This window comes from Dendrobium catenatum, unplaced genomic scaffold (genome assembly GCF_001605985.2).
Source record: "Dendrobium catenatum unplaced genomic scaffold, ASM160598v2 fragScaff_scaffold_721, whole genome shotgun sequence".
Taxonomy (NCBI): Eukaryota; Viridiplantae; Streptophyta; class Magnoliopsida; order Asparagales; family Orchidaceae; genus Dendrobium; species Dendrobium catenatum.
In genome coordinates, this window is record NW_021319183.1 from 124,652 (window position 1) to 196,740 (window position 72,089).

Here is a 72,089-nt window from a genome sequence, read left to right on the forward strand (position 1 = left end):
AATTTTAATATTTTTTATTACCTTTGATTTTTTTCTGTATTTTTATTTTATTTCATTTAAATTTTGTGGATAAAATATTATTTGTGGTAATCATTTTTATAAATAACTATAAATTTTAGGATTAGTGATTTAACTTTCAAAAAGGATCTAAAAAAAGGTTTTTAAATATCCAATTCACTCCCTCTTGGTTAGCCATGTGATAGTTTTAAAAGGTCTAACAACCTACACTAACTTTTAAGTGGTATCAGAGATAATTTTAAAAATTAAGGTTTAGACTACTTTTTTAAAAATGTTCATGGCTAATTTTAGAAACTGGAATGCTGTTTAAGGTTATTCAATCACTAGACCATCTTTATTTGATAACATTCCTTTTGATTTTTGGAAACTCACATTTCTATTTTTTACAATCACTTGAATATTGCATGTGGATATTAGTACAAGTGGTTACACCAAACCTACTAGACTTGTTGATGGCATTAGAAATAGAATTCTATTTATTGATTGGACATTGGAAGAAAAAGAATTAATATAGTTAAATGCCAGATGTTTAAACAGTTTTTTCTATGAATTGAAATTTAAGGATTATATACATGTTTTTACTTACAAAATTGGAAAAGAAATCTGAGATAGACTTTACAAAACTTATGAAGGAATAAACGAGGTAAAGTAATTTAGGTTAAAAATTTTATTACATGACTATGAAATATTTTACATGAAACTAAATGAGTCAATTTTTTATATGTATACAAGGATTACTCAGATTATTACCTCATTGCATTCTTTAGGTAGAGAACTTATAAATTCAGAAAAATTTCATAAAATCTTATGCTATTTACCTACTATTTATGATGCAAAGATAACTATCATAACTGAGTCTAAAGATCTAAATGTATATTTTATCGATAATCTGCTTGAATCCCTAATTACTTATAAGCAAGGAGTAAATCAAAGACAGATTGATGCAGGTGACAAGAAGAAATAGAAGAATATAACTTTGAAAGTTGAAGATTCAGAGAGTGATTAATCAATGCTTAAGGATGAAGAAGATTTTACACTTATGACTAAGCAATTCAAAAGTTTTCTTAAGAGAAAGCAATGAATACATTATCATTTGAACACATGTAAGTTCAATAAGTATGCAAAAGTTTCTAATGAAGTCATTTGTTATGAATGCATGAAGCCTGGACATATAAAGACTGAATGCCCAAATGTCAAATCTAATCCTAACAAGGATAAAGTTGAGAAAAAAATGAACATTAGGAAGGGCAATAAAAGAATCCCAAGATCTTTCTTAAATGACTCAACTTTACTTTCTTTAGAAATATAAGCAAAAAAGGGGGTTAAAAATTTATGCTTAATGGCTGATAAACTTGATCATTAAGATCAAGAGGAGGTATGTGACCTATCTTATGATGAATTATTTGAAATTTCTGAGAAAATTCGTAATGCATATAGTAAACTAAAAAAATTGCATGCTAACCTTAATATCGAGTATTTGAATCTATAAAAAGAAAATAAAAATATGAGAAATGATCATATAAACATCGATAACAATCACATAGCTTTTCTAGATGAATTTAATATTTTGAATAAGAAGCATGATTTATTGAAAACATCTTATAATGAACTTGAAAATGATTTTAAGGTATTTATAGCTAAATCAGATCAAAGGGAACATAATTTAAAAATTAACAATTCAATTTTGGAAAGTGCAAGCTCATATCTTCAAATAAAATTGAAAGCTTTTAAAGAAGATAAGACACCTCCTACACCTAAATAATTTTATAATCCTGGCCAAAAGCATACAATTTCAAAATCTAAGAAAATATATTATAACTCACGTAAATTTTTAAATCATTTTTCTGGTGTTAAATGGTTTTCATGTAGAATGTTGGGGCATATTTCTCTCACTTGCATTATTCATAATAGAACACATTTAGTGTGGAGACCTAAGGTGCATCAATTACAACATATTAAACATGCAGTTGGATTATCATTTTTAAGAGGTGAACCCAAATTTATTTGGGTTCCCAAGTCTAATGTTTGATAATTTTGTAGAAAAACTCTCGTGCAAGCCCACATGAGAGCCTTTGGTACCTAGACAACGAATATTCACTTTCTAACTATTTTTTGTTTGAAATAGTTAATATAGCTTATTATGTTCTGAATAGGATGAACATTAAATCTAAGTTGAATAAGACACTCTATGATCTTCGTAAGGGTAAGACTCCTAACCTCTTACATCTATATGTCTTTGGATGTAAAGTATTCATTCATAATAAAGGATAAACTCTTTTAGGAAAATTTGATCCTAAATCTGATGAGAGAATTTTGCTAGGAAATTCAAGTGTTGGAAAATCCTATAGGGTTTTTAACAAAAGGTCATTGGTAGTAGATCGAGGAGACCACACATGTAGTCTTTGATGAATCTAATATTTTTGGTGAGTCTTGGTTGGAAGAAGAACATGTTGAAGAGATTTTTCAAAGAATTAAAAATGCAAATCATGAAGAAAAGGTTGGAAAAAAAATACATTGCCTAAATAATGAAAATATTCTTAAATTTATCCTAAAGAACTAATTTTAGGAGATCCAAGTGAAGGGGTTAAAACTAGGCATGAACTTAACAAAGAGGTGAATGACTCAGCATTTTTTTCAATGATTGAACCCAATAATTTAAATCAAGTACTTTTTGATAAATTTTAGATTCTATCCTTGTAGAAAGAGTTGAATTAATTTGTTACAAATTATGTTTAGGAGTTGGTAGAAAGACTAAAAAATCAAAGTATTATTAGAACTAAGTGGGTTTTCAAAAATAAGATGAATGATTCAGGTGTAGTGGTTAGAAATAAGGCAAGATTAGTGGCTAAGGGGTATAATCAAATAAAAGGAACTAATTTTTAGGAGAATTTTGACCCTATAGCTAGACTTGAAGCAATAAGGATACTTATAGCATTTGCCTTTTTTAAATGATTTAAACTTTTTCAAGTGGATTAAGAGTAAATTTCTTAATGGGGCGATCAAAGAAGATGTTTATGTTGAGCAACCTCTAGGTTTTAAAAATTCATAGTTTTTTAATCATGTGTTTAAATTAAAGAAGGTTTTGCATGGATTAAAATAAGTACCTAGGACATGGTATGAAAGGCTAAGCTTTTTCTTACTAGAAAGATATTTTGTTAAAGGGAGTGTTAACGCCACTCTCTTTATAAAAAGAGTAGGAGATGACATTCTGATTGTTCAAATTTATATCGATGATATCTAATTTGGATCCACTAATAAAAAATTTTGTGATAACTTTTCAAATACAATGAGTAAGGAATTTGAAATGAGTTTGATGACAATCTTAAGTTGCTTTCTTAGTTTTAGCATAAAGAAGAATGTGAAAGTCACCTTTCTTAACCAATCCAAATATATGAAGGACATCCTTAAGATGTATAAAATGGATAAAGCTAGACGAATAAGTAGTCCCATGAGTTTTTCAGATCAGTTAAATAAGGACTCTAAAGGAAGATATATTGATCAAAAGAAATTTAGAGGGATGATTTGATCATTACTTTATTTAACTACTAGTAGACCTAAATATCATATTTAGTATTTATCTTTGTGTTAGATTTCAAGTTGATCCAAAAGAATTCCATCTGAATGTTGTTTAAAGAATTTTTTATGTATCTTTTAAGAACTCAAAACTTAGGGATTTGGTATCCTAGGAATATCACTTCTTTAGAAATTAGTGGATATTATGATTTAGATTTTATAGGATATAGGGTTGATCAAAAAGGTACTTGTAGAACTTATTAATTTATTGAAAACTCTTTAATTTTTTGGTCTAGTAGAAAACAAAATTCAATAGCCCTTTCTACTATTGAAGCATAATATATAGCCTTAGAAAGTTGTGTGGCACATGTTCTATGGTTAAATAATAACTTATGGATTTTGGCTTTTCAATTAGAACTATTCCAATTTTCTATGATAATACATGTGCTATTTATATTTCAGAGAATTCAATTCAACACTCTAGGACTAAGCATATAGACTTTTCACTTCATTAGAGACCATGTAACTAAAGAAGAAATTGAACTATATATCATATAGTAAATGAAAATTAACTTACAAGTATTTTCACAAAACCACTATTTTTTGAAACTTTCAGCACCTTAAAAAATAGACTGGGTGTTATTGATATTCATGCTTGATAATTATAATTTAGCAAATTACATTTGTGGTGTATTTCTTTTGTGATTATAATTGTGTTTATGATTGTGTTTTTATTTTTGTTTTTTATTTGTGATTTATTTTATTTGACTTTTCTCTATTTTGTGGTTGATTTATTATTTTATTATTATTTTTGGATCTTATTTGAATTGTTTTCAAAAAGTATCTTGATCATCATGTGAAAATCTAAAATTTCTTTTTCCATTCGTATTGTACGAACTACTTTCATACTGTACAAATACTTTAGATTTTACTTGTTTTCTCTTATTAGTTGGATAGATAAAAATTTGTTTTCTTTTTGGTGATCATATAGTACAAACACATCATCGTATGTACTAACCATCAATTATTCATATGTACGAATATGGCAGTCATTTCGAGGATTGTTATTTTTTGAACATCGTTTGTATAAACACTTGTTTGTATGTATGATATAGTTGTTGATCTATATGAGAACAAATTCAACTGTTAGGTATGATCATTATTAACTTATCATATTGGATAAACACATGTCAGTCTGTACGATTAGGGTGGTCAAAGGTCATACAAAACGACTCTTTGAAAAGGCAACTTTACAAAAAATTGTTTCACTATAATAACTGTTCTTAACAATTTGTGTTCGAGGCCTTTTAGAGCGTTGTCTTTAAGGCAAAGTAAAACTCAAATTTGTACAAAGCCCGAGTGGTTCAAGCTCATAATAAGATAGTGTGACTTACAACCTTCCAAGTAGGAGAATTGGTCCAAGTTCTTTGGATGCCTATGTTAGCCTACCAAGAGATAGGTGGGAGAGTTTAAACTAATATAAGATTGTCCTCTTGTTGTAGAGATGATCTTTGAGGGAATTTCAAATATTAACTGATCAACCCTGAAGTATGCCACCAATATTTTCAAATGTCGGGACGGCTCTTCAGGAAGTACCATACCAGATGAGTGTCAAATTCAACATTAATAAAAACTCTACAAATTCTTGGATTTAAGAACTTTCAAAAATTCAAATTTCAAAATTTTAAATCAAACCAAATGCCAAATTCAAAACCCTTTAAATTCACAACCAAACTTGAAAATCAAATTCAAAATTTTTCAAACTCATCAAACCAAATTAAATTTAAAAATTCTCCAAACTCATATTCAAAACCCTTTAAATCAAATCAAGCTTCAAATCCAAACATTTTCAAATTCAAAACTAAATCAATTCAAATTCAAAAAATAATTCAAATCTCAAATTCAAAATTCAAACCCAATCCTCTGTGTGGAGTAAGTTTCCTCCACAAATGATCATCTAAACTCGATCCTCTGTGTAGAGCAAGTTTCCTCTACATATGATCATTCTAGATATATTCCTCTCTATGGAGTAATTTTCCTCCACACACGATCATTTAGGCTCAATCCTCAATGTGGAGTAAATTTCCTCTACATACGATTATTCCAGGCTTGATCCTCTATGTAAAGCAAGTATCATCTACACATGATCATTGTAGATTAGATCCTCTGTGTTGATCAAGTTTTCTCCACACATGATCATCCAAACTCAATCCTCTGTGTGGAGCAAGTTTCCTCCACATACAATCATTCCAGACTTGATCCTCTATGTGGAGCTAGTTTCCTCCACATACGATCAATTCATAATCAATCCTCTGTATAGAGCAAGTTTCCTTCATATACGATCATTCTAGATCTGATCCTTTGTGTAGAGCAAGTTTCCTCCCCTCATGATCATCCAGACCCAATCTTTTGTGTAGAGTAAGTTTCCTCTCCACAAGATCATCCACTAGTGATGGATAACACCTGTTGTGGCACCATCCTAGTTTCAAATTTGATCCTCTGTGGTTAGGTGTGAGTTCCATTGCTTCATTCCCACATAATCATCCAATCTTCTTTTCCTTAAGGTCGGGTGTGAGTCTTAGAGCTTCATTTCCTTAGGATTAGAATCACTAGTGATGGAGCACGCCCATTATGGCATCATCCTGGTTTCAATTTTAAATTTGATCCTCTATGATTAGGTGTGAGTCCCAGTGCTTCCTTTCTACATGATCATCCAATATTTCTTTCCTTAAGGTTTGGTGAGAGTCCCATTGCTCCTTTCCTTAGGATTAGATCCACTAGTGATGGAGCACGCCCTTTGTGGCTCCATCCTAGTTTTAAATTCTAGATTTGATTTTTTGTGTAGAGTAAGCTTCCTCTCCATAAGATCACCCTCAAGTGATAGAGCACACCATCTGTGGCATTATCCTAGTTTAAAAATCTAGATCTGATCTCCTATGGTAAGCAATGCTTCCTTATCATAGGGTCCTCTAGTCCTTTTCCTTAAGGACAGATGTGAGTTATTGTACTTTCTTTCCTTAGGACTAGATCTGCTAGTGATGGAGCATACCCTCCAAAGCACTATCCTAGATTTAAAATCCAGACTTAATCCTCTATGGGAAGCAATGCTTCCTTCCCACACGATCATCTAGTTCTCATTTCCTTAAGGTCACATGTGAGTCATCGTGTTTTCTCTCCTTAGGATTAGATCCACTAGTGATAGAGCATGCCCTCTATGGCACTAGTGATAGAGCATGCCCTCTATGGCACTATCCTAGTTTTAAAATCTAGATCTGATTTTTTGTGGGAAGCAATGCTTCCTTCCCATAGTGTCCTCCAGCTTTTTTTTTCTTAAGGACAAATGTGAGTCATTATGTATTCTTTCCTTAGGATTAGATCCACTAGTGATGGAGCATGCCCTCCGTGGCACAATCCTAGATTTAAACTCCAGATCTGATCCTCCATGGGAAGTAATACTTCCTTCCCACACGATTATCCAGCTTTCTCTTCCTTAAGGAAAGATGTGAGTCGTTGTGCTTTCTCTCCTTAGGATTAGATCTTCTAGTGGTGGATAACACCATCTGCGGCACCATCCCAGCTTTAAATTTAAAATTCTAGGCCTGATCTCCTATATGAAGCAATGCTTCCTTCCCATGAGTTCATCAAGTTTTCTTCTCCTTAGGGTTAAGTGGTTTCTTTCCCTTAGGATTAGACTATGCCCCCAGTGGCACCATCATAGTTTCAATTTCTCGAATTCACTCTTCTTTTCCTTAAGGTTAGGTTCAGTCTTTCCCTTAGAATTAGATCTACTAGTGGTAGAGTATGCCCCTCATGGCATTACCCTAGTATCAAATTTACAATTTATACTTCTGTAGTTAAGAATTCTTCCTTTCTATATGATTATTCTAGCCATCTTCTCCTTAAGGTTAGGTTCTTTCCTTCCTTATGATTAGCTCTACTAGTGCTAGAGTATGCCCCTCGTGGCTATACTAGTGATAATTCTAAGAACTTTAATTGAATGAAATAAGAACTTGACTTGTTTTCCTAATTTACACGTATCACACAGGTGATCCTTAATGAAGTTTAATTTGGGTATGCCTCTAACCAATTCCTTTTGGGAAATTTTTCTTAGATTTTTTATGCTTGTATGATAAAGTCTTCTATGTCATAACTAAAATTATTCAGTAATAGTTTTTAGGCAAAAAATGTTAGAAGATTTAACAGAAGTTCAATCTAACAAGTCAACATTATTTACCATATCTCCATGCAACACATCAACTCCATTTTGGCTTATAATGTAGCTTGTAGGCAAAAATTTTATATTAAAACCTTATCATAAAGCTGACTAATACTTAACAAGTTATATTTTAAGCCTTCTATCAATAAAGAAATTTTCCTCTTGATCTGAATGATCACCTCTTGATCTGAATGATCAAGTTTATCTGTCATTAAGCATAAATTTGTAACCTCCTCTTCTACTTTTGTTTCTGAAGAGTCTGAAGCTGAGTCAGCCTAGAAAGCTCTTTAGATTCTTTTCTTGCCCTTCTTAGCATTAGTTTTCTTCTCAACTTTTTTCTTGTTAGAATTAGCTATGAGATTTGAGCATTCACTCTTTATATGTCATGGCTTTTTGCAATTATAATAAAATACTTCATTAAAAACTTTTAGATTCTTATTGAACTTACTTTTGTTCCAATGTTGACATTGTCGTTGCCTTCTCTTAAGAAAATTTTTGAATTGCTTAGTCATAAGTGCAATATCTTTTTTATCATTTGCATTAATTAATCACTCTCTAGATCATTAACTTTCAAAGTTATATTTCTATCTTTCCTTTTATCACCTGCATCGATCTGTCTTTGATTCACTCCTTACTTGTAAGTAATAAGTGATTCAAGCATATTTTTAATAGAATATACATTCATATCTTTAGCCTTAACTATGATAATTATCTTTGCATCATAAGCAGTAGGTAAGCAACATAAAATTTTATTAACTTTTTTTGAATTTGTAAATTATCTACCTAAAATTTGCAATAAGGTAACAATCTGAGTAAACCTTGTATACATCTCAAAAATTGACTAATTTGGTTTCAAGCAAAATAGTTCATAGTCATGTAATAAAATATTCAACCTAGATTATTTTACCTCGTTTGTTTCTTCATAAGTTATGCAAAGTCTATCCCAGGATTCTTTTCCACTTTTGTAAGTAGAAAAATACGTATAATCTTCAGATTTTAAAGCATAAGAAAAACTATTTAAATATTTTGTATTTAAATATACTAATTCTCTTTCTTCTAATGTCCATTCAATAAATGGTATTTTAATTCTAATGCCATTAATAATTCTAATATGATTAGTATAACCTTCATGTAACAATATCAATAAGCAAAAGTCAACTGATAGCAGAAAAATAGACATGCGAGTTTTTCAAAAATCAAAAGAAATATTATCAAATAAAATTGATCAAGTAATCGAAGATCCTTCAGCATTATTTCAGTTTCTAAGATTAACTATGATCATTTTTTAAAAAGTAATATAAACCTTAATTTTTGAAATTGGCTCTAATACCACTTGATAGCTCGTGTGGGTTATTAGACCTTATAGAACTATCCCAAGGCTAACCAAGAGGGGTGGGGGGAGGGTGAATTAATTTTTTTAAAAAATAGATTTTTTAAAGCCTTTTTATGTCTTTTTAAAAAGTTAAACCACTAATCCTAAAACAAGTAGTTTTTTATAGAAATGTTATCATAGAGGATTTTTTAACCATAAAATTTTAAATGCCAAAAAATAAAAATGTTGTAAAAATTAAAGACAACAGAAGAACACCATATTTTATAGTAGTTCGATTCAACTTGGCGTACATTCACTCCCTGGAGACTCCTCCAAATATTGCACTAAACAATAGTGACTCTCCTTTTATTCACACACAAAGGCGGAGAAGTCCTTACAAACTCTCTTCCACTAACCCAGTACGATAGAGAAACGTTGCTTTTTACACTCACAAAGTGATGACAGTGTACCATCTTATCCTTTTCACTCTCCTGGTGAAGATCTTGAAAACCTTCTCTCAAGAGCGTTGAAAGAAGTCGGGTAGAAACTTGAAGAATACAAGGAGATCCTCACTTTGGGTCTCTCATAACTCCCCTTCATTATATCTCTCACTCTTCACTCATAAAATTTCTCACAAACACACTTTAAATGTTCCCTCTCAAGAGAAATCCAAAGTACAAGTAAGTTGAGATAGTTTTTAGGACCCTTTATATAGAAACCACATAAAAAACCCATCCAAAAACTAAAATATTTAAGAGAACCGTCCTACATTCATACTATACAATCAGGGATCATATGGTACAAACTGTTACGGATCTGTTTTCATGGTTTATGATTTTGATGATAGCTAACACTCTTATTTCTCTACGACTGCCTTATCTACTAATATTTTAGGTCCACACGATCAAACTGCAATTTGGAACCAGCTCAAGATTGGGTAGACTAGGTCTGAGTCAGTTTGTACCCTTTTTCCTTTCTTGAGTCTATTGTATTTGGTGTGGCTACTGATGCTATTTAACTTGGAAGATTTCTGACTGTTCCCTAGAGTTTACTATTTTTGGTAACATCGTCCGGGAGGATTTTATATCGTCCTGGACGATCAGTTCAAAAGAAGAAACCCTAATTAGGGCATCCTCATTAAAGTAATCTTCATTATGCAAAAAATATTATCCTGGACGATTTTGTATCGGCTAGGACGCTCGAAATAGAAAGAATCTGCCGCCAGATCTATTTAGGAATTACTTATTTCTAGATATCGTCCAGGACTATTAAATATCATCCAGGACGATCCAGGACAATTTTTCTAAAATTTCTCTGGAATTTAAGGAAATCAATTATGACTTGATTGCATGATCAAATCATCCTGGATGATCGCAAAATCGTCCAAGCCGATACGCTGGACGATTGGACATCAGACAGCTATTTTTCAGGGCGATGTTCAGGACAATATTCCATGATTTATTCTGATCGTCCAGGAAGATATGAACAAATTTCTTCTGATCGTCTCAAATCGTCCCAGCTGATTGGGCTTAAATTGTACTGATCGTACATGACGATATACCTATCATCTTGGATAATAATGTCGGCAACTTGCATTAATGAGCTTGTTTTGAGATCTTCTATTTAAGCTTTGATATGACACTTGGTAAGTGTCTTTGGTAGCCATTGTAGCTTCGTTCTTTTGGGGGAAACTTGAAGAGATAGCTTGAAAGTGAGTGAGGAAAGGGTGGAGTTTGAGTGAGGGAGAAGATCCTGTGAGGGGGGGGGACTCAAGGGAGTGTGGAGGGGGTTCCACGCGGTTGCTCCGGCAAGCTCCCACCTGAATACCATCGGATTCAAGGCTTGTCTCGAGGGAAGTTCACCAAAGAAGAAGATCTCTTTGGTATCAAAGGACCCGGCGACTCCGCCGCACCGTGGAAGGTGGAAGTAATTTTGTAAGGGCTTTTCCGCCTAGCTGTGGGGCTAAAGGAGAAACACTTAGTTTAGTGTAATACTTGGAGGGTGCCTCCTAGGAGTGGATGTAGGTCAAGATTTGACCGAACCACTATAAATCCGATGTATTCTTTCTTTATTACTTCCGCATTTAATTTTCGCACTTTGGTTTTTATTGTGGTGATATTGGTTTTGATTTATGTTTTGATTGAAATATATTTTTTACCAATTCACCTCTCTTTTTTAATTAGCCTTTGGGACCGATTCATAGAGCCTAACATCCCTATCAAACTATCAAGTGGTATCAGAGCGGGATTCATAAAATAAGTTTTTGAAAGCTTTTGAATTTTTTATCCATGGCTAATTTTTATAATCATACTATTGCGGAAGGTTATTCAATCATCAGACCATCTTTATTTAAAAATATTACATTTAATTTTTAGAAAACTCGCATATCTACTTTCTTGCTATCGATTGATTTTCGTATGTGGCATTTGATTTTAACTGGTTATTCTTTACCGTCACAAGTTTTAGATGGAATTAAAACTAATATTCCTTTTAATCAATGGAGTAGAGAAGAACAAATCAATGCTCAATTGAATGCAAAATCTTTAAATTACTTTTTCTGTGCTTTAAATTCTAATGATTTTATGTTAGTATCCACGTATACTACTAGTAAAAAAATTTGGGATAAACTACACACCATATACAAAGGCACTAGTGAAATCAAGCAATCCAAGTTGAATATGTTAATGCATGATTATGAACTGTTTTCCATGAAATCTTATGAGATGATCTTAGACATGTATACTAGTTTTATTCAAATTATGACATCATTGCATGCTTTAGGAAAAGAATTTTCAAATTTTAAAAAAAGTTAACAAAATTCTTCGTTGTCTACTGGATAAGTTTGATGCTAAAGTAGTTGCTATTTGTGAATCAAAAGATTTGAATAAATATTCTATTAATAATTTAATTAGCTCACTCATTGCCTAAGAGCAAAGTTTGGGTCAAAAACTTGTGGATGTAGGTGAAACGATTGTTCTAAAAGCTGAAGATACTGAAAAAGATAACTTAGTTGGTGACGAATGCAATGACTTGTCAAGCAAATAAAAAAGCCCACCAAAGCATAAACATCAACAAAAAAGGAATAAATGTAAAATTGGTAAGGATGTTAATATTTCTTGTGACGTTATTTGCTTTTATTGTAGGAAGCCTAGTCATATAAAAAATCAGTGCCCTAATTTAAGAATTCTTCCAGCAAAAGAAAAGAGTAAAGTGAAGCAAATTTTAAACTAGGGAGATAATGAAAAGCAAAAAATCTCCTAGGCAGACCTGGTTTCTGAAGCATCAGACCAGGAGAAAGATAATGGTTAAAAGCCTTGTTTGTGTGTTTGTGTTGTGTTTTGTTTTTAGTTATTTTCTTTTTTTTGTTTCGATTTTTTTTTTATTTATTCTTTGAATTTTTTTGTTTTGTGAAATTTTTTCTCTCATCAACACACACATTCACTTTTCTAAAAATGAAAAATTTTCTTTCTATTTTTTCTTAAAATCTTTGATAAGTTTTGATTGACTTCTCTAAAACAGTCAGAGGAAGGGAACTCGTGATTTTGTTTCTCTTTCTCTTTTCTTAAAGAGGTTATTTTACTTTTGATTCAAAATCTTCATCATATTTTAAATTGGATTTTAAAACTGTTTTTCTTTATCTCCCTATATTTTTTCTATCACATAAGAATCTTTTGTAAGATTGTTGAATCCACCTTAAAATTTTCTTAATCAAGTTATTCGTGTTGTCAATAATTTGAGTTTACTTTAGTTTTGAAAATATAAGAAAGAAAGCATATTTTTTGAAAATAATAAAAAAAAGTGGCCAATGATGCCAAATCAAAAGATGCGCAATGACGCCAAATTAAAAAATAATAATAATAATACACAAAGTGTATTAAAAATAAAAAAATTCTCAAAGAGCCATTCAAGTGATAAAGGGCATAAAATGAGCCCACAAAAAATATGCTTATTTTTTCTTATACTACTAAAAGCCTAAGAAAATCATTGATATGTTCGAAACTTGTGCTCTAAAATCTTGGTTCCTGATTCAGCAATTCATGCATTAATCTTCTATTAGATATGTTTTAGGAAAGAAGTTTTGAAAAATTAATGTTTCATTTTTTCCGTTTATTCTTTGATTTGGATATTGGAATAAAATGTTTTTGAGCCTTTAAAAGAACTTGAGTTGGGATTATCAAACTCTGAATTTCTAGCCTTTTCTGGGCTATGCATTGTCAATACAATTCTACTAAGTTTTTGGTTAAAACCAAGAGGTAACTTTCTCATTTTAAGAATATTTATTTTGTTCACTAGATCAGAGATTATTTCTATCTTTTAATCGTTTCATTTTTATGCCCCTTCTCTTTTTGATAATGTCAAAGGGGGAGAACATATTATTGTTGAATTTTTATACTGTTGTCAAATTTATATCTTTTTTTCTTTCAAAAAAAAAATAAAACAACAAAAATATTTTTATCTCCCCTATTTTTAAAGTGTTATTCTAGTGAGCGAGAGATTAGGAGAAAATGTTCCTTTTTGAAAATTTAAATTATAGTGTTTGCCATCATCAAAAAGGGGGAGATTGTTACGGATCTATTTTCATGGTTTATGATTTGATGATAGCAAACACTCTTATTTCTCTACGACTGCCTCATCTACTGACATTTCAAGTCCACACGATCAGACTATAATTTGGAACCAACTCAAGATTGGGTAGATTAGGTCTGAGTCAGTTTGTACTATTTTTCCTTTCTTGAGTCTATTGTATTTGGTGTGGCTCCTGATGCTTTATAACTTGGAAGATTTCTGACTGTTCTCTAGAGTTTACTGTTTTTTGTAACATCGTCCGGGACGATTTTATATCATCCTTGACGATCAGTTTAAAAGAAGAAATTCTAATTAGGGCATCCTCATTAAAGCAGCCGTCATTATACAAAAAATATCGTCTTGGACGATTTTGTATCGGCCAGGACGATAGGCTCAAAACAGAAAGAATCTGCCGCCTGATCTATTTATGAATTACTTATTTTTGGACATCGTCCAGAGGATCGTCCAGGACTATTAAATATAGTCCAGGACGATCCAGGATAATTTTCCCAAAATTTCTCTGGAATTTAAGGAAAGCAATTATGACTTGATTACATGATCAAATCGTCCAGGCCGATACACTAGACAATTGGACATCAGACATCTATATTTCAGGGCGATGTTCAGGATGATATTCCACAATTTGTTCTAATCGTCCAGGACGATATGAACAAATTTCTTCTGATCGTCTCAAATCCCCGGCTGATTGGGCTTAAATTGTACTTATCGTATAGGACGATATACCTATCATCCTGGACGATAATGTCGGCAACTTGCATTAATTAGCTCGTTTTAAGATCTTCTATTTAAGCTTTGACATAACACTTGGTAAGTGTCTTTGGCAGCCATTTTAGCTTTGTTCTTTTGGGGGAAACTTGAAGAGAGAGCTTGAAAGGGAGTTAGAAAAGGGTGGAGTTTGAGAGATGGAGAAGATCCAGTGAGGGGGGACTCAAGGGAGTGCGGAGGGGGTTCCACACTGTTGCTCCGGCAAGCTCGCACATGAATAATGTCGGATTTAAGGCTTGTCTCGAGGGAAGTTCACCAAAGAAGAAGATCTCTTTGGTGTCAAAGGACCCGACGACTCCGCCGCACCGAGGAAGGTGGAAGTGATTTTGTAAGAGCTTCTCCGCCTAGCTGTGGGGCTAAATGAGAGACACTTAATTTAGTGCAATACTTGGAGGGTGCCTCCAAGGAGTAGACGTAGGTCAAGGTTTGACCGAATCATTATAAATCCGGTGTGTTCTTTCTTTATTACTTTCGCATTTAATTTTCGCACTTTGATTTTTATTGTGGTGATATTGGTTTTGATTTGTGTTTTGATTGAAAGATATTTTTTACCAATTCACCTCTATCTTTTAATTAGCCTTTGGGACCGATTCATAGGGCCTAACATCCCTATCGAACTATCACAAACAGTTCAAAAAACCAGGGCTTCATTTTGTATGAACTTGGATGAACTCATTTTTGTACACTATTACTTATATATACAAATTAATATCATATTGTATGAATAGTTCAACAATAAATGTGTTTGTTTGGTACGATCTGGTATGAACCTAATTTCGTACGTTATTAGTCATCTATACAAATGGAAATCGTACTGTATGAATAGTTTAAAAATAAATGTGTTAGTTTGGTGCGATCTGATATGAACCTAATTTTATACTCTATTAATCGTATGTATGAATAGTTCAAAAATAAATATGTTCGTTCAATATGATCTGGTATGAACTTAATTTCATACTCTCTTTCTATCGTGTATGACTTAACATCTTATAGTACGAACAGTAAAAAATTCAAGCCATGATTTGATTAACTATATTTTGGAAAAAAACTATATTAAATAATATAATACGAATAGTACAGTATGATCATTCTTAAAAAAAATTATCACTCTCCCCTTGTGTGCGTATATGATTACCAAATTACAATCACAATTACTCAGACTCAAGAAATAAAAATATAAATATACAGACTCTATTACATGAAATCGTATTCTACCCTATCTTGAAGTCTTCAACAATCTAGAGTAGTATATGATTTTTCTGAAATATTAGTACACACAGAAATAAACATAAATATATAATATATGCTAGGAGAAATAATAAAATCATAATAATAATATTTTGTTATCATCAAAAATCACAATCTCAATCTTAATTCCTGAGTTGCAACATTCAATATTACACTCTTCTTGGGAGCCTAGAAAATCTCTTTTTTTTTTCATTTAGATCTCCAAATAATTAAAAAAAGTTTCATTCTTTTTTTTTTCTCTTTAGATTTAAACTCATAACTAAAGTGTCAATAAATTTATACCAATTTAAAGTAATTATTTATTAAGCCATGATACTATCCTTACAAAAAAAAAAAGAAAACCATCTACCTCCTTTAATACGATAATATAAATCTCGATATTTACCTTGTGAGCAAAAAAAATTAAAGATAATAAAAAATGTTGTTGTGTACCATAACATTCATGGGGTAGAAAGAGAAAGTATTTAATGTATTAACTTATACAAATACCTAACACATACATATAAGGAAAGTGTTGCAATAGACACCAGCTTTTCCATATAGGAAACTTGAAAAAGGCAAAAAGCATGAGGCTTGGCCCAAGTGAAGCAAGAGTTTGAAGTCAAACAATACTGGTTAGGAGATTGTAAGAGGATAGAAGTCGAGAACCAATAGTTAGAGGACTAAGTCGAGAAACATTGGGCAAAGGTTCATGGTTCGGTGATGGTGGTAAGACGACTCTAGTCAAACATTAGTGGTTAGATAGTTGCAACGTAATGATGGTGGACAAATAACAATGGTTTAAAAGACATTGATAGTGGTCAAATGATGATAGCACAATTTGACAATCAGGCAATGGTCAAGTGATGATTACTTACGTGGAATTTTATGATTCTTCAATTTTTTCAGCTTTATTAAATCTTAAGCTATATCCTTAATTAAGAGTGAAAATCAATTTATAAATTTTGATATTAACAAGTCTCATAAATACAACCAAAATCTAAAAAGATCCATTAGACGACTCATTTTGGTTCCGTATTATTTTTTCATCATTTAATTTTCTTATCTATGTCAAAATTAAACTATTTCAAAGTTGTTGGATGACACTCAATTTATCTAAATATGTACTCAAAATTGGAGATGGTAAGTCCTTCAATTAATATCCCAAAAATTTTCCATTGTATTTCAAACATTTAATTTAGATTTGTTCAATCTCTAAATCACTCTTATTCAATCTCTAAATCACTCTTAGTGCAAAGAAATTAATCGAATTAAAAATTATAATTGACATTTAGATTTTATTAAATTTGATTTATTGTATAAATCTTTACAAATGTTACTAGGTGCACAAAATTATATAATTTAATTTAAGTGATGACCTGGACCAATGAGAATCTCCATGTTAGCTTATCACACCTAATGTAACGACATCCAAAAAGCAACTTTCACAACTAATATTCTCATAATTAATCTAATTTTTTCATGATTTTTATTGAACCCTTCGTAAGTAGAAGGGCCCTTCCAAAAATTGGCGGGCAAGAGCCGACCAAAAGAGGAGGGCTCCCGCTCGCCTTGTAATTGTGTTCGCGTTTTAGGTGTCGGCACGACTTGTCGTCTCAATACGATCATTGGCAAGTCGCCTCTCACCCCATAACAGGACGGGCGACCGATTAGAACGTTCTACCTGGATATTTATAGCCACATCGAACATTCAAAATTCTCTCTTGGCAATGTGGTATTATTATCATTCAATTCCCCACCAGCGCGACATGAAGAAACTTGAGTAAACCCTACTCTCTGGAAGAAAGCTCAGCTTGAAGTACCCCGCATTAGAGGGGAAAGGGATGCGAATTTATTTTCATATGGATATCTTGATTCCGCAGATTTGCTAGGTTTGCTTTTCCCTTCTGTTGCTCTTCGACATGGCCTCCTTCGCGAGACAGGTAGAGTTTTAAACGAGTAGCTAAATAACTTATTCGCCTCCTTCGACGACGTTCCTTCCTGTCGGATCCAAAATCACACCTCGCCGTTCGTTTGTTCGATCGGAAGTAAAGACGACGACGGGAGCTTGCTCGTTGCGAAGGTAGCCATCTTTCTTCCGGTCGCGCGCTTCTTAGCATAAATCCTGTTGCCACACAGCCCCTTAGGGTTTCAGGATCCAACATTCTACGAATTTCTTGGGAAATTTGACTTTTTATTTCTCATAATATTCGTATTCTTCTGGTTTCGCGAGGAGAATTCCTAAGAAGCAGCCTTGCTTAATCGGTTGAGATCTCTAATAGACATTTGCTTGATTCATTTCTTGTTGTCCTTTGGATTGACTCTTACTTAAAGGTTAGATTTTTTTTTACATATATAGAAGGGTTTTTTTCTGGTGCAGAATTTACAAAATGAGAACGGAGGCAAACCCTAACTATCTTGAGCATTTATCAACTGAGGCTGTTGAGATGATCCAAGATGAGTGCAAGTATGCCTTGCAATTTATTAATTTCATTGAAGTTCGTTTTTATCATCTTTTTAATGTTTATAGTTTTTTCATCCTAACCATTTATGAAAGTGAATTTAATGATTTACTTTTAACTAATTTTTTTTTCTTTGTGGTTCAACTGTATAGATTGAATGGAAACGGAAGCAATGCGCTTATTTTACCTGGGAAGAAAAGGAACAAAACAAAAGGCAAGGACAAGGTATTAACTAATGATTATTTTGTATAAACTACTGGTGCATCCCAGCCCCACCTCCATGTCTAACTGGTTGTTTTTTTGGAACTACAATTGAAAAAAATTATTTTTATCAGATTTTTAGGAGGAATAAGGCTATGGCTTCCCCAGCTATTAGTAAAAGCAAGAAGAGAAAGTTTCAAAAGTTGCAGGTCTGCTTGAATTTACTTCTGAATTGCTTTGATTGCAATGCTCTAGTACTGTGTGTTGTGCTTATTATTATTATTACTATTATTTTAAAATGAATTACAGGAGGAGAAAGAGAAGAAGTTCATGCTATCTAAAAGCATAAGGGTGCTGCAGTATGTCATCTGCATAACTTCATGTTCCATATCTAGATCTGTTAATTCTTATTATCTTTTTGCCCTTTTTTGCTTTATTTTAGCATGTAAACGTGCTTCTATTTGCTTTTCATAAAATGTTTATTTATATTGGGTTCCTCAGGAAGTATAAAATAAGGGATGAAGCATACTCAATTCTGCAGTCATCAGGCACTATTGGTCAGGTATGCAACTAATGTGTTTTTTTTTACTTATTGGGTAACATTTTTGCAATGAAAACTTCATGCGCCTATAAATTGGATTTCAGGAAAAAACTCAGCGTGAAAAATGCAGACTTGCTGTACATTTCGCAAAAGCAGGTCTTGAGGTCCCCGAAAATGTGGCACTTTTCAAGAAGAAGGAAAAGAAAACTTATGAAAATGTAGTAAATAGACCTGATCAAGGCAAACTTACAGTTTACAGTGACAAAGAGTTGAGTTTGATGAAACTGGTGGAAAAGGATGATTGCGTTGGTTTAACTCTTAAGAAATTGGTTGAGAAAGAAAATTATGATGGTTCATCTCTTGTGAAATCCTTAGAGAAAGATATGAACAAAGTTTTAGCTCTTGCTAGGCCTATGATGACTACTTATGGTTCCCAACAAAATTCTCTAGAACCCCATTCGGAGTTCACTATTAAGAATTCAATGAGTGTGAATGCTGAATCAGATATGTTGTTCTCATCCCTTAATTGTGCAACAAAGGTTAGCGTTAGCGTTGCGCATGAAGTTATGAAGAGCTCCATACCAACATCATTTACAACTGACAATCAAAGTGATGCAAGTCTTCGGGTGAGTACTAGCGCTTGTGTAACACTTTTCATGAAATTTACATCCACTTTGGTTCTTTCTTTAATCTTTAATGGTTTCATTTCCTTTTTTTCACTGTAGCATGGAACATTGATTGTTTTCTCTTTTTATGTCAGTATAAGTCATTGTCTTCCTTCTTATGGCATCCATGGGCTTACAAATAAGTTAGTTTTCTTATTTAAATTGCATCTACAATCTCTTGATATCTTGCATACCAATGAGATATTACAAGAGAGATTCAAAACATGTTAAATAGATTTTTGAGAAATATATGTTTAAATATAATTGTCCCTACCTCAATAATAGGGGATAGTGAGCCATCAAAATTATGACTATGAGATTCTCAAGAGACAAAGTATAAGATGAGAATAGTTGAGCACATCATATCATGTGGTTTAATGCTCATGCTTTAACTATCCAGTATTCCCGACCTCTCTTAGTACAACTAAGAGCAAGAGAAAAAGAACCTCTCAGGCTAAAAGCGAGGAGCCAATAGTTTTCTTTGGAGCGAGCAACTTATATGGTAGATCCAATTATTGTTTGTTCAAGGATATATTGCCTCTTTTTTTATGTTTGTTACTTCCTCTCTAGGTTGTCTTTGTGTTAGTTCCTAGGATTGATTCAATTTGCTGGCTTATCGTGTAATTTCCAACAAGTTTCTCTTGAGTGATTAGTCCTTTAATAGAAATCAAACCAAAATTTACACTTTTTTTCCATACCTTGAGCCATGCACGGAATTTTGTTTCGTACTCTTGACGGTGAGAGCAGATTCTTTAGGTTTGAGATTATTCTTGGTACCTACAAGTACAATCTTTCATTTGCTTTCCTTGCTTCAAACTTCAGCTAAGGCTTCTTCAATTTTAGGAAGTGGACAAATGTCAAGAATTCTACCACGAACTTCATCAAGGTCTTTATTGAGACTTGCAAGGAAGTTGTGTGTTCTAGTTTTTCCCATGAGTGAGTTGTATTTATCAGCACACTACTTGCTTGAATCGTTTGTTTATTGCCAAATTTTTGTGAGTGTGGAGAAGTATTTAATAATACTCATGCTTCCTTTTTTGAGGCCATGAGATGGTCTCATAATTTTCATAAGTTAGCGGAATTTTCAAAATCGGATTACACCATGTTAGCTTTCTCTCACATTACTTGTGAGCTGTTGTAGACTAAGTATAGGGATCCAATAAACTCTTTCATAGAATTGATTAGCTAGGATATTACCAAGGTGTTTTTGATATCTGATGATGGAAAGGAAGGGCTTCCCATTTTACGTTGATGAATGGTACCATTTAGGTAATTTGTTTTACCATTTTCTTGGATTACAATTTGAACCAAGCAAGACCATTGAAAGAAATTCATCCCATTTGGTTGCTGGAAAATTTACAAAGATGAGTGCCATATAGAGACTCGTGGAATGGAGTTGTGGCTTGGCAAGGTGGAAGGAGGATATATTTTATTTCCTGCTTTTATAGACTCGGCAAGGGTAGTTTTGTAACCATTGACTATAATTTAGATAGTACTTGTCTTTGATACCATGTTAATAAAGAGAGTAGAATAGCGATAAGGGAGAAGAGTTAGAAATACTCATTTTTTATTATTTAGCCCAAAAAGACTTCTGAAGTGTTTTGCAATGAGGAAAATTGAAAAAAAAAATAATAATAAGTACAAAATTTTCATTAAATAAAATGGTCATCTTATCTACTATATCAGGACAAAACCACAAATAGTAGATAAGGAAATCTAGGGATGGTGGAGTGTCCATGTCAGCTATCCATGTGACCTTCCCACAGCCAAGGATTTTGTCTATCTTGTTTGGTGACCACCTAGGCTTCTACCCTATCCCACATATTGTTGAGGTGGCTTTGGCTTCCATTCCTATTCTGGATTTTAGCCATGAGTGGGGATTAATTGCTTTAATTTATTTAACAATGTGAATAATAATTAATAAATATTACTATTTTTTAGTTAACTTATATCAAATTTCTTGATGCAGAATTGTACCTTGCATTCACTTAGAAAGACTAGAATTAGAGCTTAAACTCATTCTATGAGAGAAGGATCAGTGTAGTTAATTATTTCCTCTAGTATATGCATAGAATGAAGGAAACATACAAGATGAAGTTGTCACTCCCTGTACTTACTAAGAGTCGATTACCTATTAAATTTTACACATTTTGAAACTCAAGTGAGCGTGCATGGCTATTGAGTTGATATGTGAGAGGCTATTGAGTTTATATGTGAGGAAATACCTCATTGTTGCCCTTATTTTAGGAGCATTAGCATAAAATAAATGGATATATCAACTATTTACTTCGTTGGTCTATCTCCTTTTGTTACATGCACTTAGTAGTAGCTCAACCATTGTATTATGACGGTCATCAATATTGTGAAGCACTTATTGTTCCTCTTTCTTTTTCACTATTTGGATGTTCAACGCATATAAGAGTTTTGAAGTTCTAGTGATCATTGACGTTTAGATCAAATCTGAAGTGTTTTGAATTTTATTCTCTCTCTCAATAATAATGGAATTGGCATTGCAATTAGAAGAGTTACTTGGAGTATTAGAAATGACATTTTTTATTAGATTTAAATGAAAAGTTGACTATTAACATGACACAATAGAGAAAAATGATTTAAGTAGCCAGGCCACGTAGGCTGATAAAGGCATGATGTTGTTGTTATTTTACTTGGAGCTTTTTTCCTTTAAAAATCATGCATTACTCTCCGTATTTTTTTTATATAGATTTACATTATTAGTAAATAATGCTTTAAATCTTTATTTTATAAAATCATTATATGGTCTTGTGTCTAGAGTGTCTAGTTGATCAATACCTATTTTTATCAAGTACCTCCTTTCACAACATCCTTATAAACAGCAATGTACCCGTTTTTCATACCTTCAAACAACTTGGAACATGTGTTATTGAGGCATGTCTATTGTTTTGTATTTTTATTGTACCCAGTCTAAGCATGTGGCCATGGTTGGCTGCTTTTCCTACTTGCTAGTTCCACTATCTTGCAAGATTTCATGAAAAATCATCATCATCATCATCATTGGCCTTATCCCAATTATTAGAGGTCGGTTTTATGAACCTTCTAAGTGTTGTTGGAGTTAAACTTATACTTTGCTAATCATTTCAAATAGATTCTATACATGTACTCTTGAGCCTGCTGTTTTTTTCTTCCCTCATACAATGAAAAATGTAATTGTAAGTTCCCTTAAATCTCACATATCATTTCTAAATGTTAGGCCCTCAGATAGCTGATCCACATCTAGAAATTTTGTCCCTCTCTCTCTCTCTCTCTCTCTCTCTCTCTCTCTCTCTCTCTCTCTCTCTCTCTCTCTCTCTCTCTCTATTATTGCATGAAGCAGTGGCCTGATTTTGTTTCTCTTTTTTGCCTGGAGCAGAGTGCAGATAGGTCTAATATATGTGTTGGAAAACTTGAAGCCCCTAAGCTTTGTGGCACCAGTGACCATGTAAATTCAGCCGTTGTGGTGCATGTATCAAGACCACTTGAAGTTCAAGAGAAAAGGAGACATCTTCCAATCATTATGATGGAACAGGAGATAATGGAAGCAATAAATGAGCACCCTATTCTAATTTTATGTGGAGAAACAGGTTGTGGTAAAACCACGCAGGTTCCTCAGGTGTCCTTTCTTAGATTCTTCTAATAGAATGTTGAAAATTTGAAGTGAGGATAACATTTCATCTTTTATATGATATATTTTACCTGTTGCAATGACATGTTGCAGTTTTTATATGAAGCTGGCTATGGTTCAAGCAACCAAAGTGGCAGAAAGGGAATTATTGGTATTACCCAGCCACGCCGTGTTGCCGTTCTTGCTACAGCAAAGAGAGTTTCCTACGAACTAGGTCTCCAGCTCGGGAAGGGGGTTGGTTTCCAAGTTAGGCATGACAAAATGATTGGAAATGGTTGCTCAATCAAGTTCATGACTGATGGCATTTTACTTCGGGAAGCTCAGGTTCCTTGCTAAACTTTGATTTATTTCTATGTACCTTTAATGATAGTTCAAGGAGATTTTGGTATTTTAACTTCTCTTCATATAACCTTCGCAGTTATTATCTTGCTCTTGAAATGTCATTTATGTTGTTATTGTTTATCTGTCAAAAAATCATATCGAACTTGATTCTAAAGACTGCTGTAGATGTATTTGTGTTTATTATAAACTTTTTTGAAGACTTCAATGTAGAACTAAGGATGAGTGATTGAACTCTAAGACTATCTTTTAGTTGGTTAGTATGTGTCATATGATTTTTATCTAAGATACCAACATATTTGTTTACTTAGGTATTAGCTGTAAAACCCTTCAAAAAGCTGTTTTTTTTTAGTGCAGTTCGTCTGTACGAAATGAATTTAGTACTGGACGAACTGAAGAAATTTGTGAAGAAATCTGTCATTTTCGTCTGTACGAACCTGGAGCAGTCGGGACGATCCATCAGGACGAAAATTGTCCAGAGAGAAATCATCCGGACGATAATTAATTTCGTCTGTACGAAATTATTCCAGAGAACACATCGTCCCGGGACGAAAATTGGATCGTCCGGGACGATCAGTGTTAATAAATATCCGATTGAGATATTTTTATTCATTTCGAAGAGAGAGAAGGAGAAGGAAAGAGAGAGAAAGAGAAGGAAGATAAGGAAAAGCTTGGTTTTGGAGCCCGCGGAGCGCTTTTCGTCCGACGGCGCTGTTAGAAGATTTGTTTGTATCGCAGTAAGGACTCTGAATCCTATTTCTGTTTTCGAATATTTCGAGTTTTGATATTTCTGTGCTCAGATTTGTGTTTTCGTTACCGATAAAAGCGCCGCATTTTGTAATGACGAAACTTTCTCCGCATAACTTTTGGTATGTTGTAAATGTGATTATTCTGCACGTTTTAAGTATTGAATAATTGGATTGACTGATTTGTAAGAGTACGTTCTGATACGAGTCTCTTATTGAATTGATTTGATGCTATGGATTGCTATTGACTGGAATAGATATTCAATTGATTGGATGGATATTATAGATACAATGGAATGACTAGACGACACGACTGATTGAACTGATAGTATTGATTGATAGACACTGCTACGATGGATAGATATTGACTGAAAGCACTTACTGATTTGATCGCTGTGACGTATTGATTTATTGATCCTTTTGCCGTCGTATTGACTATTGATTATTGATTGATTCGATTTGATTTGATTTCTGTATCTGTATAGATTCATTGATCATAGTCTTTTGACTTGATTTGATTGACCTGCATATTGTTTCAGTGTCGTGCTTTGATTTCAGTTGTAGGCTTTGGTGACCTGCTGGGCTAGTTAAACTCATTATATGTGGTTAATATTTCAGGTGCAGAGCCTCCCGCATGATGCTTCTTCGGTTGCTGTAGCTTTATTTTGTAGCCTTGGTAGACTTCTGTTTTGTAGCCGTATTGCTATTGCATATGACCTTTTGGACGCTTCTGCTGATTGTATATATGTTGATATGTGAATTATAATCGCTGTTGTTTTCTTCTCTGTAATGTAATTATCTCTGGCTCTGGATAGACACATGTATGGATTGAAACGAACAACTGATAGAAAGATATCGAAAAAAAAAAAGAAAATGAACGATTAGATGAATCTTTTCGCTACACGGATCTTGGGGTCGTCACATTAGCAGTCTTAATTGATGGGATTTGCTCTTTAGATTGAATATTCTACTCCGTTTGCTTGGTTGATTACTTTCCATTTCCAATGATAGTCAACTAGTTTTCTATGCAAAATTATGGTATAATTTGTTGCTTTATCAAACATCCAAAAGCATGTGTGATTTCTTATCAGTTTAAATGTGTAGCATTGATGATATTAGAAGCACGTCATTCTTTTCTCCTAGATTAATGCATAAAGAAGCATTCAAAAAACTGGAAGACATCTTTTCTGTTTTTATAGGTATATAATTTGATAAAATATTGTACAAATGTTATTTGATTTGTTTGAAGTATTTTAGGAGTTGAACCTAAAGTAGTTGTTATGTAGGACGTTTGAGGGTCTAGGATTTACTAATGCAATCTAAGATGAGATGCATTATAAAAATACGAAAAAATCACAATCCATAAATTACGTATTCTTAACTTTAGCCACAATTAGTCACCCAAGATTAGAATTAAGGAAGATTGAAATTTTATTTTAATGCTCAATAGTCAATCACTTATACATGCATTGGGGTCCTTTTTTATAGCATATGAAAGGCTCAAAAATATGTAACTCATAATCCTCTAAGATCTAATAGAAAAAAATTCTTGTTTTTATATCCATACAAGGCTTAAACAGTAGAAATCAGCTTTAGGTTTCTTAATTTTCATATTTTTATATCCATAGAAGAAAAACAAGATGCAGCAAGGTAGTATACAACATCAATTATCCCACTACGATAACAAATTAGTGACAATAAGGAAACTAATTAGCGATCTAGGATAATAGCAAATCAGCGCTATTCTTGGGAATTAGCATTCAAGGAAAATAACGGGTCTGTTGTTGTAGCAAATAAGCATAATATTAAGTTTAGTGTTGCAGAGATGAGCATGCTCAGGTGGATGAGTGGCTTTACTCTCAGAGACAAGATACGAAATGAGCTTATACGTGAAAAGGTTAGAGTAGTTCCAGTGGAAGATAAGATTAGAGATAGTCGTCTGAGATGGTTGGTCACATAAAATGGCGGCCTTCCGATCACCGATGACCCGGTTAGGAATGTGGATGTATTATATTTGACTTATGTTAAGAAATGTAGAGGTAAATCTAAAAAGGCTTGGTTATAAAATATCAGAAATGGACTTTCTTTATTAGATTTAAATGATAATTTAACTTTTAACATGGCACAATGGAGAAAAAGGACTCATGTAGCAAACCTCACGTAGTGGGATAAAAGATTGATGTTGTTGTTGTTGTTGTAGTAGCAAATAAGTGATCCTTAAGATGTTAATGGGCGTGAACCAATTAGTGAAAAGGAGTAATCTGCTTGGCTTGGAATGGTTTGCATTAGGTTTTATTTGGGAAAATTGCTGAAAATTATTTATTCCCAAGAATTGGTGGTAGTATATGCCTGTAAACTAAATTCTTTTCTTTTCTTTTTTTTTTTTTTTTTTTTTTTTTTTTTTTTTGCGCAGTTGCTTTAAATTGAAGTTTCTGGAAAATGGTTGAAGAGTATATATCACTGTCCTTATTTTTTGTCCAAAAAGGAATATTGGACGAGCTGATGATGAAGAGATGGTTCTTGTTCTAGTAAACCTGATTTTTAAAACAGAAGTTTTGTTCTTTTGGATTCTAGGACAAGTTACAGTGGTTGACAACCATTGTCATGATATTCTTGTCCAAATTTTCATGTTTTTGCAAATAGGGATTATGTAAATTGCATTGTGCAGCCTTGGTCGAAGATCTGGAGATGAAAGAAAATAATACAGCTCAAATTCCTGTAACTAATGCATTATGGTTGTGGAAAGTATTTAGTTATGTTTCTTTGGAGCAGGATTTCAGGTCACATAAAAACAATCAAACAATATGTATACTTTTCAGTATTTCCCTTTACTCAGGGGATGTGATATTACTTAGTAGAGCGTATGGAGCGTGGATTTTGGTTTTATGGAAACTATTATAGTTTATTGTTTGAACAAAATGATTAGAAGTCCTAAAGAATAGAAAAAAATCTTTAAATTAGCTCAAAAATAACTTTGTCTAATGTAGCTGTAAGATAAATTACATGGTAATGATTGTAAATACATCTTTGTTCATAATTCTATCATCATTATAATCCTTATCCCAACTTTTTTTTGGATACAGTATGATCTGAAGTTAAGTCATCTAAAAATTTCTAACATTTTTATCTAAAGATGGCAGCCTTAAATTTCAGGTTGATCGAAATTGATTAGTTGCTTGGTCAGGATGCTAATTCTATTGAAACGGCTGAAATTAAGACTTTTGGTCCATAAAGCAGCTCAAACAAATAAACTGGCTGTAGCAAAGTGATCATCAGAAACAGGAAGTATAAAGTGAATGGATAAGAGATCATCAGACCAATGTAGCAGCTTTGTTGTGAGAAGTTAGGATGGAAGAATTTGCCCTTTGGCAGTGATTCAACATGTATTTAATCACAAGGAATAAAAGTTGCCACAATCTTCTGATGACACTCTTATCTACACAGAAGTGACTATAATGCTTAATATTGCTGGTTATTAGTTTTTTTTAATGAAAATGATAGCACATTATATTTTTGCATATTTTTTATTACAATTTATGAAACAATGAATGTTCTATCATATGTTAATTCCCAATGGTTGAATAGTTATGCATCCCATGACGTTGGTAGGTAATGTTCCTGTAACATTGATATTGCTTTTTTTTCTAAAATCTTTTCCCTATAAGGTATATGTACATAATATATTCTTTCAGTGAGAATGTTGATTAATGAACTGCCTGTTCTGCAGAGTGATTTTCTATTGAAGCGTTATTCTGTCATCATTCTGGATGAGGCTCATGAGAGGAGCTTGAACACGGATATCCTCATCGGTATGCTGTCTCGGATCATCAAAATACGTCAGGTAAGAAGTGGTGGCATTAAATCTTTTATGTAACTCATCATTGCCTAAACTTTATGGAACTTTACACTCACTAATATTCATCATAGGAGTTATATGAGGAACAGCAGAAAAAGGTACTTTCAGGTGCTAAGATCAGCCCTGAGAAATTGGTTAATAGACTAAAGCTTGTACTGATGAGTGCTACCCTCCGTGTCGAGGATTTTGTTTCCAATAAGAGATTGTTTCATGAAGCACCACCTGTTTTGGAAGTTCCAGTTAGGCAATTTCCAGTCACCGTCCACTTCTCAAGGAACACACCAGAGGACTATTTATCACAGGCTTATAAAAAGGTTTTGTCTATCCATAAGAGGCTCCCGTCTGGTGGCATTCTTGTGTTCGTCACTGGACAGAGGGAAGTGGAGTACTTGTGCAAGAAGTTGAGGAAAGCTTCACAAAAATTTTCTGAAAATAATGCTAAAAAGAAGATTGATAATGAGAGATCTGCAGGCTTTGAAGTGGATATGAAAGATATTGATGAGGCATTTGGGATGGAAGATAGTTTTCCTGAACAGCAAACTGATAAGCTTTGGTCCTACGAGGAGGATGATGACCTGGAAGAGATTGATAAGCTTTTGTCAGAATCGGAGACGGACAGTGAATCAGTTGAGGACAGCGAAAATGAAAGTTTTGTCAAGAGTCAGGAACAGGATGGGAATGGTTCAGTGCTAGATTTTCTAAAAAATCCTGAGAATCTTTCTTCATTAAAAGCTTCGTTTGAGGCTCTTGCTGGAAATATTCCAAATCCATGCTCCGAAGAAAAGCTACATCTTCATTCTACTTTGCAGACAAAAGTATCTTCTGCAGATCCTGCTACTGCTATTGGGCCATTGTACGTTTTACCCCTTTACGCAATGCTCCCTGCTTCTGCACAGCTTCGTATATTTGAAAAGGTTCCTGTGGGTGAACGAATAATAGTTGTTGCTACCAATGTAGCTGAGACTTCGTTGACAATACCAGGCATAAAATATGTGGTTGATACGGGGAAGGAGAAGGTTAAGAACTATAATTATGGGAATGGGATGGCAAGTTTTGAAATTCGGTGGATAAGTAAAGCATCAGCTGCTCAGCGAGCTGGAAGAGCTGGGAGAATTGGACCCGGCCATTGTTACCGTCTATATTCAGCTGCAGCCTTCAGCAAAGATGATATATTTGCTGAATTCTCCTGCCCCGAGATTTCAAAGATTCCGGTTGATGGCGTCGTGCTTCTAATGAAGTTCATGGGAATTGAAAAGGTGGTAAAAGGAGCAAAACTTCTTCCTTTTCTTTCAATTCTTTTTGTTCTGAACAGCTGCTGTTTTTGTGTTTTCAGGTTGAAAACTTTCCCTTCCCTACTCCTCCCAAGACCTCAGCATTGGAAGAAGCTGAGCATTGCCTGAAGGCCATTGAGGCTCTTGATGAGGATGGCAAGCTTACATCATTGGGAAGGTCAATGGCCCAATACCCCATGAGCCCACGCCATTCCCGAATGATTCTCACCGTGATCAACATTTTAAGAAAGCAGCCTGGCTTTGCCCGTGCAAATTTTGTGCTGGGATATGCAGCTGCTGCTGCTGCAGCTCTAAGCTTTCCAAATCCCTTCCTTATGCAGCTTGAAGGAACCCAAGGAACATTAAAAACTGATATTGATCCAAAACTTGAGGACAATGGTGATGCCAGCGCTCATGACCATGAAGAAAAACTGAGTCGGAAGAAGTTAAAAGCAATGGCAAAAGCGTCTCGTACAAAATTTTGCAATCCAAACAGTGATGCCTTAACTATCGCTTATGCACTGCAGCTATTTGAGCTTGCAGAAAACCCATTTGAGTTCTGTAGGACCAACTCTCTTCACTTTAAGACCATGGAAGAGATGTCCAAGCTTAGGAAACAAATACTTCAGCTGATATTTCATCAGCAAAAACCATGCCACGAAATATCATGGAATCAAGGTGGCTTCAAGGATGTTGAATGTGCCTGGCTTGTCCATTCCACTAAACACCCCTTAGAGATGAATGAAGAAGAGCTTCTTTCTCAAGCTATCTGTGCAGGATGGGCTGATCGAGTTGCAAAGAGAATAAGGACCATTTCAGATTCTATGGAGAAGGAACACAAAGTCCATACAATGAGGTACCAATCATCCGCCATGGATGACACGATTTTTCTCCACCGTCGGTCTTCTGTTTCTCACACAGCTCCCGAGTATGTTGTCTACACTGAACTTATCCACACAAATAGGCCATACATGCATGGAGTAACTGCAGTAAAATCAGATTGGCTTGTGATATATGCTAATTCTACCTGCTGCTTCTCTGCTCCACTCACGGATCCAAAGCCTTACTATGAACCTTTAAGTGATTGTGTCTTTTGCTGGGTAAATCCCACCTTTGGTCGGCACAACTGGCAGCTTCCATTACATAACTTACCCATCAAAGACGAAAGTTTTCGGATCTCGGTGTTTGCTTGTTCCCTTCTTGAAGGGAATGTACTTCCATGCCTTAAAAGTGCTAAGAATTTCTTGTCTGCACCTCCATCAAGCATACTGAGGCCTGAAGCATTGGGACAGAGAAGGATTAGTGATCTCTTGAGCAGATTAAGAATCCGTTCTGGAATAATCCATAGCCGGGCTAAGTTGAAAGAGGCATGGGGTGAGAATTCTATGTTTTTGTATCCGGAGCTTCTGAATTGGTTTCAGGAAAAATTTCATTGCCAATTTGACAAATTATGGGAACAAATGCTACAAGAAGCTCAACTTGAAAGCTTTGAGCTTTTTCCAAAGAGAGCAAAGAAACATAGGAAAATTGTAAGACGATAGGAAATATTTAGTTACTGGTTACCAATTTTTCCTAAGTTTATAGCACTTATGTAAGTTTAGAAAGTTAATTTACATATTATTTTATCAAATGAAAGGTAAGTAACTTTAGATCAGGTTTCAATCATTTGTCTTTGCGAGTTATTGTTGGCTTTAGCGTTATGGGATTTTCCATTTTTTCTAACCATTTAGCTGCATTTTAATTGTCAAATATATTCAACTAATATGAATTACAGAAGCACTGAATGTCATCAAATGATCTCATGAAGCTTTCAAATTCAAAATTTATAGAGATTCAAGTTGGTCAGAAAAATTTCATGAGGATAATAACATAATTTTATAAATTAAAAAAATTATAAGATGATTTATATTCCATTGACTTCATTAGTCGTATAAGAAAGAAGCAAGCATCGTCATATTTTTGAAATCACACGTGCTCTACTTCATAAAGCCACCTGACCCCAAAAATTTTGGTTACATGTTGTCCTCGCTGCCGTTCATGTCATCAACTGCTTACCATCCCTTTCCAAGAAATCATCTTCAATGTATTACTTAATCTACAATCAACTACCTAATTACACTGTTTCTTAAGACATTTAGTTGCCTTTGTTAGGGGGTCAATTCAGGTTAACGGGTCGGGTTCGGGGCGAACCCGAAATTGATCTGGCACTATTCAGGGTCAACCCGAACTCGATATGTTTTTAAAAACGGGTCAGATTTTCGGACACGAACCAGACCTGATTCGGGTCAGGGTCAACCCGACCTGACAAGAATGACTCGGGGCTGACCTAAAATTGTTAGTTTTCTGGTAAAAAATCGGGTCAATCTTCAATTTTCGGGTCAAAAACAAGTAAAAAATGGGTCGATCTCAGGTTTTCAGGTCAAATACGAGTTTTCTTATCAATTTTGGGTTGCTGGGTCAACCTGAACCCGACCCGATTTTTAAAACGGGTTGATTTGTTGAATCCGAGCCCGACCCATTTCGGGTCCAGGTTGACCCTAACCCGAATTTTTTTGGGTCCGGTTTCCAGTCGTGTCAAAAATTGACACCCCTAGTCTTTGTTATCCTTTTCTACCTCATATATTTCCAAATAAATTTCAATCTAAATCCTAACCATGTGTCGTTATAGGCTATGCTTCTCACACTAAAGGCTACATGTGCTTTCATATAGAATCAGAAAAAATCTTCCCTTCTCGTCATGTAAAATTCATTGAATTTATCTTTCATTTATCACAACAGCCTTCTTCTGATACACCTTAATCGATTATGCACTCGTCTTATACTCCTCCCTATATGTTTGTTCCTTCTATTATTCAAACATCTACCTCTCCACCATCCAAAAAATTCTCTAGCTCTTCTCTGCATAATAATTCTGCCTCCTATCCTCTTCCCTCTCCACCAATAATTCCTCCATCTCCCTCTGCTTCTTCTGATGAACTTCCTTCTCCACAACTAAATTTTCCTCTCCACCATCCAAAAAATTCTCTCTTCTCTGCATAATAATTCTGCCTCCTATCCTCTTCCCTCTCCACCGATAATTCCTCCATCTCCTTCTACTTCTTATGATGAACTTCCTTCTCCACAACTAAATTTTCCGACTACAACCTCCAATCCTCTCCTGTTCCACTTCTCGAACCAGCTCCACCTTCAACCCACTCATTGCATCCAATGGCCATTCAATTTCAAATAGGAATGCATAAATCTAAGCACATTATTAGTATGAATGCTCTCCTATATCGTCTGATCAAACTTCTTACGCTGAAGTTGTCAAAACTTTAGTTTGGAGACGAGCCATGTCAGATGATTTTTTTGCTCTTAAACAACAATCAACTTGGAGATTGGTTCCTCCTAACCCCATACAAAATGTATTGGGATGTAAATCGATGTAGGAAACAAAATTAAACACTGATGGCCCTATTTCAAAGTATAAGACTCGGCTAGTGGCTCAAGGGTGCTATTAGCAATTTGGTTTGGATTATCTTCACACTTTTAGCCCTATTGCCAAACTACCTACTATTCAAATTTTACTTGTGGTTGCTACTACATTCAAGTGGAAAATTCTTCAACTTGATGTGTCAAATGCATTTCTTCATGAGGAACTCAAAGAGATTGTTTATATAGCTTAACCTCTTAGTCTTAAAGATTCTTTACATCCTGATTATGTTTGTCTTCTACAAAAATCTATCTATGGTTTGAAACAATCTCTGAGACAATGGCTTGAGACATTTTTCACCTACTTACTCAATTATGGATTTACCCATAGCACTGCTGACCCCTCCTTATTGATCTATCATAAGCAATCCATTATTCTATATATACTTGTATATGTAGATGATATATTGCTTATTAGCAATGATGCCAACAATATTACTAGTCTACTGGCCGGTCTCTCAAGCCATTTTCATATGAAAAATCTTGGCCGAATATCTTACTTTCTCGGCATGCAAGTCTTACACTCAACACAAGGTTTACATTTGTCTTAGTCAGCATATGCTGCTGATATACTTCACAAGGAAGGTATGGCCAATTGCAAGCACATCTCCTCTCCAATCCCCTCCAAATTCATAATAGATCCAGACGTTTCTGCACATGTTCTTACCTCGACTATTGCAGATGATTTTTTTACTTTTTGTTGGATCCCTTCAATACTTAACAATTACTCGCCCGGATATTGATTATACAGTTAATAAACTGTGTCATCATATGTCCACATGAGAATGATTTCAAACTCCTCAAACATCTACTTTGTTATATTAAAGATATTCTTTATTTTGGTTTGTCAATTACTGCTAGCACTCTCCGTCTACATGCTTATTCATATTTTGATTGGACTGGTGATCCTCTCGATCATAAATCTGCTATTGGATATTGTGCCTTTCTCGGCAACAATCTCATTTCCTAGCAAGTCAAGAAATAGAAGTGTATCTCACTCATCTACCAAAGAAGAGTACCGTGCACTTGTTACTAAGGCTACCGATATTATCTGGCTTCGTCGACTTCTACATGAGTTTCAAATTCCTCCTACACCTACGGTCCTGCTCTGTGATAACATATCATCTATTGCACTTGCAAACAATCCTATTTTTCATGCCAGGACTAAACACATTGAAATCAATTTTCATTTTGTTCATAAATATATTAAGAACAAGGTGCTCACAAGTTCACGTGTGCATACAATTGATCGACTAGCTGACTTATTTACTAAATTCTTGTCTATCCCTCAGTTTCAAGCGTTTCTAGACAAGCACAACATTTCAGAAGCCAATGTTACCTTACGGGGAGGTGATAAGCTAGCCGACTTATAATTATCAAAATGTGTTTACGCTCACATGTCCAATACTCCTATGTAGTAGAGCATGCATCCTTAATTCTAATAGATGCTTCGTTTGTAACCACTTTAATCCACTCCGTTGAAGTCATCTTCGTGTACTGCTTTTATATTGTTGGATGAACTGTAAGGAGGATAAGAAACAGTAAATGAGAAACGACGTCTTATGTCTTGCTCCTTCTTCTTTTGCTTTGTCAGCTCATTTATTAGCATTAGGCTTTTTATATTTGTAGGAATTGATGCAAGCAATAGAGCTCAACATAGTGCAGTTCAACAGATAGGACAGGCATGTTGGAGCAAATGCTAAATTTATAATACTTTAAAAAATAAAAATAAAAAATAATCATCCCATCAACTTATTATATATTCAATTAACATTAAGAAGATAATTATGTGTTTCATAATTCATAAAGTTGAGCTTCTCTAATGAGCCTTACATAGTGTGAAATCTATTGAGCTGAGGCATGATAAAATTCATCTACTTTAATTAGTTCTAGGATTCGCTTGAACAGTTTTTTTATTGCTTTTTAAAATATTTTTATACTAAAAAGACATTTTAAAAAGTATTGAAAAAAGCTGTCCCAAATAAAACCTTAGCTAATTCCTACAAAATATTATATTTCCATATTTTTTGGTGCACCACACCTATGTTTTTTTTTTTTTCTAATCTTGAATACGAGCTTCTCTTACTCTCTTTTAATAACTTTTTTGTTAAATTTAACGGACATCATCAACATTGTATTTTCTATCATAATGGATTTAGACTTCATTTGAAACATATTTTGATAACTATTTTTTAATTCATTCAAAAAATTTGTGTTAAAAAATTGTTGTATAAAACAAATTTATAATTGCTCCAAATGAAACCTTAGTTATAAATAATAAATATAACTTTCAAAGACTGAAATGTAAATTTTAATATCTAAAACATTCTCTAACTATAAAACCAATTATGTTCTCAAATTTTAATTACTCAAAATTAACTATTAAAATTTAATTATGTTTTCATCTGTATATATATTTTTTACAAAATAAATATAAGTTGTTTTTTTATAATTATGAATTTCATCTCCACCAATGTTATATATTAGAAATATTATTATTATTATTATTATTATTATTATTATTATTATTATTATTATTATTATTATTATTATTATTATTATTATTATTATTATTATTATTATTATTATTATTATTATTATTATTATTATTATTATTATTATTATTATTATTATTATTATTATTATTATTATTATTATTATTATTATTATTATTATTATTATTATTATTATTATTATTATTATTATTATTATTATTATTATTATTATTATTATTATTATTATTATATATATAGTTGATAGAAAGCATTGTTATCTTAATAATAAAATAATATTATTTGTTGCATCGTGGAATATTCATGGCGGTAGAGAAATAAAAAGTTTAACGTCTTAGCTTTGTACGAATATCCAGCACGCATACATATAAAGAGATAGGGTATAGTGTTCATAAGAGACACAAGAGCTTTTACGTTAAACCCCTTGAGAAGGAGGAAAAACCACTAGGCATGGCCAAGTTTGAATGAATCCACTAGTGTTTGCATTCAATTACAAATGATACCCTTCCTTGCGGGGAAGGCTTTGGTTTTATGTAGCAAATATACATCATATAGAGTGCATTACACGGTGGAAATTGGAAGAACAAACAATTGGTTCAGTTTTTACCGCGTAACTTTTGATATGTTTCTGAGGTGCCGAGTGTGCACATTTTAAATATTTTCTAGAGATTTTTGACCGAATAGTTTTGATTTGACGGCGTTTTCTGTTGACTGTAAATTTTCACAATGTCTATAAATGTTGTGGCAGTAGAATAAAAGTCTTATAATGTTGTTGTGAATGTTCTGCGGTAATTTGGTAAAATTCTGATTTGGTGAATTTTGTGTAAATTCTGTATATTGCCGTTACGCCGCCGAATTTTCGTACGATATCTGAAATTGTCCGGATTTGTTCTAAAATGACATGCTATGCTTGTGTGCTATGAAAAGGGAGTTATAAGGGGTCAGGATCCTGTGAGATACTGTCTGTGTCAGGGAAAATCTGAAATGAGCTGCGAAATCTGAAAACAAGTTCTGTTCCGGATCCGATAATATGTTCTGTTCTGGTGCTATAAGCACATTTGTTCTGGTGCCAAGAGCACAGAGGGAGGCATAAGGGGCCAGAATCCGAGAGATTCTGTCAGTGTCAGGGAATCTATTCTAACTTTTCATATATTCTGAATTGATATGATTTCTGATTTCTGTACGATATAATTTGATCTGATCTGTATAATTATGATTCTGATACGATTCTGACACGATTCTGTTCTGTTCTGATATGATTTGATTCTGATTTTCATACGATCCTATCTGTTATGATTTGATATTTAATTGTTCTGTTTGTTATGTTCTGATTGATTCGTTCTGTTCTGCTCTGTCAGCTCTGTACTCTGATTTTTGTACGACGGATTTCTGTCTGATGTGTTTGATGTGGATTCTGAGGATTTGGATTGGAGGTTTGATGTCTTGCTGAGCTGTTGTAGCTCATCCTTGTTTTCTGCGTGGTTTTCAGGTTCTGAGAAAGGGAAGGAAGTCTTGGAGTAGAAGTTCAGAGTCTGATCCGTTATAGGTATTTTGTACTTTTGATTTTTGTACAGTCATGGTTTTTCTGTTCTGTTTTTTTTTCTATCTGAAAGCCATGAGCTGTATTTGTATATGATTCTTTTGAGGAAGAAAAATATAGATGATCTGTTCCGCTATATTTGATGTTTATAGAAGCTCTGTGTGCGTCTGTTTCTGTCTGTATGTTTTGAAGAAAGTTCTGAAATAAATTCCAAAGCCAAATCCTAGAATCAGTTCAATCAGTCTGAAGTTCCGGCATCACGACCCGATGCGAGCGGGACCCGTCCCGGTCGGGTTGGGTCGCGACACGTTTAGTCCTTGAGATCATAGTTGGCAGGCAACGAATGTCAGAAGGACCGTAGTCGAAGGGCAACGGAGGTCAAGAAGATCATTGTCTGGCGACGGGGGTTGGAAAGACCATAGTCGGTGGACAATGGAGGTAAGAAAGATTATTATATGGGGACGGAGGTCGGAAGTACCGTACTCAGCGAGCGACGATGGTCAGAAGGACCATAATCAACGGGCGACGGCTAGGTCATAAAGATCATTGTCTGGCGATAGAGATAGGAAGGACCATAGTCAGTGGGAGACAATGTTCGGAAGGACCATAGTCAGCGAGCGACAAATGTCGAAAGGACCGTAGTTGGTGAGCGACGGGGGTTAAAAAGACTATTGTCTGACGACGGAGCTCGGAAGGACCGTAGTTGGCATGCGGTGAAGGTCATAGGGACTGTACTTGGTAGCTCGGTGGAGGACCAATAATGGTTAGTCGCGAGAGGAAACCCAACAGAGGTCGTTGGTGGGGTGGAATTCTGGTGGAGGCGACGGTCAGGTGAAAGTCCAACGACTGTAGGGCGGAAGTTTGATGGCGGTTGATGAATGAGTGGTTGTCCAACGGCGGTCGGTGGTCGGGCGATGGTCTGATGGTCATCGACGACCAAGTGGTAGTCCGACAACGGTCGAGCCAAAGTCTGGTTGTTGTGCGGTGGTCCGACGTTAGTTGGACTGAAGTCTAGTGGCCGTCCGGTAGTCCGACAAAGGTTGGCCTGAAGTCTGGCAACGGTCGGTGGCCGGGGGGTGGTCCGACAATTGTCCGGCTAAAGTTCGGTGACGGTCGACATCCAGGTAGTTGTCCAAAGATGATCTGGCTGAAGTCTGACATGGGTCGGCAGCCGGTGAAAGTGTGCCGGTGGTCGGCGGCTGGGCGGTGGTCAGAAGATGATTGGGTTGATGTTCGGCGGTGGTCGGCTACTAGGTGGTGGTCCGAGGATGGTTGGGGTGATGTCCTGCGGTAGTCGGCGGTCAGAGGCCGGGTGGAAGTCGAACGGCGTTCGGCAGCCCGGGTGTGGTCCAACGACGATCAAACTGAAGTCCGGCAGCGATCGGTGGCCATGTGGAAGTCTGACGGCGGTCGGTTGTCGCGCGCTGGTCCGACGATGATCGGGCTGAAGTCTGGTGGCGACCGGGTGGAAGTTCGGCGGCGGTCGGTGACCAAGCAGTGATCCGACTATGGTTGAGTTGAAGTCCGGCGGTGGCTGGGCAGAAGTTCGACGGTGAAAGATGGTCGAGCGGAGGTCCGACGATAATCGTGGGTTCTCGGGCGGTGGTGTTGGAGCTCTTTAATCCTCAGAGCTCTCTCTAGTCTCTAGCAAAGGGTCCCTTTCATGTAAGGATGGGGGTCTTTTTTATAGATTTTCATGAGTGACACTCTCCGTAATTATAGAGAAGATCTGAGGCGGGCTCGGATGGCTCATATTGATTCCCATGATCATATAGAGTTTTTCAACTGTTTAATTAACACTGTTGGGATTCATCGATCTTGGGCTCGTTTGATTTGTCTCGCCAAGCTGCTCAATTTTACTATAAGCATCACATATTTGGATATAATTGTGTAATCCAAAATAATGCTTTGAACCTTTCAAATATGGTTTGGGCCCCCGATTTGGACCCATTTGGGCTCAGGTCGAACTGATTTTGGTGGTATTATGTTCATATCTTTGAGACATTCAGTTTTACTATAAGTTTGCTGAAATTGGAATTTAGATTATCTTGAATTTAATTTTGATAGTTTTCAATATGAATATGCCTAGAGATTCGTGCTGGATCAAAGCAATTTTTGATGACATAACATTACTATCTAATAATATTTTTATCTAAATTTAAGATAACTATGTAGAAGCCAAATTCATCAACAAGCCTATGCTAATATGGTATTATTAATTTATAAGAAAACTGATTAGGATAGTAATTTTATGCATGATCTTCATCACTCATATAAGATAGCCAAGTAGCCTCACTTAAAGAAGTGATCGGAGCCAACTTCATATATAATAATGGCTAAGGTTGGCTATCAAACCTTATTCATAAATCACCTGCTTGAATTGATTTCTCTAATAAATCAGCATTTATAAAACTGACTAAATCAAGCTAACTAAACTTGAATTGACTATATATAAATGATCTTGAGCTAGTTGGATTCATCTCATCGGGCCGCTCAATTTGACTATAAAGATATACAAACAAATTTAGAGATCATTTGGTTTTCCAATTGATATACAAAAGTTTTCAAATATTGTTCAAACCCTTGATTTGGGCCAATTCGGTCTCAAATTGGACCATTTTTTATGTCGCTCGGTTCGTCTCATCGAGACATTTAATTTGAGTACAAACTTGTTAAAATCAGAGCTCAGATGGTCTCAATTTTATATTTTTATTTTTTGAAGTGTCATAATCAAATATGCCTAGAGATTTGTACCCTACAAAGGCAAAAATAAAGTATAAACTTTGGTTGCATGAAAGCTATTATAGTTTATTGTTTGAACAAAATGGTTAGAAGTCCTGATAATAGAAAAAGATTTTTAAAATTTGTTCATAAAAGAACTTATAATTTAGTTGCAAGATAAATTATATGGTGGTGATTGTAAATACATCTTTGTTCCTTATCCTCATCATCATAATCCTTATGTCAAGTTTATTTGGATCAGCTTTTAGTGGTTATAATAGACACACTTTTGAAATTTGATCATCTTAAAAAGTCTAATATTTTTTGACACATTGGAGAAAAGGAATTCACATGATTAACTGAATGTAATTGGATAAAAGATTGTTGTTGCTGTTCCAATAAAAAGTTTTATAATTTTTCACAAGAGATTTTGACCTCAAATTTCAGATTGCTAGAAATTGATCAATTTCTTGGTCAAGATGTTAATTCTAGTGAAATGGTTGAAATAGAACTTTTGGTCTAGAAAGCAGCTCAAACAAATAATTTGATTGTGGCTCTATATGGGACGGCTTTTTTATTACTTCTTTAGTACAAAAAATAAAAAATTTACACTAAAACTCTTTTTTTAGAAGTAATAAAAAAGCCGTCCCAAATGAAGCCTGTATCAAAGATGATAATTAATGGATGCCTGGCATAACCAAGAAGTATAAAGCGAATACGATGGTTGTAGTATTAATTGTCTCATTGGGATATGTTTTGGTAGAAATCAAGAAAAAGGTTTGATGTAATAGGATTTTATGCAGAAGAGAGAAGTAAGCATCAGGCCATTTTAGAAACTTTTTTGTGAGAGGGTAGGAGGGAGGAATCTGCCTTTTGGCAGTGGCCTAATATAGATTTAACACAGATAAGCAATGTCAGAGGAGAACGAGAATTGCTCTACTAATGAATGTCATGATGAAATGTTGCCAAGGTATAATTAGAGGGCAATTATTCAATTTAATATTGTTTTAATAGCTACAACCTTTCTAATTCATGATTATTATGCACTATATTTGGACAAGAGACCATGCTTGACATCAGGTCAAACTGGAGATAAATGACTTGATGAGTTGCTTTCTGACCATCTTGTTAGGTTTGAAAATATTTTCATAATTCCATAGTTAATTTTCAAGGACTTGTTTTCATATTTGAATCATGTCATAACATCCATGCATCACATAAAATGAATATAAGAGAGGTCCTTGCACTTACATTATTCATTTTAGAACACAATGAATCAATTAGAGCAATAGCTAAGAGATTCCAACACTCTACAAAAATAGTGATTAGATATTTCACTATTGAGATTGAAGCCTTAGTTCACCTTTCAGTGGTCATTATTGAACCAAAAGATAAGAACTTTTAGAATATTTGTACATATTAATAAGAACATGAGGCGTACGTCATATTATAAAGACTACATCGGGGTAATTGATAGAATTCACGTTGATGCACGTACACATCTGTGTGGAAGATCAAATTGATTTGATAAGCCAACATCATAAACTTACTTATAATGTAATTATTGTACGTGATTTTGATATGTGATTCAAATTTATCACAGTCGGATGGTAAGGTTTACTCATGATGCTCATATTTTTCAACATGTTGTGATAGATCGTAGATGTCATTTTCATATACATCCACCAATTAAGTTTTGTCAATACATGAACATTATATTATTTATATTATTGTATGTGATAGAAGTAATAAATTTATTAGCAAGGAAATATTACTTGGTTGATGCAGCTTATTCTCTTCAAAGAACATTTCTTAAGCCTTGCCAATATATCATTTATCAAATTTTGTATGAGACATTCAACCTCATTACAAAGTGCAATTGAAAATGCATTTAATGTTTGGAAAAAAAATAGAAAATTCTAAGAGATATGCAAAATTACTCATTTAAGAAACGTCTTATAATTATAGCTACGATGGCATTACATAATTATATGCATATATATAACTCATGGATTGATTTAGATTTTGATGAATGTGAGATTGATGAGAATTTTATTTATTTAGATGCACATGAGTATAGAGTTCCAAAAAATTTGACCAAATTAGTTGTTTGTATAACAATGAATACTTAGTCGATGGTAAAGATGAAAATGAAATTATTAAACTTAGATATAATATTATAATTGATATAATTGTAATAGGTATTTCACTTACATTCACAAAGTTAAGTAAATTTGGATGTTGAAGTAGTTGTGTTTTTTTTTTTTTTAAATATTATTGCTTTTGATGAAGGATGTTCTAATTCTAATATTTTGTTTATATATTTTAGGTTAGATGATGAAATATGATGATAAACATGGAAAATTAAATAAGTTGATTTCTTTTGTTTGTTTTGTTTGCTAGAGTTTAAGCTTATGTAAGTAGCATTATTCTGTTGAGTTAAAAGCTTGTCGTAGTTGCATATACATTTATGTGCTAGTTGTAATTGTATTTTGGAGTGGAATCTTTATGACATTTCAAATGCTAATAGTAATGATACATCAATTATCATACTATCATTCTAGTGGAAAATATTAATTTCAAGTCTATTTTTGCATGTTAACAATTGTGTACATATATTGAATATAATGATAAATGATGGTTTAAAAGAGATTTGAGATGATATTCATAATAATTTAAAGTTTCTTATATGAAAAATTTATATGCATTGTTAGTTACACAATTTTGTATAATTGACAAAGCATGTGAGAGCTTCCACATCAAAAGATTTCAAGGATGATTCTGATCCCTATGATTTCCTTGATTTGAAGTATGTTAAAACTAAGTTGCGGTAATTAACTTCACTGTATCAGTTAAGATTATTAATATGTTGTTAGACTTGTCTACTACTTCATGATCCCAATTATAATTATTGCCTCTACTAGTATTCATCGCTTCTTTTTTATAAATAAAAAATATTCATTTGCAAGTAAAATTTGGAACCTTATCTAATATTGTTTTATCACTGATGATCTTGAATATGCCAAGAGGGTTACTGAGGAAATCTATAAAAAAAAAAAAAAAAAAAAAAAAAAAAAAAAGTTACTGAGGAAATCTATAAAAAAAAAAAAAAAAAAAAAAAAAAAAAACAAACAAACAAACAAACAAAATAAGCTCATTGTCTAATTATTAGAACAAATGTTGAGAATCTTCACATTTTTTAACTTAAAAACAATGCATATTTAATCCTCATGAGGCTGAGAAGGCTTCTTTTGATGAAGCTGAGAAAAAGAGTGAAGAGGAGTTATGATTCTTGCAACCTTCATGATACCCAAATATTTCTTGAGTTCTACCTAAAACATGAGGTTTATAACTCTCGGTTGTAATGTTTATCCAACAAGAGAAAGTTGAGGGTTAGAAGGATGACATAGATAATGATGAGGATGTGAGTTCCTTCATATCAAGTCTCCTATCATATTGGTATTAATGAAAATCCCTCATTCATCACAAGGCGAGGCTAATGGTGATGAATCTAATGTTCACGATGCCAAGGAACATCATGATAAGGATGATGATAAAGATGAAGAGAACAAGCCATCGTATATGTTCCAATCCTTGCTTCATAAACTACAACTTTGTTTTAAATTACTATTTGTATTTGACCACAAAGAACAAGAGCATAATCAATAAGTTTACTATATTTATAACTCTATGGTGTATTTTTTATCAGAACAAAAATTTAAAGAATCCACTCCTTCTATATAGTCTATGCCATGTTTAATGGCCTAATTTCAAATACAATATAGATGGTTAGATAAGACTCTTGTTTTATGAATTGAAGCTTATTGCTTTGTATTCTTCTCACAAATTAATTTGGCTTAATTTGTTTAAAGGGTAGATAAGATCATAATTATTTTAAAAATGAAGAGTAGTGTTTTCCAATAATTTGTTTTGAGATTTAAGTATGATAAATTATTTATAAATAGAAATAATAAGTAATTTGGATGATTTAAAAAAAAAATGATAATCATGATTTTTCTTAAGTGTAACTCATTGTTATGCAATTATGATATGTTGTGCTATTTGAGATTATAGTTAATAATCTAATATTACTAAGCATAAATTAATTTGATTTTTGAGATACTTTACTAAAATGAATGAAATTTTTTTATTTTTAGTAAAGGGCTAAGATTAAAATATTAAAATTAATAACATAAAAAGAGCATTTAAAAAGGTTTCTATGTTAGTTATTTTTCTTTAGAAATAAAAAAAAAACATATAATTAATTTTGACAAGAATAATTGAATCTTTTATAACTAAATTACTTTATTAAAAATTGTTTGGTTGTGCTAATAACACAACCAAACAATTTATAAATATTGTTTAATTTACATAAACATATTATAAACAATCTAATTAAATAACAGCCAATTCTTTTAAACAATATTTCTTAAAGCATCGTTTTCTAAACAACCATTTCTCAGCAAACTTCTACAAAAAAGGCGTAATGCAACGAAAGGAAACTCTGAATTGAATTGACTAGATTTAGCTTGAATTGAATAACTTCAAAACAGACGGCATCGTATAAAAACAATGGCATGATTAGGAGGTGTCAACAAACCTTTGAAGCACATACCAAGGCAAGAGAGTAAGAAGCTGTATAAACAAGTATACAAAGAGATTTGAAAAGCTTTCCAAAAAACAAACTTTATGATTCAACCGACAGTAACCATTATGTAACCAAGAAATACAAAGTTTTTAGCCCCAACTAAATCTAAAACTTCAACAACAGAAAGCAAATAAATTTTTACATCTCAGAACGCCCATGCCTTCTAATCCCCAACGCAAACACAAACCCTAGATCCCATACCGCATAAAGTAACAAATAGCAGAAAACAACATAGAGAGAAAATCAACCTCCAAATCCATAAAGAGTACGACCCTGGCGCTTGAGAGCGTACACAACGTCCATGGCGGTCACGGTCTTACGGCGAGCATGTTCAGTATACGTTACAGCATCACGAATAACGTTCTCGAGAAAGATCTTCAGCACTCCTCGTGTCTCCTCATAGATCAGACCGCTTATGCGCTTAACCCCACCACGGCGAGCTAGGCGGCGAATAGCTGGCTTAGTAATGCCCTGAATGTTGTCGCGGAGAACCTTTCGGTGGCGCTTAGCCCCACCCTTGCCGAGCCCCTTACCACCCTTTCCCCTCCCAGACATGGCCGAATCAACTTCTTTGGTTCTGTCGCAGGAGATTAGTGTTACAGAGCAGAGCAGATGACGTATGCTTCCTGACGACGGAGAGATATTTATAGTAGTTAAGGGAAATTTTGGGGCAGATGAATTGGGCGGGAAGAGGAGATCTGGATTGAATATGGATTTTTTGTGTGGGTTGCGGATCGATGACGTGGCAAGTAAAAGAATGTGGATTTGAACGGTTGAGATTGATTTACTCTTTGACATTTGAAAGAAAGGAATCTAGGCCGTTGCGTAAAAGAATTAAGGAATACTTGTAACTCGTTAAACGGTACGGCAGTCCATATGGCTTATGGCCACGTAGGTTGAGAAGAACATATTAGCAAGGGAATTAATGCATGCGACATAATGCTAGTAAAAAAAAAATTATTCGTTATAGCATAAGGTGTTGTTTTGAATTAAAATAATTAAAGTTTAAGTAAATAATATAAATGAATTAGATTAAAATGTTAATTTGACATTGCATATGTATATTTTTTCTTTAAGAGACTATTTTGTTTGAAGTAAATTGGATATGAAATAAATCATTTACATAGGTTTTGAAAATATTGATGTTTCATTGTATGAAAAGAAAATTATATATATATATATATATATATATAATACCATAGAGCCCTCATTCTACACCAAGGGGAGTCAAGTGAAGAGAGAGAAGAAGAAGAGGAGAAAGGGGAAAAGAAGATTCCTCACCTCCTCGACCACCACCGGAGCTCTTCCTGCCGCCTGAAGACGCCGGAACTCTGCCGGATTTTCGGAAAACGCAGAGAATTTGTAGAATTTTGTAAACTTCTTGGGAGAAACAAATTGTATTCGGATTATCCCAACTTGTGGGACGAATCCGTCATTTGTAATCTACAAAAACACTAGTGGAACTTTACAACTAGGCGAGGCCCCGTGATTTTTTTTCCTTTTTGGGTGTTCCACGAAAAAACTCTGGTGTTCACTTCTCTTTCCTGCTTGTGTGTTAAATTTACGTGCAACGCTCGGACGTGAATCTACAAACTCTACCGCTGCGTATTTTCTAACACGCAACAGTTTGACGCCGTCTGTGGGAAACACTATCCCATAACTTCAAGTGTCGCTGCGATGGTTAACAGACGTAGCAGTCGCATCGTTGGAGCTTCTCGCTCCAACTCCCATCAATCAAAAAATCAGTCTGAGAATCACAGACGCCCAACATCTGCCTCTTTTCACCCTGGGGGGCAGAATGCTGCCGGAGAAGGGACTTTGTGACCTTCTTTAGAAGAAAAAATACGGAAGATGGAAGAATCTCTAAACGATATCCTCCAACTACTGCGAGATTATCGACAGCCGACATTGGAGGAGATCCTTCTCCCTCGGGATCCACCAAGGGTTGAAGATATTCAATTCTAGCATCGTCAAGAAGAAATTCATCTTCCTCCACCTAGGAGACATCCTCAATCATAACAGGAAGATGAACTTGTCAATACAGCGAGTTCAACACATCCTTCCCCCTCGACTCGGTAGCCTCGCATTTTTTCGGAACTCCCAGAAGGCTCTCCCCAACCACACATTGTGGGACTCCCTCACAATTTCCTGCGTCGTGAACTGCGAAAATTGGTACGGGAAGAGTTCCCCCGAGGTGATGTGAGGCATGCTCTCCGATAAAGGAATTTTCAGGAGTCATCACCTCTAACTGAAGCCATTTTTCAGCACCCCATTCCGGTCGGATTCAAAGTGCCAAACGTTGAGTCCTACGACGGGATGACCGACCCGTATGAGCATATTGACTACTACAGAATCATCATGCATATTCAACGTGCATCAGAGGCTCTCTTCTGCCAGGTCTTTCCCGCCACCCTTAAAGGATAGGCCCGAACGTGGTTCTACTCGCTTCCACCTGGAACGATCCCCTCTTTTGTCAAATTGGCCAAAGTATTCGTTGAACAATTTGTGGTCAATCGAAGAATTGCTAAGGATTCTTCCCACCTCTCCGGGATCCGCCAAAATGAGAGAGAATTGTTGAAGGAGTATTTTCAACAATTTTTCGCTGAAGCACGATAGATTCCGGGAGTAGACCCTGAATTACTCAGAGGGGTCTTTCTTGGAGGTCTTCGTCCTGGCCCCTTCTATTCGGCCCTTATACGAGACACCGTCCATTCATACGCTGACTTAATCTCTGCAGATGAAGCTATAAATGGTCACGGGAAGCAGTTTGAGCAAATCAACGGGAAGTGCAAAGGTGCACCTGAGATGGATAATTCTTTCTCGCAGCAGAAAAAGCATGGAAAGAATAATCTACCTCATAGGTCTTCGTCACCACGATGGGAACCCCGACAGGAGAAGGAGTATACCCCACTCAATACGTCTCGAGCAAATGTATTGATGGCCATTCGAGATCAAGCGAGATCAAGATACAATAAAATGACCAAACCCTTTGAAGTCGAACACAGGAAATACAGATCAGTACTGTCACTTTCATCGTAGCCGTGGTCACACTACCGAAGCCTGCAAGCAACTCAAGGATGAGATTGAAAGGCTTATCCGCCAGGGCTACCTTCGACAATTTATTCAAGATTCACCTACCAGAGAGGAAGCTCATCCCGCTGGGGGGCAAAGACAACAACAAATACAACCATTGAATACTATTCCAATGGTTGGAGATAATTAATGATCATGCACTTAGCGGATTTGTATTAGTAATTCTGTTTGTTTTGTTGTCTATTGTATGTTGAGTAGGTGTCACTTTGATACCTCTAATATCTTCATCCAAGTTAAATGTTGTTGTATTGTCACCATACGTAGATCTTGTCTTATGAGTACTTTGTAATTTGTAAGTCGTACTAGGGAACTATTGTACTATCTTACATAACGCAGTAATAGAATGTTCATATTGTTGTGATATGATTTTTTCTCTTATGAAAGATAAGAAAAAACTTCTCAAACTCCTTCTCCGTGATTCGAGAAATACACAATCCATATTGTATCTCAATCACCGGACGATCAATCCTAGGGGGATTTGATCCGACCTCATCCACACAGGTTAACGTTGTCGAGCAAAGGCTTCGACATACAACCTCGGATAGGTCTTACATCCTTGGTGGATTCTCTCGGCCTCTTCCACACAGGTTAATGTCATCGAACAAATGTTCTAACATACAACCTCGGATAGGACTTCTACCCGACGTCAGACTTCTCCCTGGCATCGAATTTCTGCTCGTCAGCTGACTCCTACTCGTCGTCGGACTTTTGCTCGTCGACAAACTTTCGTCGGTCTTCTACCTGACATTGTACTTCTACCAGACGTCGAAATTCTTCCTGTCGTCCGACTTCTGCTCGTCAGCGGACTCCTACTCATCGTCGAACTTCTGCTCGTCGACGAACTTTCATCGGTCTTCAATCCGACGTTGAACTTCTACCGGACGTCGAACTCTTACTCGTCGTCGAACTTCTGCTCGTCGACGAACTTTCATCAGTCTTCAATCCGACGTTGAACTTCTACCGGACGTAATCGGACTTCTACACGTCGACGAACTTTCGTCGGTCTTCAATCCGACGTTGAACTTCTACCCTACGTCGGACTTCTTCCTGTAGTCGGACTTCTGCTCATCAACAGACTCCTACTCGTCGTCGGACTTCTGCTCGTCGACGAACTTTCGTCGGTCTTCTACCCGGCATTGAACTTCTACCCGACGTCGGACTTCTTCCTGTCGTCGGAATTATGCTCGATAGCAGACTCCTACTCGTCGTCGGACTTCTGCTCGTCGACAAACTTTTGTCGGTCGTCTACTCGACATTGAACTTCAACTCGACGTCGGACTTCTCCATGTCGTTGGACTTCTGCTTGTCAGTTGACTACTACTCGTCATCGGCTTCTCGCTCGACTGCTACTCGTAATGCACCCTCGAACTCTCTCCTTTGGCTCCACGCTCGATTGTTGACTGCAAATGGGCGTCAACTCGATCGTCCATCGCTAGCAAACTTCTGCTCAAATGGCAAAGAAATCCCGTAAGCTTCTGCTCGCGAGGAGGGGCGCTAATTCGAGCAGGAGAAATTTTATGCTCGCAAATAGCGGAAGCCTCAACCGCCAGAAAGCTGGAGGGAGTAGAAGAAATCCCGTAAGCTTCCACACGCGAGGAGGGGCGCTAATTATAGCAGGAGAAAATTTTTCGCTCGCAAATAGCGGAAGCCTCAACCGCAAGAAAGCCGGAGGGAAGAAAGAAAAATCCCGTAACTCCTGCGCGTGAGGAGGGGCGCTAATTCGAGCAGGGAAAATTTCCCTCTCGCAAATAACGAAGCCTCAGCCGCTAGAGAGCCGTAAGGGAGGAGAAAAAACCTGTAACTCCTGCGCGCGAGGAGGGGCGCTAATTCAAGCAGGGGAAATTTCCTGCTCGCAAATAGCGGAAGCCTCAGCCTCCAGAGAACCGTGGGGGAGGAGAAGAAATCCAGTAACTCCTGCGCGCGAGGAGGGGCGCTAATTCGCGCAGGGGAAATTTCCTGCTCGCAAATAGCGAAAGCCTTAGCCGCCAGAGAGCCGTGGGGGAGGAGAAGAAATCCCATAACTCCTGCACGCGAGGGGCGCTAATTCGAGCAGGGGAAATGTCCAGCTCGCAAATAGCGAAAGCCTCAGCCCTCCAGAGAGCCAGAGGGAGAAAGAAAGAGAAGATACAAGTTTTTCTAAAGGCCTAGGGGGCCTATTTATAGGTTTTGGAGAGAGTAGTAGGGAGTTATTGCCATTTTCAAATTTTCCTATTTTTCTAATTTTTTTAGAATTTTTTGGGATTTTTTCGGAATTTTTAGGACCCAAAAAAGGCATCTTTTCGCGTCTATGGGGCCCACTAAGGCGGTGGGCCGAACCGCCTCTTCTCTCTCCTCGAAACCGCGAGGACAGAGCACAGATCCACGGGCATTCCATGCGGATAGCAACTCAACGGGACCTCTATAATGAAGTTCGAGCAAGATGTTAATTTTTGGAACGCAATTTTTGGCGTTCTGGCTGATACAAATTTTTTAAACACATATTTCCAGACTCCTAGTGCTTCGACGTCCGAAAATAAGGGGCAACTGATTTATCACGCAAAAATTATCTTGATCAGGCACGAATCTTGTGGCAAAAGCTAGTTGGAAACTTTAAAAATTAATTTTGGAAGCACCCAAACTCCGATTTCAATGAACTTGTAGTCAAACTGAGCGTCTCGGAAATACGAACCCAACGACACCAAGATCAACCCAATCCGAGCCCCAATGAGTCTGAATCAAGGGTTGAAAGTGCTGTTGGAAGGTTCAAACCGCAATTTGAGTTACTAAACAGTCTCCGATTTTGATGAGCTTATACTCGAATCGAACGGCTTGATGAGACAAATCCAACGAGACCAAGATCAACGAATTCCAACATCATTAAGGCTTTCAAATGTCCAACGACCGGTACATGATCAAACGATTCGATATCGGCCGTCCATTCAAACCACTCCCAATTTGCCATTGATCTCACGCCTATTTACGGGCTATGCCACTCTAGAAAAACTATAAATAGAGCCCTCATTCTACACCAAGGGGAGTCAAGTGAAGAGAGAGAAGAAGAAGAGGAGAAAGGGGAAAAGGAGATTCCTCACCTCCTCGACCACCGCCGGAGCTCTTCCTGCCGCCTGAAGACGCCGGAACTCTGCCGGATTTTTGGGAAACGCCGGGAATTTGCAGAATTTTGTAAACTTCTTGGGAGAAACAAATTGTATTCAGATTATCCCAACTTGTGGGACGAATCCGCCATTTGTAATCTACAAAAACACTAGTGGAACTTTACACTGGGCGAGGCCCCGTGGTTTTTTCCCTTTTTGGGTTTTCCAAGAAAAAACTCTGGTGTTCCCTTCTCTTTCCTGCTTGTGTGTTAAATTTACGTGCAACGCTCGGACGTAAATCTACAAACTCTACCACCGCGTATTTTCTAACACGCAACAACATCTGTGTGTGGGTGCGCGCACGCGTGTGTGTGCCAGTATGTTTCATAGAGATAGATGAAATGGATGTATATTTTATAAAAATAAAAGCATATGATTCAACATTCAATATAAAATGATAGATGCATGAGATATATTATATGTACATTCAAATGCATATACATGTAAATATGCTTACATATATATATGGGTATTGTTGTGTCCTGGAATATTCGCACGCGTCAGAGATATAAAGTTTAACATCTTAGCTTTGTACGAAGATTTAACATGCATGCATATAAAAGAGATGGTGTAACATTCGTAAGATACACCAAGATTTTTACGTCAAAAATCCTAAAAAAAAAAATGAAAAACCTTAGGGCCAAGCACAACTTAAATGAATCCACTAGTATCTGTAGTTGATTACAAATAAGGCCCTTCCTTGGGGAGAAGGCTTTTAGTTTAATGTAGCAAATATACGTCATATAGAGTGCATTACATGGTGGTAATTAGGAGTGCAACCGAGTCAAGCCGGCTTGAACCCGACTCGGTAATCGACTCGACGAGTCAAGCTTATCGAGCTCGCGAGTCGAACTCGAACAGACGTCGGGCTCGACTCATCGACTCGACGTGCAGCTCGGCGGAGCTAGCGGGCGAAAAATCCAATTTACGAGTGGGGAAATCCAAACCGTGAGCGAGAAAATCCAATTAGCGACTCGATTTGCGATGTTGTTACGCTCAGTGACGAGTCGACGATGGCATCTGCGACGTCTGCTTCTCTGGCTCTCTACGATGGACAATGGAAGAGGACGACAGCAATGCGAGAACGACGTCTTCGACGTATGTGACAGACAATGGCGGGAGTCTCAATACGGTATTGGATAGACGACGACATCTACGATGGACAACGGAAGCGGAAGTGGAACTCGATGACGGCATAGGGTTGGGTGGAAGCGGATCTGTGATGTCTATGACGGACAAAGGCGACGGTCGAGCGATGGGGTTGGACGGACGACGATGTCGTCCGACGCTGGTGAATACGGCTTGATCTCCCGTGACGATAGCTCGACGAGCTCGCTTTTTTTCTGTCAAGTCGAGCTCAAGTTCGAGCTCGAGCTTGAGCTCGATTTTCAACAGCTGGGCTCGACTCGAACACCCCCAACTCGAGCTCGACTCAACTCGTTTGCACCCTTAGTAGGAATTGGAAGAATCGGTATTGCCATGTTTGTTTAGGCTCTAAGACCATTGTAGGAAAACGTAAGAGGTCAAAAAGACTGTTGAGTAGTGACGGAGGTCAGAAGGACCATAGTCGGCGAAGAAGGTCATAAAGACTGTTGCCTGGCGATGGAGGTTGGAAGGACCATAGTCGACGGGCGAAGGATGTCGGAAGCACCATTGTTTGACGATAGAGGTCAGAAGGCCTATAGTTGGCATGCGACGGATATAGGATGATCATAGTCTGCGGGCGACGGATGTCAAAAAGACTTAAAACGTTATAATAAAATTGTCTTGATTAGGCACGAATCTCGATGCAAAACCCAACCTAGAAACTTCAAAAATTAAATTTGGAAGCACTCAAACTCCGATTTCATTGAGCTTATAGTCAAATTGAGCGTCTCAAAAATACGAACCCAACGACATCAAATTCAACCCAATCCGTAGGGGTGTCAATTCGGGTCAACCCGCCGGGTTTGGGTCGAACCCGACCCGACCCGTATCTAAACGGGTCAACCCGAACCCGACCCGTTTTTACAAACGGGTCGGACATTTCAACCCGGACCCGACCCGGCCGGGTTGCCGGGTTGACCCGACCCGACCCGCGACCCGGCAGCGTTCTTCCAATCTCTCTTTTTTTTTCAAATTTGGCAAACGTGCTCTCAAAATTGATCCAACCCGCCGGGTCAACCCGACCCGACCCGTTTGATTAAACGGGTCAAATCTGTGAACCCGAACCCGACCCGTTTATCAAACGGGTCGGGTCCAACCCGGATTTTTCGGGTCGGGTCCGGGTCGGGTTGTCGTGTCGTGTCAAATATTGACACCCCTACCAATCCGAGCCCAAATGGGTCCAAATCAAGGACCCAAAGAGCTATTAGAAGGTTCAAACCATAATTTGAGTTACCAAACTATCTCCGATTTTAACGAGCTTATACTCGAATCGAACGGCTCGACGAGATGAATCCAACGAGTCCAAGATCACTGAATTCCGACATCATGAAAGCCTTCAAATGTCCAACGAACGGTGCATGATCGAAGGGTTCAACATCAACCGTCCATTCGATCACTCGCTATTCGCCCCTGATCTCACACATATTTACAAACCATGCAACTCCAGAAAAATTATAAATAGAGCCCTCATTTCTCATGAGAGGGGGCCAAAGTGAAGAGAGAGAAGAAGAAGGAAAGATGAAGAAAAAGGGGAAAGGGAGAATCGTCTCCTCCTCGACCACCGTCAGAGTTCGTCTTGCCGCCCAAACACGCCGGGATTTTGCGTGATATTCGGGAGAACGCAGGAATTCTGCCCAACTTCCACGCAATGCTGAAATTCTTCCCAAATTGCAACAGAGTTCCCTCATGACGCCGAAACTCCGCCCAAGTGAAGCCGGAGTTCTCCTCTGCCACCAACAGATGTCGGACTTCTACCCGACGTCGGACCTTCACTCTTCGCCAAGTTTCTACCCGACGTCGGACTTCTACCGGTTATCAGACTTCGTTGGACGTATACGCGAAGATGGATTTCTTTCAATTGTTGGACTTCTACCTGACGCTGTCCTTTTGATCTTCGTCGTCAGAGTACAGTCTTTCCGACCTCCGTCGCCCGCTGACAACGGTCCTCGTGACTTATGTCGCCCACCGAATATAATTCTTTCGACCTCCGTCGCCCGCCGACTACGTTCCTCCTGACTTATGTCGCCCGCCGACTATAATCTTTCCAACCTCTGTCGCCCGCCGACTACGGTCCTCCTGACTTACGTCGCCCGCCGACCACAGCCCTTCTAACCTCCATCGCCAGCCGACTACGGTCCTTCTGACTTACATCGCCCATCGACTACAGTATTTTCGTCCTCCGTCGCCCGTCGACTACGGTCTTCCTGACTTATGTCGCCCACAGACTACAATCTTTTTGACCTCTGTCGCCCGTCGACTACGGTCCTCCTGACTTAAGTCTCCCGCCAACTACAGTCCTTCCGACCTCCATCGCCAGCCGACTACGATCCTCCTGACTTACGTCACCCACTGACTATAAGCCCTCTGACCTCTGTCGCCCGCCGACTACGGTCCTCCTATCCAAACGAATATGTTAATAGTGATTCTTTGTATTCATATCATGTAATGTACTCTATGAAATATACATCATGCTAAGGCCTTCTCCCAAGGAAGGGCCTCATTATAATCGACTGCAATACTAGTGGATTCATTCAAATTGGGCTAGGCCCCGTGGTTTTTCCCCCTTTTCAGGGGTTTTTCACATAAAAATCTTGGTGTCTCCTAAATGTTAAACCCTCTATCTTATCTGATTGCATGCCAAATTTTTGTACAACGCTAAGACGATAAAATTTATATTTCTCTACCGCCACGAATACTCCTAGACGCAATAGTTGGCGTCGTCTGTGGGAACGTGGTTCCTGTCTGGAGGGCAACTTTTGCTCTAATCTCAAAAGATCGCTCTTATCAACCTCCTAACATCAGTCATTGTTGCATCAGATGCGGACTGTGGGGCAACTTTGACCCCAATTCTGGTCAAAAAGATCCTCCGATGCGTTCTATATCAAGATGATATTTCGAGAAAATCCCAGCGACATGCAAGGATACTTCCAATCAATTACAAGCCTTATACAGTCCATTGCTGGACTTTTACTTCTTGGGCAAGGTCTCAATCTTCACCTTAAAAAGGCAGTAACAGTCTAAAGATAGACTATTTTTCACCTTTGATTTGGGATATACGCGGCATTCGCCCCCTCCCAATCAAAGCAAAATCAATCCCAGGGGGATTCGATTTGACCTCTTCCACACAGGTTAATGTCATTGAGAAAAAGCTCTGACATACAACATCGGATAGGTCTCACATCCTTGGTGGATTCTCTCGACCTCTTCCATACAGGTTAACGTCGTTTAGAAAAAGCTCCGACATACAACCTCGGATAGGTCCCACATCCTTGGTGGATTTTCTCGACCTCTTCCATACAGGTTAATGTCGTCGAGAAAAAACTCCTACATACAACCTCGGATAGGTCTCACATCCTTGGTGGATTCTCTCGACCTCTTCCACACATGTTAACGTCGTCGAGCAAAGGCTACGATATACAACCTCGAAAAGGTCCCACATCCTTGGTGGATTCTCTCGACCTCTTCCACACAGGTTAACGTCGTCGAGCAAAGGCTCCGACATACAACCTCGAATAGGTCTCACATCCTTGGTGGATTCTCTCCACCTCTTCCACACAGGTTAACGTTGTTGAGCAAAGGCTTCGACATACAACCTTGGATATGTCTCACATCCTTAGTGGATTCTCTCGACCTCTTCCACACAGGTTAATGTCGTCGAGCAAAGGCTCCGACATACAACCTCGGATATGTCTCACATCTTTTGTGGATTCTTTCGGCATCTTCTACAGAGATTCTTAGCATGCTAAAAAGCTTCAAATAAGTATATTATGCAATATATCAGAGTATGACTCAAAGATGCATAAACAATTCAATTTCCTCTGAGGGATGACATCTCAACTTCATATTCAATATCACTGGAGTTACATTGCAAAAATTGTACAAAAGGTACATTTTTGTAAGAATCTGAAAGTAAAAAGTACTTTGACATGAGCTGTACAAGTTACAATCATCAAACAACAAGCAACTTCAAGACAGTCACATATCCTTAGTGGATCTGAAAAGCTTCTTCTCTACTGCACACAAGCATCTCCTACAACTTCATCTTCAAAGAAAAATTACAATTTGGTCTTCATTAGGCTTCAACTCAGTAACACTATACATGTGTTACCAGAATGTCGGCATAACACACTGCTCCAACCCCTTGACTCAAGGATATCTGATGACGACAAACTTCCGTATGGATGCTTATTATCTTTACAAAATACAACTAGACCGCCGTCATTATCGGCTCTTTGCCTGATGTTCGTCGTCAGTCCTTTACCTTGTCTAAGTCATCATCGGCTTCTCGCTCGACTGCTACTTGCAATTCACCCTCGAACTCTCTCCTTTGGCTCTACACTCGATCGTTGACTGCTAATGAGCTTCAACTAGATCGTCTATTGCAGACAAACTTTCGCTCAAATGGAGTTGAAATTCGCCCCGTCTACTCATCACTTATGGTTCTCCTCCAGGACACTATCACCGTCAGATCTTCTCAAATCACCCTTGCATACAAGCAGCAATTGATCTTCTTCCGTCAAGAGTTATCCATTAAGAAGATAGCCTCTCATCGCGACTTATTCTACACAAGAGAGGGGCACTGAAGCTTGATAGGGGAATGTCGCCTATCTATGACAGTGGAATAACTCCAATGCAAGAAAAAGATGAGAAGAAATCTCCTAACTTCTGCGCAAGAAGAGGGGCGCTAGGTTTAGCAGAGAAAATTTCTCACTCAAAAATAGCAGAAGCTTCAACCGTCAGAAAGTCGGGGGGAGGAAGAAAAATCCCTTAAACTTCTGCACAAGAGGAGGGACGCTTAGTCGAGCAGGGAAAATTTCCCACTCGAAAATAACGGAAGCCTCAACTATCAGAAAGCCGGGTGGAGGAAGGAAAATCCCCTAAACTTCTACACGAGAGGAGGGGTGCCAAGTCGAGTAGGGAAAATTTCCCACTCGCAAATAGCAGAAGCCTCAACCGCCAGAAATCCGGGGGGAGGAAGAAAAATCCGTTAAACTTCTGCACGAGAGGAGGGGCGCCAAGTCGAGTAGGAAAAATTTCCCACTCGCAAATAGCGGAAGCGTCAACTGTCAGAAAGCCGGGAGGAGGAAGAAAAATCCCCTAAACTTCTGCACAATAGGAGGGGCGCTAAGTCGAGCAGGGGAAATTTCCCACTCGAAATTAGTGGAAGGCCTCAACCGTCAGAAACATAGGGGGAGGAGAAGAAAAATCTCCTAACTCCTACACGAGAGGATGGGCGCTAATTCGAGTCGGGGAAATTTCCCACTCGCAAATAGCGAAAGCCTCAACCGTCAAAAAGCCGGGGGGAGGAGAAGAAAAATCCCCTAACTCATGCACGAGAGGAGGGGCACTAATTCGATCAGGAAAAATTTTCCACTCGCAAATAGCGGAAGCCTTAACCGTTAGAAAGCCAGGGAGAGAAGAAGAAAAATCCCCTCTCCTGCACGAGAGGAGGGGCGCTAATTCGAGTAGGGAAAATTTTCCACTTGAAAATAGCGGAAGCCTCAACTGTTAGAAAGCTAGAGGGAGAGAAGAAGAGGGTGCAAGTTTCCTAAAGGCCTAGGGGGCCTATTCATACTTTTTTGGAGAGAAGTGGGAAGTTTCTAGAGTTCTCCAGAAATTTTAAATTTTTGAAATTTTTATGAATTTTTTAGAAATTTTTCAGATTTTTTTGAAATTTTATAGATTTTTTTTGGAATTTTTTGGATTTTAAAAAATCCATGTGGGCCCCAAAAAAAAAATCAAAAATTGAAACCGTGCGCTACTAAATCCGCGGTCAGCGAGCAGCTGCGCCTGTTCGCGCTCGCCGGCATCGCCGGCGGCGGGCGGCGGCCAGCCGGCCGGGTCAGCCGCCTACGTGTGTCCGGGCCTGAGGCGGCGGGCGGCGGCCAGCCGGTCGGTTCAGCCGCCTACGTGTGTCCGGGCCCGATTTTTGGCCCGGACATTCCGATTCGGACATTTTTGGGGTCCCCGAACACATTTTTCGACGTCCTGGACTCAATTTCGACACTTTCGGAGCTCAACGGGCCCTCTACAATCAAGTTTGTGCAAGTGCTCAACTTTCGGAACACAATTTTTTGCGATTCGGCAAATGTATAATTTTGGAACAAATATTTTCGGACTCATGGAGCATCGAAGTCCAAAAATAGGGGGGCAACTGATACGTTATAATGAAATTGTCTTTATTGGGCACGAATCTCGATGCAAAACCCAACCAGAAACTTCAAAAATTAAATCCGGAAGTACCAGAACTCCGATTTCAGCGTGCTTACGGTCAAATTGAGCATCTCGGAAATACAAACCAAACGATACCAAATTCAACCCAATCCGAGCCCAAATGGGTCCAAATCAAGGACCCGAAGAGCTATTGGAATGTTAAAACCACAATTTGAGTTACCAAACGGTCTCCGATTTTAAGGAGCTTATACTCGAATCGAACGGCTCGAAGAGACGAATCTAACAAGCCTAAGATTGCTGAATTTCGACATCACTAAGGCCTTAAAATGTCTCACAAATGGTGCGGTTCAACATCAACCGTCCATTCGACGACTCCGTATTCGCCCCTGATCTCACATCTATTTACAAGACATGCCACTCCAGAAAATCTATAAATAGAGCCCTCATTTCTCATGAGAGGGGGCCGAAGTGAAGAGAGAGAAGAAGAAAGAAAGAAGAAGAAAAAGGGGAAAGGGAGAATCCTCTCCTCCTCGACCACTACCGGAGTTCGTCCTTCCGCCCGAACTCGTCGGAATTCTGCGTGATATTCGAAAGAATGCAGGAATTCTGCCCAACTTCCACGTGATGCTGAAATTCTTCACAATTTTCAACTGAGTTCCCTCATGACGCGAAACTCCGCCCAAGTGAAGCCGGAGTTCTCCTATGCCACCAACAGATGTCGGACTTCTACCGACGTCGGACCTTCACTCTTCGCCAAGTTTCTACCCGACGTCGGACTTCTATCGGTTATCAGACTTCACTAGACGTCTACGCGAAGATGGATTTCTTTCCATTGTTAGACTTCTACCTGACACTGTCTTTCTGATCTTTGTCGCGAGACTACAATCTTTTCGACCTCCGTCGCCCACCGACTACGGTCCTCATGACTTATGTCGCCCACCAAATACAGTTCTTTCGACCTCTATCGCCTGCCAACTACGGTCCTCCTGACTTATGTCGCCCGTCGACTACAGTCTTTCCAACCTCTGTTGCCCGCCGACTACGGTCCTCCTGACTTACTTCGCCCGCCGACTACAACCCTTCTGACCTCCGTCGTTAGCCGACTACGATCCTTCTGACTTACATCGTCCATCGACTACAGTCTTTTCGACCTTCGTTGCCCATCGACTACGGTCCTCCTGTCTTATGTTGTCCACCGACTACAATCTTTCCGACCTCTGTCGCCCGGTCCTTCTAACTTAAGTTGCCCGCCGACTACAGCCATTCCGACCTCCATCTTCAGCCGACTACGATCCTCTTGACTTATGTCGCCCACCGACTACAAGCCCTCCGACTTCCGATGCCCGCCGATTACGCTCCTGACCAAACGAACATATCAATAGTGATTCTTGGTATTCATATCATGTAATGTACTCTATAAAATGTACATCAAGCTAAGGCATTCTCCCAAGCAAGGGCCTCTTTTGTAATCGACTGTAATACTAGTGGATTCATTCAAACTAGGCAAGACCCCGTGGTTTTCCCCCCTTTTCAGAGGTTTTCCAAGTAAAAATCTTAGTTTCTCATAAATGCTAAACCCTCTCTCTTATCTGATTGCGTGCCAGATTTTCGTACAACGCTAAGATGATAAACTTTATTTTTCTCTACCACCGCGAATACTCCTAGACGCAACAAGACTGCTATTTGGTGATGGAGGTCAGAAGGATTATTGAATGGCGGAAGTCCGACGTCGGGTAAAAATCTAGTAATGGATGAAAGTCTGGTGTCGGGTAGAAGTCCGATGAAAGTTTGATGACGAGCAGAAATCAGACGAAGCGCACAAGTTCAGCATTGGGTAGAAGTGTGATGAAAGTCCGATGATGCGTATAAGTATAGCATCGGATAGAAGACCGACGAAAGACCAATGACGGGTAGAAGTCCGGCGGCGGGTATAAAATCGATGATGGGCAGAAGTCCGGTGTCGGGTAAAAGTCTGACGAAAGTCTAGCAATGCATAGAAATCTAGCAACGTGCGAAAGTCTGGCATTTGTCGGTGCCGGGAGGAGGTCGAGGAGGAGTCTGGTAGGAAGAGAACTATTAATTCTCTTATTGCTTAGGCTTCCTTCCTCCTCTTCCTCAAGGAAGAAAGAGATGTAAATTTATAATTTTCTGAGAGTGGCGTTGCTAGTAAATTGGAGGAAGATCAAGAGTAAATTGAGAGTGGTTTGAATGGACAGTCGATGTTAAATCACTTGATTGTGGACCATTTATTGGGCATTTGAATTTCTTAATGATATCATAATTTTCGCAATCTTGGGCTCATTTGATTCATCTCGTCAAGCCGCTAGATTCGAATTATAAGTATGTTATGTTTGGAAACTCTTTATTAATCCAAATTATGGTTTGAACCTTCCTAAAGTGCTTTGGATCTTTATTTTTGACTCATTTGAGCTCATATTCAGTTAAATTTGATGTCGTTGGCTTCATATTTTCGAGATGTTTAGTTTTACTATAAGTTTTCTGAAATCAGAGTTTAGATGGCCTCGAATTTAATTTTTGAAGTTTCCAACTTGATTTTGCCTCGAGATTCGTGCGTGATTAAGATATTTTTGAGAATGACATGACTTGTAAATATAGAGAAGATCAAGGGCATATTTAGAGTGTTTAATTGGATGACTGATATTAATTCTCTTAATTATAAAGCATTCATGTGCCTTAATAATGTTAGAATAAAGCGATATTGGGCTCCTTAGAATCGTCTCATTGAGTCGCTCGATTTGACTATAAGCATGTCATATTCAATGATCATTTGGTTATCAAATTAATGCTTCGAACCTCTAAATAGATTTTGGAACTTTCATTTGGGCTCATATTTGTAATATCAATAATCTGCTCCAGGATCGTCCAGGACGATCTGGATCGTCCTGGGACGATCAGTGGAAAGTTTGCTCCAGATTTTGCCCAGGTTTGCTCCAGGTGATTTTTTGTACACATCGTCCAGGCCGATTTGGACATCGTCCAGGCCGATCGGCACTGAGAAAATATCGGCCTGAGAATAGTTCTGGGAATCGTCCAGGGCGATCGGGACGATCGAATTTTGGTCTGATCGTCCCGGGACGATCTGGCGATCGGCCGGGCCGATCTGAAGATTATAAAGCTGAAATCAGTCGTTTTGAAGAGAGAGAAAATCAGAAATTAAAAATATAAAATATCTGAGGAGAGAGAAACTCGAGGATTTTTGGAGAAAAGTTGATTTTCGGGCGACGCGGAGCCGTTTTCGTCCGAAGTGACTGTTCAGAATATTGCTGTACGCGAGGTAAGGCACATTCCGCCTTTCTCAATTTTCAGTTCCGTCGAGTTTGGCGGTATATTCTGTCCGGATTTTGTTTCCGTTACGGTTTTTCGTCCGTATCTTTTGATTGGTTCAGTTTTTACCGCGTAACTTTCTGTATATTGTTGACGTGCCGAGTGTGCACATTTTGGTTATTTTCCAAAGATTTTTGTCCGGGATTTTTGATTCGGCGGAGTTTTTCGTAGACTACAATTTTCTGTGAAATGGTAAATTCTCTGTGCAGTAGAATAAGTGTTCTGGAATGTGATTATCTATATTCTGTGCGAATTTGGTAAATTTTCTTTGCAGGAAATTTTGTGTAAATTCTGTCTACTGCCGTTGTGCTGCCCGATTTTTATCTGATTTCTGATTTGTCCGGATTTCTTCTGAATTGAAATGCTATGTGTATAAGCTATAAAAAGGGAGTTATAAGGGGCCTGAATCCTATGAGATTCAGTTAGTGTCTGGGAAATCTGAAATGAGCTCAAATCTGAAATCTGATATCTGTTCTGTTCCGGATCCGATGAATTCTGTTCTGGTGCTATAAGCACATTTGTTCTGGTGCCGTGAGCACAAAGGGAGGCATAAGGGGCCTGGATCCTATGAGATTCAGTCAGTGTCTGGGAAGGGAGGCATAAGGGGCCGGAATCCGTAGAGATTCCGTCAGTGTCAGGGCATTTAGCTATGAATTAAATATTTGATATCTGATTTGATCTGATTCTGATTTCCGTATCTGTTCTGTAAGATTCTGTTATATCTGATCTGTTCTGTTTCTGATTTCTGACTTCTGTTTCCGTACAATTCTGTTCCGATATAATCTGAATTTCTGATTTCTGTACGATTCTGACAAAGCCAGATCCTGGATAAGAAGGTTCTGTCGCGATCCGGCTCGGGCGGGATCCGTCTCCGTCGGGTCGGGTCGTGACAATATTAGACTGATTTTGGTGTTGTTGGGTTCATCTCATCGAGATGTTCAATTCGACTATAAGTTTGTTGAAATCATAGCTTGGATAATTCCTTTGTAATTTTGAAAGTTTCTTACATGAATATGCCTCGAGATTTGTGCCCAATCAAAACAATATTTTGTGATATATCATTTATAATAGTTAGATTTTATTTGCTCCAATTAAGCTCACTTACATGACATCATCATCCATGTGATTTCTTTGCTCATTCAAATCCAAACAAATTATATGAACAATACTAACATAAATTGTACTGTTAATGTGAAACTAAAGATCTAAAATAAATTTCTCAAGTTAATAATACATAAACTACATATTTTTAAATATAATTTTTTTAAAAAATTATAATATAAAGAATATTTTCTTTTTAGTTAATAATACTTAATGTTTGTCAATTTAACAATCTAATTATAAAATATTAAAACTAATTTTTAATCTATTGTTAATTATAAATAATGTAGTATGAATTTATATATTTAATTTTATAATGTGAATGTTATTTATAATTTATAGATGTAAATTTTAACTAAATATATCACATAAATTATTAGTTATTTATATTAAATTTATATATTTATATATGAACTAAAATTATATTAAATGTGAATTAAAATAAATAATTTAAGATAATTACATTTAAATTGAAAATTAATAATTATTTATATTTAAATATATAATATAAATTAATAAGTATTTATATTTAAATTGAAACTTATAGAGTAAATTATTTATGCATAAATTTTATTTATTTTTTAGTAATAATATTATATTATTTCATAATTATTACATCATTATCTTATCATTTAAATATTTTTAATATTTATTATATCATTCGATTTGACCCCGATTTAATCCTCATCGAACCATTGAACTTTGAATTTCTCTCTTTTTCAAAAATTTCAGTCCAATCTTTAGTCTAATTTTTACAACTTGCTTTTTTAAGTTTGATTAATTTAATATAGCATATACAAACAATATATAAGTCAAGATCAGTAATAAAAATTATTTATTGATCAATCAAATTATTATTTATATAAAAAAGTAATTGCAATATATATTACTTGTCTAGGCATCACAATTTTTTTTTATAAGGTTGATGAGCACTCGAATTTGTACATATGTGGTTCTAATGTTTTTCTCCCAACCATTGTGCCCCAATTGTTTTTTTTAAATGTATCTCGCTTTCTCAAATATAGTTTCTATGGTGATTAAAATATAAAATAATATAATTTTTACTTATTGAGGAATCTCGTAAGTCCTAACCGTAAGAGGCTGTTTGATATTGAATTGAATTTAATTTAATGGGATTTAGTAATATAATAAATAATTTGATAATTAACATCTAAATAATTTAATGATAATTATACAACTAATAACTAATTATTTAAATAATATTCATATTAATAACTTGATTAATTATTTAAGTATTATTTAACTAATTTTAATTATAAATTATGTTATCAATTATTTCATTATTCACTTAAAAATTATACTACTAATTAATGATTTAATTATTTTTTAGGCTTTTAATTGTATATTTAGTTATTTTTATTTTAAATTATATTTATTAAGATAATTATATTATTAAATATTTTTCTTTTTTTTGGGACATTTAGGTCATTTAAGACAAATTCACACACACAAAGCATACACATACTCGAACCCTGAACCTCTTAGTTGGAAGCCAAAGCTCTCAACCAATAGGTCAAGGAGAGTTGTGTTATTATTAAATATTTAATTAAAATAAATGAGATATGTAATTAAATGTATTAATTATGCTACTAATTATTTACTTAACTATTAATATTTTAAATTATATTGACGTCTAGGGTTTGCTTTTCGTCTTCTCTTTTTCGTGGTTGCTGTTCGGCTTCGTTGCTTATCAGTGAAGAGATTTCACGAATCACTTCTTGGGCTCCTTCGTTGCTGTTCGATTTGGCTTCTTCGACGACGTTCCCTTCCTGTCGGATCAGAAGTTACGATATTTTGATCGGAAGCAATGACGGGAGCTTCGTTCGCGTGTTGACGGGAGCTAATTCGAATGGAGCAAAGGAGAAGAACGAGAGGTAATTTTGAACGATTCTCTTAATAACTTCTTCCTTCGACACGACGTTCCTTCATATAATATAGGATCTGAAACCACACCTCCTTGCCGTTCTCTGTTGGATCGGAAGTAACGACGACTACGGGAGCTTGCTCTTGCTCTTTGCCAAGGTATCCATCTTTCTTTCTTTCGCGCGCTTCTTCAGCCAAATCCTGTTAAATCCGCTGAACGCGATCTCAAAAAACCGTTTGGCTGGATTTAGCGTAAATACGACTTAAATCCCGCTGTAAATCCGATGCCAAACAGCCCCTAATTCTAACTTCCCCTTGTGACCTTGCATTTGCAATATCATCCAGTCGCCTATTCCTTTCCCTGGACTAACGCCAGCGACGCCGGCCCTCCAACCATTTTATGGGCTTCCATACTCTGCACCGGTGGTCTCCCCCTCCTTCCAAGGTTTGTCCATTTTATTTCCCAATCCTACGTCTCTTTTTCTGTACCCCTTTAACCGTGATTCAGCAGGTCTTCAGTTTGTCTTCTATCTCATTTCCTCTCCCATATTGAGCATTTACAATTAACTATTTTTTCTTTCTCTTCCTATTTTAGTCCCAACCGAGTTTCGTAAACTCATCGCTTACCTGCCCCGCTACTACTTTTTCCATCCTCTATTTTCCGCATCTCCTAGCAAAAACAATTAAGAACACTATAATGTAATCATTTTAATAATAGATGGACACAATGATAATATGTCTACCAAGGCATTATAATTTCAGGAATCTGAATATGTTCACATGGTAATGTAATTTATGCCAACAGTTCAAATAATACTTGATTCCATATCATGTATTGGTGGCAATACAAGTTGACTTGGGATAGATAGAAATATTGTCAATAAAGTTCCATGGGACTTTGTGCTACATGTGGCCCATGCAGGTATGGTGGATCTTAATTTGAACTGAACATGACATTGTGAGAATTAAATCTCAATTGAACTTTTTTAGAGACCAATTTTGCATAGCTGAATAACCAACGGCCATCTTAATGTCATCAACTCTTTTTACCCTTTATGCGCACCCCTGCATGGTATCACGTCTCCTATGTCTCTAGATCTTGAGTAGGAGTCATTGGTCATGCTTAATGTTGGAACTATGTTTAATTGCACATAATGGAATAAAAATGTTTTTAAGCGTTTCTTTGCAAATCATACTTTAGATAACTTCTTACTAAGCTTGCACACAATATTGTTATCCAAATAGTCATATAGAGAGCCCAGCACCTGAACAATTGCTTCATCATTAATATTGGAGCAAAATTGTGGTTCTATCTTATTTGTTGCTTGCGAGAGAGTTGGACCCCAGGTTAGGTATTGAAGCAAGGATTGGGTAGTCCATACATGACTATATTTTTGAGTCCAGTAAGTGCTCATTTTCTCTGGATGTTGTTCTAGCCAAAACGTCAACCTACATGAAGTTCATCGCTAGGCTAAATTACAATCTTCTCCTGAAAATAAAGTTGTTCCAATCACCTTCATTGATGAAGTCATGCCAAGGTGATGAACATTAAATCTAAGAATTTACCAAGGACGGGTGATAATAAAAATAATCATACTTAATGATGACTCCACTTGCAAGATAACTCAAAATCTTGCCGTACTAACAAATAAGATTTATATTATGACTTTTTTGTTTTTTATCTTAGATACTTGTTTTTTATGTTACCTTATTCAACCCTAAAAAATCAATGCTATTGGAGCTCACTAGGAATACACATTTGGCCGAACAAATCCTTTCTTGAACAAATCTGGTTATTATTCTTCAACTCATGTAAATCCATCATTGCCATTTTGTATGGGGCCTTTGAATTAGGGAAGTTCATGGAAGTGGAAACATATTAGAAAATTCGACCGTTTAGTCTAGTAGTAAGCTAGTTAATTCAATGTGAAATACATATGAATAGTCTCAAAATATAGGTACACTACTCAACTGAACCGGTTCATCATTTTTGTTTCTTATGTGCACTAAGTAAGCATACCATCCCTTCATTAGAAGACTCATTGCCCGAAGAGCTGAGAATTAAGGGCAAACTACTCAGCTCTCTCCATAGAGAGTATAACTTGATTCACCAAGTCTTCTAAGCTTAACTCTTTTTCTCGACATTGTATCACAATATGATGTTCGATTAACCAATCTATGTTGTGAATGATATCAAATGCAACCCATGACAATATGATCCATGAAGATGCCAATACTTTTGCTTTTAAGGAACTACATTTTACTAACACATGATAATACTTCAATACTTTCTCTAGTTGGTACCAAGACAATGAGAATAATATCCAATGGGTACATCTCAAACTTTAACTTATGATATTTACTCTGAGCTCTTAAGAACAACACAATTCAGTCTTGAATATACAATATCTTCATAGCAAGGTTTGATTTTTTGTGGGCTTTTTGTAGTGCATCAACAAACACTTAGACCCATTGAGTAGATTCATTTCATGGAATTAAGAAATTTGCAAGCTTTTGTACTTATTCCACCACTTAGTAATATTAAAAGGCATTCTCAGGAAAAATTTTCATATCACTTGCTGATGCAGGCAGGGGGGGGGCAAAGCAATTGATGTGCCTTGGCTCTTGGGTTGATTTGGTTCATTGGTTTGGGTTTGGTTATCTCGGGTTATGCTGCCCCTTTTTGGTGGCTGCTGTGTTCTACTTATTAGTTCAGCTCATTATATTTTTATAAATGCCTTTTTCAGCTCATAATTGGGCTTAGGCGGGTTCATCCCCCTCTGTTTGGCCTTCGGTTTCTCCGCCTGGCTTCTGTTCCTGTGGCTGGCTGTTCTTGTTTTCGTGGCTGTCCGTTCCTGCTTCCCGCGTGACCTATCGGGTGCTGTTCTTGGAGCCACATGTTGGCCTTTTATCTTTTTCTTGGTTGGTTCGGCTGGAGGTTATTTGGGTTGTTTGGCTTCCTCTTTTCACCTATAAATAAGGACAGTTTTGGAGTAAAAAAGAGAGATTATGGAGTGATTTTTGGACAGCAAAACTTGAGGGTTTTTTGGATAGCTTGCGAGCTAGGCCTCTTCGTCTTCCCTTTCTTTTATGAATTCATCTCGGGCTTCTTATCTCATTCCTCTCTCTGCAAGCGACCACCTCATTTGTATCTTTCTTCTCATCATTAGCTCTTTATTATTCATATAGTCCTCCACTTTGTCCAATAGTTCGATCATCATTTTTAGGGGATTTCTGTATATCAAACTTAGAATTTACCTTCACCTTAGACCTCCAACTTCTAATTTTTAAATTTGTTGAGAAGATCTCCTAAAGTTTAATTCAACATTTGTTGAAAATAGGAGACAGTTTGACTTCCATTTCAAGATTTTTGTGACCATAACATTTTTATAGCTAATAAGTTTTTAAAATAAAATAATATGATAATGGAGCTAATTGCAACCCAAAAAACCACCATTGTGTGACTCTATGAGGATAGGAACACCCTACACCTCGTCTCAAATTTTATGATGTGCTCTCATGGTCTAACACTCCCTTGTAGACAAGGGCTACAAGGTTTTAAACTTTGTAATGATGGCATAATCAATATGACATTTTTTAAAGCATATGATGGTTTTGGTTCCTTATAGTCGCCTTCTTCAGGTTGAGTTATCTTAATGCTTACATACACCATTTTTAAGATTGTTCCACCTCTACAACAACAACAACAACAACATCAAGCCTTTATCCCACTACGTGGGGTCGGTTACATGAATCCTTTTTCTCCATTGTGTCCTATTTAAAGTCAAATTCTCGTTTAAATTTAATAAAGAAAGGTCATTCCTAATATTTTCTAACCAAGTCTTTTTAGGTCTACCCCTACCTTTCTTAACATAAGTCAAATCTAATACCTCTACTCTCCTAACCGGGTCATCGGAAGGTCGCCGTTTTATGTGACCAAACCATCTAAGGCGACTCTCTCTAATCTTATCTTCTACTGGAGCTACTCCAACCTTTTCACGTATATGCTCATTTCGTATCCTATCTCTAAGGGTAAAGCCACTCATCCACCTGAGCATCCTCATCTCTGCCACACTTAACTTAGTATTATGCTTCTCTTTTGATGGCTAACATTCGGCACCATAAAGCATTGCAGGCCTCACTACCATCTTATAGAATTTTCCCTTAAGTTTGAGGGGTACATTTCTATCACATAACAAGCCCGATGCATTCCTCCACTTCAACCATCCAAGTTGAATTCTGCTGATAATATCCCCATCTATTTCACCATCACTTTGAACAATAAATCCAAGATATCTAAAACGTGTACTCTTATTAATGACTTGATCGCCCAAAGTCACAATCCCCTCACTAGGTCTATTACTACTAAAATTACACTCCATATATTCCATTTTAGATCAACTAAAGCGAAAACCTTTAGACTTTAAGGTTGACCTCCATAATTCAAGTTTACCTTCAACTCCCTCTCTAGTCTTATCAACAAGAAGAATATCATCAGCAAAAAGCATACACCAAGGTACATCCTCTTGCAAATGTCTAGTGAGAACATCCAAGACTAAAGCAAAAAGATATGGGCTTAAGGCTGATCCTTGATGTAACCCAACCGAAATAGGAAAATACTTGGTCAATCCACCTTGTGTTTGAACACAAGTAATAGCTCCTGCATACATATCTTTAATGATTTGAATATAAGCATTATTAACTCCTTTCTTTTCAAGAACTCTCCATAACACTTCTCTTGGAACTTTATCATATGCTTTTTCTAAATCAATAAATATCATATGTAGATCCTCCTTATTTTCTCTATATTTCTCCATCAAACCTCTTAATAAATGTATGGCTTCCATAGTCGACCTACCCGGCATAAATCCAAATTGATTTTGAGAAACATTAGTATCACACCGCAACCTATGCTCCAAAACTCGCTCCCATAGTTTTAAAGTATGACACATTAACTTAATACCTCTATAATTCGCACAATCTTGTACATCACCTTTATTCTTAAAAATAGGAATTAACACACTCATTCTCCACTCATCTGGCATCTTCTTAGTCTTCAAAATAGTATTAAAAAGTTTAGTAAGCCATGAAATTCCTTCATCTCATAAGCATTTCCACACCTCTATTGGTATTCTATGCCAAAAATAATAGCAATAGTGGAAAATAAGAAAGTAGATGCAATAAAATTATGTCCCAAAGTACAAAATTACAAAATATTAGTTTAACAAAACTCCCAAAATACAAAAAACATATAAAATGAAATCATATCCCATCACTAAATGGGTCTTCAAGTGAATCTTCTTCTCCAATTGTATCTATGAATGCCATGTCATCTTCATCTTCAACATGACTCACTTTTCTCTTCCCTGTTCATTAAAAGAAAAGATCATTAGCATATTAATTGGATGAACCACTCATTATCAGGCAGACTGGCAGAGAACATATACCTTTACTTGCAGAGCTAGTAGATGTGTGTGGTGTGGTACTAGTGGATGTACCCGTTTGATCTGCTTCGCCCCTCAATACATCCACATTTAGATCTTCTACCTGTAAGTTTGATAATGACAAACAACAGCTTACGGGCGATTATTTTCGGGAATGAGGAGGGCCGAACGGGTGTGGGAGAAATGACATGTTCATTTTAAGTGGGTGGGGCCACTAGGCTGAGGCGTACGCCTCTCTATAAATTGCGCAATTACGCAATAGAGGCGCGCCTCAGCTACTGTGAGGCGTACGCCTCAACAACCCCCTGAATTGCGTTCGTCTCAAGGCGTTTTTGGACAAAATTGCGCAGAGGCGCGCCTTGCGCCCTTGAGGCGCGCCTCTCGTTGCGCAATTTTAAACAGAGGTTTAGACTAATGATTTTTTGCGTTAAGGTTTTGAATTCATTATTAATTTGGGTTGCAATGGCCTTTTCCACATCCTTAGTCACTTCATGATTTTCATGCTGTGGATTGTCTCCTCGATTAGGCTTGCAATGCTCGCATTTTCATCCTTTCATCTTGCCTTAAATAAAGCATTATAAATGCAAATATAGATTTAGGCATGAGAGGGGAAGCCTAGTTATAAGATTACTCGAATATTAAATCTTTGATAAAAGATTTTAATACACTTAAAATGTGGAGTTAAAGTAGAAAGAGCAAGATTATATTCTACGCACTCACAATCTTACTAAAGATAATATCTCTTTGCTTAAGAAACTTTAGGTATCTAGCAATCCTCTCTTATTTGATAAGCAATCTAATCAAAATAATTGCATTTGAGTTACTAACCAACACAATAATAGCACATCAACCTTGTAAAATAATAAATACTTGTTAATATTCTTTGCTTGTAATGGATGTTAAAAAAATAAAAAATTACTTGTTATTATATTTTGAAACTTGATGTGTCAATAGAAAATTCATCCAATCAAGTATCAATGAGATAATGTTTAAATAGAAAATTTTTGGAATTAAATTCAGGGCTATGAAACTCCAATTTCCATGAACTTATATTTTAAGCGAACGATTCAATGAGACATACCATCTACATCCAATTGGCCTTTATCTGAGTCCCAATGATTTTAAATCAAGCATTCTAAGCATAGTTGAAAATTTCATGACACTATTTATAAGATACCAAATGATATTTGAATCTTACGGGCTTATAATCAAAACAAGTGTTTCAACAAAAGGATTCCAACGAGCATATGATATGAAGTTCGCTTAATTTCAATGTCAGTAAGATGCTTAAATTCTTAAAGAATGGTTTATAACATGATTGTTCCATGGAGTGTTTGAAGATTTTGGTCTAAATTATCAAATCTCACTCCAAAAAATTTAAAGATATTTCCCATCCACATGACAACTACTGAGATTTGAAGTTGAAGAGAGTTTTACCTGAAGATTGATGTTGATGATATTGTTGGTGATTACCATTGCCCAACCATTACTACCCAACTGACCACCACGGCCCGATCAGCCACTGTTGCCTAGCCAACCTCTATTACTTGTCTACCATCGCTTGACTACCAAACAACGTCGGTGCGCACCATCATCGAGGAGGCTGATGAATGTTGTTAGCACTAGCATCGATGCATGCTATTGCTAACATGGTTGATGCAAGTTATCAACATCTATTCGGCGCTTGTTGTTTCCAACAAGGTCGATGCACATTATTGATACTAGCATCGATGCACATATTGTTAACAATGATATTTTGGAACCGAGCCCATAATCTCGAAATCTTTTACTCCGAACTTTGATTTATTACTTTTATTGATGATCCTACTTATACATATGTGCGTGTGCATGATATTAGTTAAGATAATTATATTCAAATTGCATTATATTTTTTATCCATATTTAATGGTAATGACATGATATGAATGACTTCCTTGAAATTATATAAGTATTATTAATATTAGCCTTTCTAAAGTAAAGTACAAATTTCATGCATATGCTTTGATATGATTGAGACATTTAAGTGTTGAAGGCGTAAGTATCAAAGTTTAGGTGTTAAATATGTAAATACATCAGAATTGTGTAGCATGCAGGTAAATCCCCTTGAATTTCATTTCAAAATTATGACAAGTGATATCATATATAATGCTAAATGTTTCCCAATTCATTGAACACTATTTTAAGATATTTAAGGATTCTCTTATTTACAAACAATATCTTGGCCAGAATTAGTGAACAAAAATAAATGTTTATGCCATAATAATTTGCAACAACAATTTTTTCTATAATGGTTTCGTAACTTGCTAAAGTTTCATCACTTCAAATGCAGCAATTGCTACCTAGCAAACTCTAAGTTAATGACGTGAAGGCGATGGCGGATGACAATGCTTGTAGCCTGGTACAAGCAAGTGCAACAAATGGAGAGCTAGAAGGAGAAGAGCAGGCCCTGCTTTTTCTTGACTCCTTGGACAGCTATCTCATGCTCTTGGACTCCCTCTCTTCCAGCCTTCGCCAGGTAT

General features: G+C 36.5%; 3 protein-coding genes across 9 annotated transcripts in view; 2 read left to right on the plus strand and 1 right to left on the minus strand.

The window, feature by feature from the left end:
• Positions 1 to 17,325: 17,325 nt before the first annotated feature.
• LOC110094119 (ATP-dependent RNA helicase DEAH13) lies at positions 17,326 to 31,018 on the plus strand. Of its 2 annotated transcripts, none has more exons than XM_028696239.1 (12): positions 17,326 to 17,581; positions 18,019 to 18,105; positions 18,253 to 18,325; positions 18,436 to 18,510; positions 18,611 to 18,660; positions 18,803 to 18,863; positions 18,947 to 19,468; positions 22,893 to 23,132; positions 23,238 to 23,468; positions 27,957 to 28,070; positions 28,157 to 29,341; positions 29,419 to 31,018. In XM_028696239.1, exons 2-12 carry the CDS (start codon positions 18,029 to 18,031, stop codon positions 30,895 to 30,897), a joined length of 4,107 nt encoding a protein of 1,368 aa, XP_028552072.1. In that variant the 5' UTR covers positions 17,326 to 17,581; positions 18,019 to 18,028; the 3' UTR covers positions 30,898 to 31,018. The 2 variants fall into 2 exon arrangements, with proteins under 2 accessions (XP_028552072.1, XP_020674929.1); XM_020819270.2 differs by having other exon boundaries at positions 17,327 to 17,721.
• Positions 31,019 to 44,271: 13,253 nt separating this feature from the next.
• Positions 44,272 to 44,847, minus strand: LOC110094121 (histone H4). Its single transcript, XM_020819275.2, has one exon. It carries the CDS (start codon positions 44,802 to 44,804, stop codon positions 44,493 to 44,495), a length of 312 nt encoding a protein of 103 aa, XP_020674934.1. The 5' UTR covers positions 44,805 to 44,847; the 3' UTR covers positions 44,272 to 44,492.
• A 19,054-nt stretch (positions 44,848 to 63,901) lies between these two features.
• Positions 63,902 to 72,089, plus strand: part of LOC110094122 (coiled-coil domain-containing protein 115) — a 48,158-nt gene continuing 39,970 nt past the window's right edge. For 2 of the 6 annotated variants that reach the window (XM_028696242.1, XM_028696241.1), the window contains exons 1-2: positions 63,905 to 64,137; positions 71,900 to 72,085. In XM_028696242.1, coding sequence (XP_028552075.1) covers positions 71,942 to 72,085 — 144 coding nt within the window. In that variant the 5' untranslated portion in view covers positions 63,905 to 64,137; positions 71,900 to 71,941. Of the gene's footprint in view, positions 64,138 to 71,899; positions 72,086 to 72,089 lie in introns of all 6 variants that reach the window. The other 4 variants (XM_020819278.2, XM_020819279.2, XM_020819276.2 and 1 more) reach the window with 4 other exon arrangements.

Coding starts and splice junctions, on each gene's coding strand:
- LOC110094119 (XM_028696239.1), top strand. CDS start 18,029: ATGAGAACGGAGGCAAACCCTAACTATCTTGAGCATTTATCAACTGAG. Junction 23,133..23,237: donor AAACCACGCAGGTTCCTCAG/GTGTCCTTTCTT, acceptor GACATGTTGCAG/TTTTTATATGAAGCTGGCTA. Junction 28,071..28,156: donor GGATCATCAAAATACGTCAG/GTAAGAAGTGGT, acceptor TATTCATCATAG/GAGTTATATGAGGAACAGCA.
- LOC110094121 (XM_020819275.2), bottom strand. CDS start 44,804: ATGTCTGGGAGGGGAAAGGGTGGTAAGGGGCTCGGCAAGGGTGGGGCT.